This window comes from Mirounga leonina, unplaced genomic scaffold, assembly GCF_011800145.1.
Source record: "Mirounga leonina isolate KUSES-001 unplaced genomic scaffold, KU_Mleo_1.0 Mir_172, whole genome shotgun sequence".
Classification (NCBI taxonomy): Eukaryota; Metazoa; Chordata; class Mammalia; order Carnivora; family Phocidae; genus Mirounga; species Mirounga leonina.
The window spans coordinates 8851377-8923465 of NW_023270442.1; positions in this window are offsets into that span (position 1 = coordinate 8851377).

A 72089-nucleotide genomic window follows, 5' to 3' on the forward strand; every position below is an offset into this window, starting at 1 on the left:
GAAGGAAAACTTCCAAACTTGTTTTATGAGGCCAGCATTACCTTGATCCCAAAACCAGACAAAGACCCCATCAAAAAGGAGAATTACAGACCAATATCCCTAATGAAGATGGATGCAAAAATTCTCACCGAAATACTAGCCAATAGGATCCAACAGTACATTAAAAGGATTATTCACCACGACCAAGTGAGATTTATCCTTGGGCTGCAAGTTTGGCTTAACATCTACAAATCAATCAATGTGATACAATACATTAATAAAAGAAAGAACAAGAACCATATGATCCTCTCAATAGATGCAGAAAAAGCATTTGACAAACTACAGCATCCTTTCTTGATCAAAAGTCTTCAGAGTATAGGGATAGAGGGTACATACCTCTATATCATAAAAGCCATCTATGAAAAACCCACAGCGAATACCATTCTCAATGGGGAAAAACTGAGAGCTTTCCCCCTAAGGTCAGGCACGTGGCAGGGATGTCCACTATCACCACTGCTATTCAACATAGTATTAGATGTCCTAGCCACAGCAATCAGACAACAAAAAGAAATCAAAGGCATCCAAATCGGCAAGGAAGAAGTCAAACTCTCACTCTTTGCAGATGATATGATACTTTATGTGGAAAACCCAAAAGACTCCACCACAAAGCTGCTAGAACTCATACAAGAATTCAGTAAAGTGGCAGGATATAAAATCAATGCACAGAAATCAGTGGCATTCCTACACACCAACAACAGGACAGAAGAAAGAGAAATTAAGGAGTTGATCCCATTTACAATTGCACCCAAAACCATAAGATACCTAGAAATAAATCTAACTAAAGAGGCAAAGAATCTGAACTCAGAAAAGTATAAAATATTCATGAAAGAAATTGAGGAAGACACAAAGAAATGGAAAAACGTTCCATGCTCATGGATTAAAACAATAAATATTGTGAAGATGTCAATGCTACCTAGAGCAATCTACACATTCAATGCAATCCTTATCAAAATACCATCAACTTTTTTCAAAGAAATGGAACAAATAATCCTAAAATTTGTATGGAACCAGAAAAGACCCCGCATAGCCAGAGGAATGTTGAAAAAGAAAAGCAAAGCTGGTGGCATCACAATTCCGGACTTCAAGCTCTATTACAAAGCTGTCATCATCAAGACAGTATGGTAGTGGCACAAAAACAGACACATAGATCAATGGAACAGAATAGAGAGCCCAGAAATGGACCCTCAACTCTATGGCCAACTAATCTTTGACAAAGCAGGAAAGAATGTCCAATGGAAAAAAGACAGTCTCATCAACAAATGGTGTTGGGAAAATTGGACAGCCACATGCAGAAGAATGAAACTGGACCATATCCTTATACCACACACAAAAATAGACTCAAAGTGGTTGAAAGACCTAAATGTGAGACAGGAGTCTGTCAACATCCTAAAGGAGAACACAGGCAGCAACCTCTTCAACCTCAGCCGCAGCAACTTCTTCCTAGAAACATTGCCAAAGGCAAAGGAAGCAAGGGCAAAATGAACTCTTGGGACTTCATCAAGATAAGAAGCTTGTCAACAAAACCAAAAGACAACCGACAGAATGGGAGACAATATTTGCAAATGACAAAGCAGATAAAGGGCTAGTGTCCAAAATCTATAAAGAACTTATTAAACTCAACTCCCAGAGAACAAATGATCCAATCAAGAAATGGGCAGAAGACATGAACAGACATTTTTCCAAAGAAGACATCCAAGTGGCCAACAGACACATGAAAAAGTGCTCAACATCGCTCCACATCAGGGAAATCCAAATCAAAACCTCAATGAGATACCACCTCACACCAGTCAGAATGGCTAAAATTAACAAGTCAGGAAAGGACAGATGTTGGCGGGGATGCGGAGAAAGGGGAATCCTCCTACACTCTTGGTGGGAGTGCAAGTTGGTGCAGTCACTCTGGAAAACAGTGTGGAGGTTCCTCAAAAAGTTGAAAATAGAGCTAACATACGACCCAGCAATTGCACTACTGGGTATTTACCCCAAAGATACAAATGTAGGGATCAAAAGGGGTACATGCACCCCGATGTTTATAGCAATGTCCACAATAGCCAAACTATGGAAAGAGCCAAGATGTCCATCGACAGATGAATGGCTAAAGAAGATGTGGTATATATATACAATGGAATATTATGCAGCCATCAAAAGGAATGAAATCTTGCCATTTGCAATGATGTGGATGGAACTGGAGGGTATTATGCTGAGTGAAATAAGTCAATCAGAGAAAGACATGTATCATATGACCTCACTGATATGAGGAATTCTTAATCTCAGGAAACAAACTGAGGGTTGCTGGTGTGGTGGGGGTTGGGAGGGATGGGGTGGCTGGGTGATAGACACTGGGGAGGGTATGTGCTATGTTGACCACTGTGAATTGTGTAAGAATGTTGAATCACAACCCTTACCTCTGAAACAAATAATACATTATATGTTAAAAAAAAGAAGAAGGAGAAGATAGCAGGAAGGGAAAAATGAAGGGGGGGAATCGGAGGGGGAGACGAACCATGAGAGACTATGGACTCTGAGAAACAAACTGAGGGTTCCAGAGGGGAGGGTGGTGGGGGATGGATTAGCCTGGTGATGGGTATTAAAGAGGGCACATACTGCATGGAGCACTGGGTGTTATATGCAAACAATGAATATTAGAACACTACATCTAAAACTAATGATGTAATGTATGATGATGAACATAACATAATAATAATAAAAAAAAGATTACATGCAGCACAGGCTGGGGAATTGTTTCATTGTTGAGGATCTCTGAACAAAAGCCTGCCATTTTATGGCCTCTAAGGGACTAGGGTAGTGAGAAGGGAAGGGCTAGGAATAAAAAATTAACAAGTCAGAGTGGAGAAAAATGGCTTAATCAAGGTCCCTTAAAAATGAAGCCTCCAAGGGCGCCTGGGTGGCTCAGCCGGTTGGGCGTCTGTCTTCGGCTCAGGTCATGATCCCGGGGTTCTGGGATCGAGCCCTGCATCAGGCTCCCTGCTCTGCAGGAAGCCTGCTTCTCCCTCTCCCACTCCCCCTGCCCGTGTTCCCTCTCTCGCTGTGTCTCTCTCTGTCAAATAAATAAATAAAATCTTTAAAAAAAAAAAAATGAAGCCTCCAAAAGAAGATACCCATGGTAGGATACAGACATACTTGTAAGCAGGGCTGGCTTGGTAGTGAGGGAGACCAAGTCCTTTACTGGAACTCCTTTCAGAGATGGCAGTGCAAAAAGTGTTCATGAATCTGGTGTGGTAAAGGCAGTTTTCACCCCTGAGGGGTACTGGGCAAGGTCACTGTAACTGCCTATGCTTGGGTCTGAAAGATCACACATAGGATTTTAGCCTGGAGTGAGACTCCTTAGAGGATTTTGATATTTTCATAAATGAGAATAATAAACAGATGTGTTCTATCTTTGTGAAATTGGCAAAGCTATTTATGCAATATGGCTATAGTTTGTGTAAATTCTAGAAGATAAATCATGTTGCCAGTTTTGGGAAACATTGGTCTAAAATACAGCCTTATTTTGTTGAGTCTTTATAGAAAGGAGAATAGGGTATAATACAAACTCCCTTCATCTCTATTTTTTTCTAAAAAAAAAAAAAAAATATCGGGGCACCTGGGTGGCTCAGTCGTTAAGCGTCTGCCTTCAGCTCAGGTCATGATCCCAGGGTCCTGGGATAGAGCCCCACATCGGGCTCCCTGCTCCGCGGGAAGCCTGCTTCTGCCTCTCACACTCCCCTTGCTTGTGTTCCCTCTCCCGCTGTCTCTCTCTCTCTCTCTGTCAAATAAATAAATAAAATCTTTAAAAAAAAATTAAAAAATAAAAAAAATATATCATTGAAGTCAACTTTATTAGATAGGTGGAAATTTTAAATTTTTGCTTACGAAACATTTACAGTTATTTTGCATGATAACTCATGGTTTAACTGCAAAGGAATTGAATTGTAAAGGTTAAAAGCCCTGAATTTAATAACAAATGAAATCTGGTTGAAAAAAGTGCCACCAACAAATGAGAGGGCTGGGTATCCCTGTGTCCTATTGATGACAGTTGGCAAAGTAAAGAGTGATACTGAATATATGGTGATCCTCTAGCTAGTGTCCTTGGAGTTTGGGGCTTTCTAGATCCTTCTTTATTCTTCCTCTGAATTTTGAACCTCCAGCCATCTTTTGTTTTTCAAAATTCCAGGCTTTTAGACTGGATGTCAAAGATCAAAGATACCTCTCTCCCTCATTTTTGCATTTAACTTTTATTTTTCTCAAAATAGGAACATAGTTAAGAGTCAAATAGTTCTACAAGGTTTGTTTTTTTTTCTAAAAAACAAAACCAATACTAAACAAACAAAAAATAGCAATATCCCAAGCCAACTTCATCTTTTTTTCTACTTTCAACTATTTTCAAATACTTATATTCAATTATTTTGATATTTATCTCCATGAATCAAACAACATAAACTTGACATTATCTGTTTACTTCCACTTTCCAAAGAATTTATTTCTTTCTAAGCTCTCTGCTCAGCTCTCATATTGGATTTCCCATCACCATTATTCTAGTAATTACTTTAATGTAAGTTTCACTAGGATAGGAATTTTTTTCTGTTCTTTTTACTGATATATCTAAAGCATCCACCTAGTAACTGGTACAGAGAGGCTGTTTAGTAAATAATTTTGAATTGTTGAGTAAATCCTGTAAAATTTTATTCTTTTACATTGTTCTGGTATTGGGTCATCATTTACATTGAGCCTATGTCTTCCCCCTTTCTTATTCTATTCCCCTTTTTGGCAAGCAAAATCCTATGGAACTTTGCAACAAAGAGTATATGGAAGGTGTGGTGTGTGTGTGTGTGTGTGTGTGTGTGTGTGTTAGGAATTACATATAGATATGCTTTTATTCTAAATTTAAACTGGAACAATTATTTAGTCAGGTAGAGAATTCTAGGTTAGAAATAATTTTCCCTCAGAAAGTTGGAGTTATTGATCTACTGTCTTTTAAGGTTCATTTTATTTCCTCTTTCAGTGAGAATTTGGCAGGATATAGAACTCTAGTTTGAAAGTAAGTTCTTGTCAGTGGTGAGAAAACATTGCTTTATTGTATTCTGTTCTAACATTTCTATTAAAATGCCAGTGACATCAATTAACCTTATGTGTGTTTTTTTCTTTCTCTGGAAAAGCTATTAGGCTCTTCTATTTTCCTCAATGTTCTGAAGCCTCAGAATCTGGTTTTGTCTGCATCTATTTTCATCCATTTTTTGGATCTTTTAATCCAGATGCTTTTACTTATTTTTCAATCCTTGGAGTTTTTCATCAATTGTTTGATGGTTTTTTCTCATTGCTTTCTTTCATCTCTCTGAAAATCAAATTATCTAAATAGTAGATCTTCTGTTTTGATTGATCGTCTAACATTCTAATTCTTCCCCTTTGATATTCAAACCCTTCAAAGTTATACTTTACATTATGTGAGATTTCTTCAATGTTATCTTCCAATCTTTCTATTGAATGGTTCATTTCTACCATGCAATTTCTGAGAACTCTTTTGTTCTCTCATGTTTTTAGCATCCTCTTCTTGTTTTATGGATGCATTATGTCCCCCTATCTCACTGAAGTTATTAAAGATGGCTGAAGTGTGATATCCCTTGAGAAACCTTGCTCAACTCCCTCAGACAGATTACTTTGTCTGCTGTATTTACAAAGATATGTGATTACAGCTCTCTTTCATGTTTATGTTCTATAGTAATTTTTCCATTATTTAACATTATCACATACAGTTTCCCAAGCTGGAAATCTTAGTGACATTTACATAATATTTATATTAGTGTCCTTCACTAAAATCTGAGAAGTTGTAAGTCTCAAGTTATCTCAAAAAAATTTTCTTTGCAATAAGGCATGAAAAAAAATCAGTATATAATACATGTTTGCTTGTACCTTGCTTATAATTCTATCCTTAGAATTCAGCAAAGCACATGTCTTGCTGTACATGCTTACAAATAAACTGATGACATTTGAAAGGGTTATTTTTCTTATAAAATATTTTGGTGGTCCTAAATCTTCAAAGATGTGTTTTGTAAATTGGGAGTAATTTCCATGCCTCTTTGGTAACAAATATTTCTTTTATATCTACTCTGTGCTATGGAGATATAAGTAAAAAAATGTGTAAAAAATTCTTATGAATTTAATCATCAAACTACATAGTTCATCATACGTACATGCAAGTCTGAGTTAAAGGAATAAACAATTCCACGAAAACTGAGAGTCTGTTATTCACTTATAAATACTCTTATTAACTCTCATAAACTCTGTTTATTGTTGGAGATTGTTTTTCTCCATTGACCCAGAGTTTAGCATAGCTAATTAGTGAATACAGCCAAAAGTTAAAAAGTAATGCAATAGAAGAAACACAATGAAAAAAAAAAATTCCCTCATCACATCTTAAACCACATACTGTACAAATTACTTCCTTCCTAAATCCTGTTTGGTACCCATCATTCTTGATAAATAACTTCTACACAGATTATGTAACTCATTGCTAGAAAAATCAATGTTTGTACTTGTAGCACATGAATACATCAGTGATGTTCCATTATAATGATAGCCTCAAACCACAAGTATTTTCCCCAATAATCCTATGTCTTCACAAAACCTGTCTACATCCTCTCTTAGAAACTCAGCATCATTTAACAGCCTGTATTAAGGAGAATAATGGTCCCCAAAGATATCCACACCTAGACACTAGAACCTCTGGATATATTACCTGACATGGAAAACAGGACTTCGTTAATATAATTAAGTCCTTGAGATGGGAAGATTATCCTGAATTATCAGTGGACTCAATATAATTACATTGTAGGGAAGAAAAAAAGTAATTCCCCACTACCCTTATAAGTTCTCAGCTGAAAGCCTGGTAAGGAGAAGACAGATTAAGAGAAAAACAAACAGAAGTTTATTAACATGTATACCTCTAGAGCCTTCAGAAAGAATACAGCCTACCAACACCTTGACTTTAGTACCAAGATAACTATATTGTATTGTGATAATTTGTATCATTCAAGTCATTAAGTTAATTATAATTTATTATGGCAGCAACAGAAAACCAATACAACACCATAATAACTTGTCTTTCTCTGAGCTCATTTCAAACTTGCTAAGCTTCCTAATATTTTTATCAATGAGAAATTTTATGTTATATTGTAAGAAGAATGTGTGAAAGTTAAAAAAAAATCACAAATCTTTGGTGTTCCATTTAATTTGGGTCACTTTGTCCAAGTACTACATTGCGTGGTGATAAAAGGCCACACCAAAATTATATATCCATTCTTTAACTCAGATATTTGGGGAAAAGAAGGTAAGACAATGGAACCTTATATACATTTGAGATAATTTTTATGTTTTCTTTAAAAAACAGGAAAAAAAAACAAAAGAAGTATCAACCTTAAATAAATCAAAGGTGATACAAATTTAATGTTATATTCCATTTCTTGAATAATATATGAAAAATAAAAAATAAGTCAATTTAAGCAAAGACAATTTTCTTTAAAACCACTGTTTTACTGCCGTTCTGCCTACTTGGGCTCCTTCTCTCTCTCTCTCTCTTTTGTGTCAAATAAATAAATAAAATCTTAAAAAAAAAAACTGTTTTAAATATTGGAACTTACGCATATTTCACTGTCTAAGCAAAGCTGTAACAAATGTAATTTTATATATATTTGGCATACTTTTCAACCATGAATAAATTTCTAAGAATGAAAGTACTGGGTCAGAAAAAATAAAATGAATAAATAAATAAATATTCGATTTAAATAAAACTTTATCTTCATCTTCTCTTTCTCTTTTATTTTCCCTCCTCTTTTATCCTGAATACAGAAGCTACAAGATAGATAGCTTGAAACATTTACTGAGGAACCAAAAATTGGGACAGAAACTGTTCCAAACACTAAAAAACAAAAAAGACTCAAGAGACCATCAAACAACTTGAGCATCTTATAAAATCACCTAATTCTAAAAATATCTGTTTGTATCTGTTGGTCCCATTACTTTTCAAAAGTCTGATAAACTGAGGGTTGGATGGGAGGTGGGTGGGGATGGGTTAAATGGGCGATGGGTTTAAGGAGGGCATTTGTCTTGCTGAGCACCAGGTGTTGTATGTAAGTGATGTATCGCTAAATTCTACACCCTAAACTAATATTACACTGTATGTTAAGTAACTGGAACTTAAATAAAAACTTGAGAAAAAAAAGAAAAGCCTGATATTTAAAATCATGTTAGTATTTACAAAGGTGCAGATTTTCCCTTCTCCATTATAGTGGGAAATAGAAGACAAAATTCCGTTCACCCATGTCTTTTCAACACCCGGTGAGAATGTGTGGACTTCATACTCACCTTTAAATTTAACATTACTGTATAAGTATCAACAGCATTTTTAAAAATCGTATGTTTTATCTACTGAATATTCAGTTTGGAAATCATGGTGCACATAAAGAGAAGTATGATTTATGATGTGATATACGGAGCTTATAAAATCAAGGAGATATGTACTTATATTACAGAGTATGTATTTGCTTTTAGCCATTTTCTTTTAGTCCAAAGTTTCACAATATATCCTAACCCAAAATACTTACTTTATGCTCTGTCCAGTGCTCTGTCTCCTACTTTGTAACAAGTATCTGGGATTAAAGGAAGAACAACTGACAGTTTAAGGACTTTGAATGAGTAGATTTTTATCACCACTCTAAAAAAAGAGTAACAACAAAAAAAAGAAACATCACAAAAATAATTGATTCTAGAAAAAAAATACCTGATGTTTCCAATACACTAGGGAAGCAGACATATTATAAACCTGAAAGGAGGTTGTTTTCCTAGCACATCCTACTAAGTGACTGAACTGTTACTGGCAAAGGGAGGTACTGATGAAATGCACACAATCAAAATCCCAGAGCAAGCAATGTGTTGCACGTGAGCAAAGTGTGCGTGTGTGCATGCATTTACGTGCTTGCATGTAGGTTTCAAGGAGTCCACTTGTGTTTGGACTTTTGAGACTATCTTGACCAGACTTGGTGTTATTAAAACCTCATTTTCAAAATGGACTTTCATAAATGGGGAACCCTAATACCCTCCCTGGCTGGAACATCCCTTGGTAGTGTCGTGGTTGCTGAGCCAGGCTTCCAAAGGGCCACAGCACTTCTATTTCCAGGAAATAACAGCAGGTCAGCAAATTGCTTGTTTGTGGTCTGTGTGTTTTCTCAGGTCTGGCTTTCCTTTGATCTGGGGTGAACTCAAACTAATTTGGAATAAAATGAAACCAGTTCTCTGCTTCCCTACCTTTAATCAGTAATGTCCCTGGCTGTTTTAATTAGAAGCAAAGGAACAGTTTTGTGTCAACTCCAGGCAAAGGACGTGCAGTCCTGCCGTGGCAGAGGGACTTGGAGCCTAGGATGGAAAGCAAGGCAATATGAAATAGCGTTTGGCCCTATTTTCTTAGGAAAAAGGAGTAAGGTTTGCTTCACTCCAGTTTAAGTTACAGCACACCCTTTCCTCTTTATTTTTTTGTAACTGCTCCTCCATCCTCCAGTAATTTTTCCAACTCTGCCTCTGTTCCCAGTGGTACTGTAAGTCCCTGGCATTTTCCCCAGGAGAATCTTGATTATAATCCTACCCTTGACTTGCTGAGCTAAGCAAGTGACTTTGTCAAAAACTCTAGAAAATTTGTATAGGAAAGATTGATAACTGTTGTTCTTTAATTGGAGTCAGGATCTGTACAACTTGTGAGCCATCTTTGATGAAGCCAGCACTTTTAATTTCCCTTGTCATTCCTATGCGCTGGGACTACTGTGAATTAGGGGTAGCAACTATTGTTTTTATTAATATGGTGTGTTCCTGAGACAACTTACTCAAAATATAAGGTTTTTTTTATAAGCCTTGGTTGATGGTTTAGAAATGGTGAATGAGGGCACCTGGGTGGCTCAGTCGGTTGGGCGACTGCCTTCGGCTCAGGTCATGATCCTGGAGTCCCGGGATGGAGTCCCGCATCGGGCTCCCTGCTCGGCGGGGAGTCTGCTTCTCCCTCTGACCCTCCTCCCTCTCATGCTCTCTGTCTCTCATTCTCTCTCTCTCAAATAAATAAATAAAATCTTTAAAAAAAATGGTGAATGAATTATTTCTGAAGCCAGTATGCTTATGCAACAAATAATGTCGTTTTATCATAAACATGTAGAGGTGCATTTTTGTTCATGTCATTTCCTAATTTTGTTTAGGGTCTCTTCCTCACTTTCTTATGAATTATACATAAATGAGAATCTAAGCCTCTTTTTCATGTACAATGATCCTATTTTCCTGAACAGAAACCCTGGTGGAAAAGTATTAAAATTCAGATTCCAAAATTAGCCAGGGGTAGAGGAGAGAGAGGATGGAAAGTTAACACACCCATTTATTATACGCTGTGCAAAATGAAACAGGGACAGATGCTTCATGATGTCTGCACTTAGTTTTGGTGATTCTCTCTACTGTGCTTAAAGAAATAGTCTCAACTAGTATCTTTTGTTCTGGGGAATAACACTTACCACATCTTATCACATCTTAGAGTCAGTGTGAGACTGCCAGGCAAGGAAACTGACCACCTGGGTTCTAGTCACCACTCTGTCTCTAGCCTCCTGTAGAAACAACTCTGGAACTTAATTTTTTTTTTTCTCATCTATATTGTAAAAATGTGGAGATGTTTTCTAAAATTTAAAAGAGTTATACATTCAGATTCTCAATGTAACCAACAGACGGTGAAATCTCTCCCCCTTTGTTGCAAGATTTTTTTAAAATTTGTAATACGGGCGCCTGGGTGGCTCAGTTGGTAAAGTGGCCAGCTCTTGATTTCGGCTCAGGTCATGATCTCAGGGTCCTGAGATCGAGCCCCACGTTGGGAGCCTGCTTGAGAGTCTCTCTCCCTTTGCCCCTCCCCCCTCCTTCTCTCTCTCCCTAAAAATAAATAAATCTTTTTTTTTTAATTCCCTGTTTTTCTCTCTTCTCTCAAGAATTTTAGCCTTGTCCACTCGCTTACCTGAACTAATTCCTCTTCTTGAAAGAGAAAGGGAGAGAGCGTTCCACTTTTTTGTTACTGAAAGGTTATACAGAAGTATGCAGGAGTATTTTGTACTAATTATACCACTTTTGGTAGTGTGCCGGCTGGCTGAGTTTGGTTGCTGGTGGCAATTTTATAGCAACTTTATAGAAAATATTTCAATCTAAAACTAGTTCAGCCAAAAAATGAGAGAAGAGAGAAAATGCTGAGACTAGTAAAAGAACAAAAGCTTAGACAGCTAAACATTTAATAAAGCTAACTGCTCTAGAGGAAAAGACCTCTGTGGCCAGAGAAAAAATAAATCCAACCCCTATAACTATTCACTAGTGCAAAAATACCTCTTAATTATTTATGAATTATTAAGTATGCTTTTTAAAAAATTGGGCTCCTTGTCCTCTACTAAGTTCTAACTTTGACTCATTAATATAATATCTTACTGAATTTCATGGCATGTGTATGGTCTCTGAATAGCTGAAACATGTTGATACCAGGGGTAATGATTGAGATGACAAAAATCTTTTATAATTTTTTTAAAGATTTATTTATTTATTTATTTTAGGGAGAGAGAGCACACAAGCAGGGGGATGGGCAAAGGAGAGGAAGAGAAAATCTCAAGCAGACTCTCCACTGAGCACAGACCCCCCCCGAGCCCACCACGGGGCTCAGTCTCACCACCCTGAGATCATAACCTGAACCAAAATCAAGGGTCAGTCACATAACCAACTGAGCCACCCAGGCACCCCAAAACAGGGAAATTTTTATTTTTCTTTTGTAAAATAAAGTTTGTAAGAATATGTCTCGGTACCACAGTTAAAATATTGTTGTTGTTATTTCTCAAAGACCACCATAAAGGTATCTTTATAGCTCATCCATAGATGCCCAAAGAAGGTAACAGCACGCTTGAGCTTTTGCTGCCCCTCCTGGGTGAATGTTATAACCACACCATTCATTGGTTTGAATCCATGTACTAGTTAGATTTCTCCAATCCTATCCTTGCAACATTTCCTAGAAAGATGAGGCTCTTTTTTGCCACTTATCTGTCTTCTGGAAGACCTTCTGCTGGCAGGATGAGGAGTAGATTAGTGGGGATACCTGTCTAGAAGTGAGGCACATGCACTCTCTAGATCATATAGAATAGGAAGTTACCCTCTGTTGCAAAAGGAAAAGAACAGATTGTAAGCGGGAACAACTTGATCTCCACCTGTTATCCTGGACATATTTGGACTCTAATGAAGTAGAGAAAACTGTATCACTTTTTTTTTTTCCAAGGAAGGAAGTCCTTAGGGTTGGCAAAGGAAACTAAGTAGGCCAAAACAGAAGCTAAATAAAGGACCTTCTTAGATAAATAGATCTGGATTTCTTTGTTTTGTTTAGTGGAGTATACAAGTTCATAGCAGGAACGCAGTAGAGGAGTATAAGAGTAGCCCACAGAGCACTTCATTTTCTTCATACTTCATCAATACAGCACTCAGACTCTCTTCCAGATAAATATGGAGCCAATGGTTTGAAAAAATTGGTTAGATAAGCACGAAACTATCCATCAGCTCTGGTCACAGTAGACCTTCATGCGATGTTGCCCCTAGAACTTCAGCTATTATGCTTTAAATTTACTGACAACCCTTGGCAAAGTCAGGTAATCAAACTTTGGACTTTTCCCAAACTTATTTGCATCTCACACTGCTCACTATTTATGATGAAATGAAAAGTGATTGGTACTTCAAATAGAGAGTAAGTATTAAAACCACTGCAGTGAGCTACCTCACTCTTTGTACCCTAGTGTTTGATATATGGAAATATCACCAAATATGATTAGCTTTTTAAAAAAGATTTTATTTATTTAATTATTTAAGAGGGGTAGTGAGAATGAGTAGGAGGGAGAGAGAATCTGAGGCGGAATACACAATGAGCGCAGGCCTGGAGCTCAATCCCACAACCAGGAGATCATGACCTGAGCTGAAATCAAGAATCGGATGCTTAACTGACAGAGCCACCCAGGTGCCCCTGATTAATCAGCTTTCAAAAAGGAGTGAAGGTAATGGGATTGTGAGTGTGTGCACTGGTGGGGGAGGGTCACGTGTGTGAATATCATTGATTTCGTTGTCTAATTCAGCAAAAGAATAACTAATAACTATTTTGCTAATTCCACACAACAATAGTATGGAAACATAAGGTAATCAATATTTCAGTTCCCATATTTGCTCTGCAGCATGGTGATTAGATTCAGTGTTTACATTTTTTTATTTTTATTTTTTTTACTTCTTTTTATTATTATGTTCTGTTAATCACCATACATCATTAGTTTTTGATGTAGTGTTTCATGATTCATTGTTTGCATGTAACACCCAGTGCTCCATGCAGAACATGCCCTCTTTAATACCCATCACCAGGCTAACCCATCCCCCCCACCCCCTCCCCTCTAGAACCCTCAGTTTGTTAGATTCAGTGTTTTTAAATCATTCTCCAGCAAAGCTATCTCTTACTGGTCTTCTTTTCATATGTTCCAGTGATTAGTGAGAGGAGTGTTAATGTCTCCCACTGTAGTAGTGCATCTGTGTATTTGTCCTTTCAAATGTATTAGTTTGAGCTTTATCTATTTTGAAGTTCTATTGCTAGATACATACAGAATTAAAATTTTTATGTCCTCTTAGTGAATTGACCTTTCCATCGTTATGTAATATCTTTCTTTGTTCCTGGTAAATTTCTCTGCTTTGAAGTTTACTTCAATATTCATTCAGTCACTTCAGCTTTCTTTTGATTAGTATTTCCATTATGTGTCTTTTTCCATCCTCATATCTTTGACTTATTTATCTCATTACATGAAGTGACTTTTTATAAGCAGAGTATAGTTGGATCATTTTTTGACCCCCTTCTGAAAATCTATGCATTTTCATTGATTTTTTTAGACAATTTATACTTAATATGATTACTGATATTTGAAATTATGCCTACCACTTTATTTTTATTTAGTTTCTCTTCCCTTTGCTTTTTATTCTTCTGTTTCCTTTTTTTTTTTTTTCCCTGTCTTCTTTTCAATTCATTGAACAATTTCAGTTTAACAGAGTTTGGGTTTTATTACTGCTATTTCCTCTACAGTTTATTACAGTCTTCACAAACTTTTAGCAGAACTGCTGCCTTGTGCTCAGGGTGACAGGGCACTCTGCCAGACAGGTTTTTTTTTTTCCTGTGTTTTGTCTTTTTCTAAGTGTTGATCATCCATCCTCAACTTTCATTCTCTCTATATATATCTTCATTACAGAAAGGGGCTTATTCTGCGCTCTTGTCCTCTAGTGGTAGACTGCTTTGCCAGTGGCTGGATTCTGGGCTAGTGGTGGTAGGGGGCAAGTGTTCTCTGTTGTCCCGGTTTGCCTTCATTTTAGGCATATGTTGTGTGCCAACCCTCATGGAGAAGAAGGTTGGAGGACTTTCTTATCATTCTTTTCCTCCATGTCAGCCAAACTAAGCCTTTGATTTGTGTTGTTCTTTACTGGGTCTTCCCTAATCCTACCTCACTGGAAGCAAACCTCTAAGTGGGTATAGATTTGGAACTCTGAGCCCAGGATGGTTTTTGTCCCTCTACTCCATTTTTTTTTCTCTTTCCCTAGTGACAAAGGGTATTTGTTGTGCTCTTAAGGTGATGGATGAGCTATTGCCCCTCCTCTAGGAGTTTTAGGTTTTAGTTTCAAAGAAGAAAAGATTCTGGGGCTTTGTATATCTCCACTAACCCATCCCACCCCACAGCAGCTAAATATTATTTTGTGGGAGGTTGCACCAATGAGAAGAGCTCTTTATGATCACTAGCCTGCTTCCAGATGTTCTCTTGAGTTTCTGAGGGAGATTCATGAGGGGGGAAAAAAAAAAGGAAAGAAACAAAAGCTTATGAGAGTTATGAACCCCAGTTCTTCCAGCCTTAATGGATAATAGTTCACACTTGACTTTTAATAATTTGTGAAAATTGTAGCTAATTTTATTTTCTTATTTGCTTTTATAGCAGCTGCTAAACAACCTCTTCTCCCAATGCTTTGACCCAAGGGAGCTAGTTCTTATGCCCGATCTCATGTTGTAGGGACATGTTTCTCTTTGGAATTTGAATAATTTAGTTGGATTGCAACTTCAACTTTTTGATGGATTCAAGAAAAGTTATGATTTTGGAGTTTATTTGACTTTATCTCATTGTTAGAATAGAACCAATGTTCCTTCCAGATTTCTACATCCTAACCAGAAGCAGAAATCTTCCTTTGGTCTGGCTCCAGCTACATGAGCTGAAGTAACTAGAATGAACTAGGAGAATGAACTAGCACTTACTAGCTTTATGCTGATAATGTCTTAATTTAAAGTAGTAAAATAATGTAGGAAAGGTCAGACATCAGGGAGAATCCAATTTCCAATATGTACATTTAGTAAAATCAGATAATTCGCTGCCCACTCAAAGTATAGGAAAATAGTAGTTTAATGTCAACCACTACAAAAGAAATGGCAGAGAAGAGACGCAATCCTAAATACATTTTTTTATCAGTTGAAAGCTTTGCTAAAATAGAGATTTCATCATAAGGAGACAAAGCGCTTTCCGTCACCATCCCCCCACACACTTTCTTATCTTTTTTCATTATGAGACTGATTTTACTTCCTATTTTTCTCAATATTTAATGGAATTCCTTCAAGCTTATAGCACTTTCTCCCTGAAATTTATCAATGAACTTGCACTGAAGTGTAATAGACAACAAACTAGAATCTAAATGACTATAATTTTAGAATATAAAGAGAGGGGACACTGACCAACACAATTTTCTTTTAGGGATTGTCATTAATCAACCCATCTCAACTGGTGTTAATACAAGCTTAGCTCAATTTTCCATATATTATAGGTACTATATAAATAATATCATCAAATTGTAAATTGTCATATAGGAGGTTGTATATGTTCACTGGACTGTGTTTAGACAAGAAAAAAATAATGCCCCGAGAGGTTTCATAAATAATTTTAACAATGTAGACAGAAATAAAATGGTATTAGTCATTAATGTTTAGTTCAACAGAAAAATAAATTAACTAGAACATCCTATTCCCAGAGAAATCCAGTCAATAGTGGTTTAATAATAACAAGCATACCTTAGAAATATTTATAAGAATTTCTCCTGAGAAGGTCATTGTATTTTCATCAATGCAACCTAAGTTAGTCTTCCAAGAAACCTATGAGTTTTTATCATTAATTCTTGACAAATAAAGGATATAAATAGTTAAGTTTCATCACAGGGTACTTTGGTAGAAAACTAGAGATATTTCCTGTTTATTCATAGACTTTTACATTTGGATTAATTTATAAATGCATGTAATAAACAATCTAAGTCATTTCTACAACTTTTTAAGAAGTCCTAAGAATGCACAATGCATTCATACTGTCATTTCTAGGGATTAACGTTTAAAGATAAGAAACAGTCATTAAAAGAACCATTGTACAAGAAACTCTAGTGAATAATGATGCACACTTTTCAAGGATTAGCTCTTCTTTTAATATTTAATAAACTTTATCTTAGAAAAGTACATCACATATCCAGTCCTCATCTCCTCATCTTTCTTCTTTCAAGTGAATCCTTAATTTTAGTCTCAGATATCATACGCTTTTATGAACAAACACTTGATTCTTTGTCCAGGAGACCATCCTGCTCTTTTTTAATCCATTCTAAATTCTTTGCAAAATACTAAACTGATATCTTTGCCTGTTTTTTTGTTTTGTTTTTAAACAGAACAGAACACAAGATCTTTTGGACAGCTAGGGTGCTTATTCAGAAGTAGTACTGAAATGAGAAGTAATCCCTTTTAATGTTTTACAAAAACCTTTTTTTTATTGGAAACTGCATAATGTTATACCATACTGATTACTGCTTTAATTCAGTACCACAAAGGATAGAGTGATGAGTTTTCATTGACAAAAACAAAAAACAAAAACACATTTCTTTCTGTACATTCTATCCCTACAGCCTACTCATTGTTACTTTGTATATATTTTGTGCTTTCTAATGTATCACTCACTAGTTCATTGCCATACTATTTTGCCTGAGGCAAGAGTCTCCCCTCCCACATATTGAACTGGGAGATAATGATGGAGAAAAGGAATTTAAATGCTCAATGAAAAAAAAAATGGTGTTTCCAACACTCTCTTCTGTAATAGATCACACAGAGAACCTTAGAACTAGAAAGATTTCTAGTTCAGAGAAAGAGTAAGACAAATTTTTTACTCTGCTGAAACATTTCTAGTGTCAGGTGCCTCATTACCAATTTTATTTATAGACAAATTTAAATATTTTAGTCAATATCTGACTCCCTATAATTGCTCAGCATAAGTTTATGGACCTACATTGACAAATTCTGATTCTTTTTTCTCATCAGAATCTTTTAAGAACAATGCTTTTGACTTATACTAAATATGTTGCTCTTCTCTGCCCATATCCCTTCCTTTTTTTTTTTAATCTTTTTTTTTTTTTTAAGATTGTTTATTTGACAGAGAGAGACACAGTGAGAGAGGAGCACAGGCAGGGGGAGTGGAGTGGGGAGAGGCAGGCTTCCCGCCAAGCGGGAAGCCCAATGCAGGGCTCGATCCCAGGACTCTGGGATCATGACCTGAGCCGAAGGCAGGCACCCAATGACTGAGCCACCCAGGCGCCCCAGCCCATATCCCTTCCTTAAGCTTTCCTTGCTTCCTTCAGTCCTCGTGGCTTTGGTGAGAGTACCTTGGTGGCATACGATTGAGGTGACCAGGGCTACACTGTATCCCTAGCATACTCACTATTCCAGGGGTTGACATACGAACAAAGCAGCACTCTTCTTGGTCTTCTTAGTTAAGTGAGTCATGATCTCCCTTTTTTGCTTAAAATGATCCAAGTGGTATTTCTGTTCATTAACTAACCATGAATGATTTGTGACTATACTTTGTCTATGTCACATTTTTGCTTGTTTTGCTTTTCCCTCTGAAATGATTCTTTCTCTGTATTCAGTGTTAAGCCTATTCTGGACTCTTTACCATAGGAATTTTCTTTGTTCAAAATAATGCATTTTTACAATGTTGTGATTAGAATGAACTTCCCAGAAATGAGCAGAAATGTGCTACATGACCAGCGCAGAATAGTGTGTACCGACCCTCTCTCTCCATGTTCTGAATGCTGTCTTTCTATTAACAAAGCCTGACTTGGCATTGCTTTGCTGGCGCTCATCACCTCATTTGCTTGCATTGAATTTGGGATCAAGTGAATGCCTGGAGAGTCTTAGCCAACTATCAGAGGAAGAATGAGAGTGACATTATGGTATTAAACCCCTTCAGTGCCTTCCTGTGAGGTTGCTCCCAGCACAGGTCATTACTCCTCTCAAAGCAACTGGTTTGTTTGAATTTTTTTTTTTAAGATTTTATTTAGCAGAGAAAAGAATTGAAGAAATAAATAAATAAATAGATAAATAAATAAATAAGTATTTCATTTATTGACAGAGAGAGAGCAAGAGAGAGAGATAACACAAGCAGGGGGAGCAGCAGGCTCCCAGCTGAGCAGGGAGTCTGATGTGGGGCTCGATCTCAGGACCCTGAGATCATGACCTGAGCTGAAGGCAGACACTTAATTGACTGAGCCACCCAGGCGCCCCTCAAAGCCACTTGTTTTCTACAGCTCTTCTCCTTCCAGGTTCTGGTAACTTGTGCCTGCCTTTGAGTCTGGGTATGGTAACAACTTTGCTGATGCTAGCCTCACTTCTTCTGAGGTCTCCTATATTTGGTCTACCACACACCTTTGTTCAATATTCTTGTCAGTAAGCTTTCTTAAAATGCCCCTCTTTTGAGTCTGTCCTTTGTTTCCCATCTCAAGCATGTTGAATAAACTAAGAACAAATATGAGTCCTTTAGCTAACCAGACATGTCTTCAGGGGGGCATTGATCCTTCCCTTCAAAGATAAAAACAAAATAATGTATTGAATCTTAAGCCAAATACTTTACTAAAGAGTCTTATAGATACCTTCTGATTCAGTAGAGAGAATCTGGACTTGGATTCCATTTTAGTACATTAAGTTTGTACCTTGGATCCATGAATCTTAATATCTTCCATGAATCTTAATATCTTCGTCTGTAATGTATCACTCTAAAAGTGGTTGTAATAAGCAAATAGATTACATATTTAAAGAGTCTTACAGGGGTGCCTGGGTGGCTCAGTGGGTTAAGAGTCTGCCTTCGGCTCAGGACATGATCCCAGGGTCCTAGGATCCAGCCCTGCATCAGGCTGCCTGCTCAGTGGGAAGTCTGCTTCTCTCTCTCCCTCTGCCCTTCCCCCCCACTAGTGCTTTCTCTCATTCTCTCAAATAAATAAACAAAATCTTTAAAAAAAGAGAGAGAGAGAGCCTTACAGAGAATTTGGAGCTTGAAAGATAACCCATCATTTATTCCTCTTTGACTTCCATATATTCTAAAACAGATCATGGAATCAGGTACGTCACGTGCTGGGTGTAAAACAAGAAGATGATCTGCATTTATTTGCTAGTTTGGAGATTACATGGTAATGCTCTGGTTTAAGTACCCCCTCGAGTTTAGTACATTAAATCTTGCACAGTTAGAAGATTTCCCGGACTGGAGTTGTGGAGTCCTGGATTCTACTCTCTTATTTAGCATTTAGTAGTGTGACTGTCTTTCCTTATTTGTAAAAATAAATATCTAGAATAGACCATTTTGATGGCACTTTCTAGAGCTACCATTCTGACACAGAATATGGGATTCATGCATGTGGTTTATACACATCTGGGGTTAGAGTTAACTCATCTTTCAGTTTAAATATCAGGAGTTTAAATAGTTAGAAGATATTTATACTCTAATAATTATCAAAGATGAAATGGTTATACAAATTACTTCTTCTGTGACTTCTTTTTCCTGAATTCTTGCTATTTTAACCAATTTACCTCAATTTTTGTCACCATCATATTGATTTAGTTACTTACTATAAGAAAGTCCCAGGAACAGGTCTTTATCCTATAGCAGAATCAATGAGCATAGACTAAATATTCACATCTTAATCAAATTGGAAACTAGAGTAAGTGCTATAAAGGGATTGGCAGACTTTAATAAAATACCATTAGTAAAATTCTATTTAGTAAATATTTATTTTCTGTTAATACTATTTAATATTTATTAATAGTATCTTATTAATATCAATATGATAAAATAATATATAATAAGATGGCATTATTTCATAATAATGTATTAACATACTCTTTAAAAAAATAATATTTTACTACTGTAATAATAAAATAGTATTTAACATATATTAAATATAGTAGTTAATAACATACTACAGAGCTAGATTATAATATAAATAAAAGGTGACTTTGATATAGATGAAATATTTCCTTAGTTGTGTTTCCTCAACAGGGTATAATTGCATTAATAAGTATATGCTCTACCTCAATACCTAATAATACCAAGACAAATGTAGTTGAAGATGAAAAGGAGGAAATAACTTATCATGCATATAAATAGTAATGACTCTGAGTGTTTGTTCATAATAAATGCAATCCCACCACCCCATCATTCAGTGATTCATATGAGGCACTGAATGTTTATATTTTAATGGGAAGGAAGAAATATCTAAGACATTTAGACAAGGCTGAGAGGTATGACCCAGACTTAGGTGCAATCACACATCTTAAAAATCACAGACTTGTACCCCTGAAACAAATAATACATTATATGTTAATAAAAAAAAAACACTTCTGCATTTGAAAAGGAAATGCTCTAAACTGTTTTGTTTACAAGGTTCTTGTCTTCTTTCAGCGGGGATATGTTTGTGTGTGTGTGTCTGTGTGTGCACGTGCTCATGCATGCACATTATCTGAAACTTCTTAAAACATGCTACAGAACGGTAAAAATAATAATGGTACAGGATAGTCCCATTTGCTAGATTCCTTGATTAACAAGCATAAAGGATGAGTTTGATATGTTGAAAAATCACTCCTAATTCCACCATTCAGAGGTAAGTATTTTATTTACTTATATATTTGCCTTCTGAAGGTATTTTTATTCATGTGGATAGCATTTTTACAGAGTTGGGAACTACAGAGTCAAGTGGTGTAAATGTTAAGTCTCTAAACATGTATTGCTAAGTTCTATATTGTTTAACGTCTCTGATAAGATTACATCCATTTATATTTCAAAGAGTAGTATCGGTAATGCTGTTCATACATACTCACTCACATTATTGAATCACTCTCTAGCTGCAAACCCCTTTACTAACACAAAATCAAAATCCTTGGGGGATAGGCAGACAACTAGAAGGCAGGTACCTGTTTTGTTTAGAAACCCATTTATTTATACAGAATGCTTGCCCAGTTAACATTCATGCAAACCTCACCATCTAAAAACTTAGTTCCTCATACAACCTGAAACCAACATTGAGAGGTGACATTGATTAGCCTTAAAAGGGCAGGAAGAGGAGATAATGCCTAGTACAGATTTTTTTTTTTAACATCCTGGAGTTGTGTAATGCATGTTTAGAGACAGAGGAGAGAGAGGTGATTGGAGATGTTTGTACATTTTGAGTGAGTCAATCCTAGCTGGGAGCCCATTTGTCTCAGAATTACTTTTAACAGAGAAAGAAGAGAATCTTGCCTCCAGGACATATTTTTTTTCAAGTTTTTTGAAAATTTCATGCAAAAGTAGTCACCCACAGATGGTTTCTCTGTAGCTTGTCTGAATTGAACAGATCGTCCCAGAACTGTTCTTAGCAGTGGATAAATGCCCACTTCCCAAATCCCTGATTGTCAGTCTTGAGGGAGTAGAGAGGGGTGGAATGCAGATGAGAGAATCTAAACTCTTCCTCAACCCTTGGAGGAAGCTTCTTTCCAGGGCAACATTCAAGTACATCTGCCTTGCTGCTAAGCAAGTTCTCTACTTTATGGGAGATCAGTCCAAAAGGATTCAAAAAATCCTGCCCGGGTACATTTAAGACCACATTTTAAAAGTTTTATGCTTTGACCTTTAACCATGCTTTAAAAAATCCTCTATTTTAAATCCTTATAGTACTTGGAGACCAATGTGAGATCATTAGGTCCCTGACTATCTCAGCTTACACTGAACTCCCTTCTGGTGGTTTTTTGTTGTGTATTTTGTTGTTGTTGTTGTTGTTGTTTGGGTTTTGTTTTGTTTTGTTTTTATCGCTACCATTATTTATTGCCTCCTGTTGCATTGTTGTTGCTGTTGTTGTTGTAAGCATGCCTTAAACTCTAAGAAAATTATAATTACATTGAGGTCAGGGCTGGATATTTCATTTTAGTCTATTTCCTTTAGTGCCTGCATATAGTAGGCTCCATTCTTATGTACTGAGTCCTTGCTAACAATTCTCAAAATGTAAAACATAGCAATTGTTTAGCTTCTTGGAACAATAATTTAACCTGAACATGTTGAATGTTTGTGGGCTAGTCAGGGAGTGATATTTCATCCCATTAATTCCCATATGTAGACTACCTAAACTGGAAATAGTTTTCATTGGAGAAAAAAGAAAGCAAAACCACACTGAATCTTATTACTAGTCACCATGGGCTTTAATTTTAGTAATTTCATGCAGGGCAAACTAAGTTTAACAAATAAACCCAAAATAAACATTATATCTCTAAAAAGACATATTTTGAAACTTCTAAAATAAATATACTTACTGGAGAGAGCAAATTAAGTGAATCGTTGGGGAGAAAATAGCTCAATTTTTTAAGAATAGGAGAAAATTTGCAGTCTTTAGAGTACTTATCAATACCTCTGTAAAATGCCTTTATAAATAGGATAGTCCTAGCTGGTGTCTGATGTACTAAGAAACTGCAATAAACTTTACCGCCCTTTCCACACTCATCATATCGTCAATGGGATAATAAATTTTATGGCCAACACATGAATTGATGTCTTCATCGAGGTCCTAGTTTTCAAAGTAAGGAAAGCTACACTAACCAACTCAATAAAAAGGAGCATTCCAAGATTATGCAGTTATATAATTTGCTAGTTTGAACGACATATCATATAGTGGACTATTTAAAATATATTGCCAGAATTATCAAACAGTAAAAATAAAAATATATACATTTCTAGTCAGATTCTGAATGAGTTTATCATGTGCAGACTTTCAAAATAGAATTTGAATATTTCTGTTATTTGTACTTTGTTCATGCAGAGTTAAATTACAATGTGGTATATTGTAAAGACATTTTAAAAGAATGTTTGAATTCTTTCCTTGAATTGAAAACAATTCTTTAGAAGGAACATTTTGATCTGATTAAAGCTATTCAAATTGAGAAGAAATAAATGACTTCATCAAGAATGATGGAACATGTGCAGGGTGACCTGAAGTTCCAAGGGGTGATGAACTTTTGTGTATTTTTAACAGTGTTATTAACAAACAAGTGGCTTTTGGAGACAAGAGCATGGCTCCCAAAAGGTATGTCAAAATCCATCACATATTCTCAGAAGCATGGCCATTGAAGAAATTCATTCTCAGGTCAGTCAATTTCTACCTTCCAGTTTCCAAAGATGTTAGAAAAATAATCAGTTTTCAACCTGCAAAGTCCAGCTGAAGTAAGTATCAGCCATTGGAATAAACAAAACCATCACAAATAGCAGGATGTTCTGGCACAATCAATTCCTTTAGAATACAATTTGTTCCTTCTGCCTCATTGAAGAAAAAGGATTTGATGGGTAATTCTTAAATTGGTTTTAAATGATTATCATAAGCTTTGAAAATAATATAGAAACATCTGAAAAAGGGAGCATGTATTTTGAGTCCTGGGATGTGGTTGGGGCACATCCCAGGAAGTGAGCAATAGTAAATTACAGTTGCTTTGTTGTTATTTGCCATATATTTGTTGTTTGTTGTCCATATATTTATGGTCCAGCCAGGTTGGAGACAGAAAGAAGTCCCTTAGTTAGGTAGGAGATGAAGGTGAGGGATGAGAGTTGAGGGAATGAGAGGGTAGAGACGTGTGTATATCGTGAATCATGAGAAAGCAAACAAACACAATATTCATGTGACAAAATCTTAATCACTTCTATGGTCCAGAAAGATGAGCCCTGGAATTTACCACTATTCTTAGCAATGCCTTGACTCATTTCTCATGTTCTTGTCATCAGCTGTTCCCGTTGCCTGAAACCTCACTATCACTCTCTATTTACTTATGCATTCTAGGTACCCAATACTTCTGGCTAATTGAAAATCAAAATCAAAAATTGGTCTCAAAAATTATTTTTTTAATGGAGGAAGACACTGCTATAAAGAGAGAGAGAAAGGGGTGCCTGGGTGGCTCAGTCAGTTACTTGTCTGCCTTCGATTTGACTCAGGTCATGATCTCAGGGTCCTGGGATGGACCGCCGTGTCAGGGGGTCAATTTTCTTCTCCCTCCCCTTCTGCCCATCCCCCTAACTCCTGCTTGCTCTCTCTCATTCTCTCTCTCAAATAAACAAATAAAATCTTTAATTTAAAAAAACCTTTAAAAATTAAAAATAAATGAATAAAAAGAGAGAGAGAGAGACAAAGACTAACAGACAGACATAAGAAATCAAATAGCCCAAAGCAATGGGTAGTCCTTATTTGGGACTTCTTTAAAACAACTGGGAAAATTTGAAAATGGAGTACTATATTAAGGAATTATTGAAATTATGTAAAGTCTGATTTCTTAAAGATGAATACCAAAATATTCTAGAGAAAATGTGGGGCATATGAAATATAATTTCATAATATTGGTAATTGTTGAAAATTAATTATGGGGTTTCCATAATTAGGACTGAAAATCCAACGTTATATTTCAAGTCACTTAAGCTGAATCTAAAATGTGTATGACTCATTGCTCAGAGACCCAGAATTCAGAAAGGCATTCCTGAAGAAAGAGTGAGAGGACTTACCTTACCATATATCAGAACTTATTTTAAAGCAGCATTAATTCACTCATTTAGCAAGTATTTGTTGAATAGTTATTATTTGCTAGGTTCTCTTACAGGCATTGAAGACATAACAGTGGCAGTATAGTATTGGTAGAGAGATGAACAAGAAGATGAACTGAAGAGGATATGGAGGCCAAGAATAGATCCTGAATATACCGATACTTGATATATGACTGATTGGAAAAGGAAGGACCCATCAGCAAATAGTGCTGAGACAATCGATCATCAACAACAAAAACAACAACAACAACAAATAACAAATAAAAAGAGATCCCTATCACTTGCATACACATATACACACTCAAAACACATGGATTGTGTTGCTGGCAGACTATAGAGAGATGTAAAAGACAAATATTAGAGGAAAATATAGGCACATCTATTTGATCCAAAAGTAGAGATAAATTTCTTAAACAAGGTACAGAAAGTGCTAAGCATGAAAAAGATATTTATAAATTTGGAGTTGATGAAAATTAAGAACTTCTGTTCACTAAAGCATACTGAAAAAAAAAAAGTAAACATATACACAGAGATATAAGCAAGGAAGGGTAACTTTTCAAAATCTTTAACTCCTACAAATTGGTAAGAAATAAACAAGCCCTAAAATGGGCAAAAAGGCAGAAATGAGCATTGTGCTAAAAGAGGAAGAATAAAATATGAATAATTGTAGTTTCCTACAATTGATCAACATCATATGCTACTGGGGCAGGGAAGTATAATTTGGCATAATCACTTTGTAAAAACAATTTTGCATTATCTTGTAAATTTCAGAATTCACATATCCTGTGATCCAGCAATTCCACCATTAAGTGTATTTCCTAGCAAAACTCACACTTACTGTGTACCAGGAGTGTTTGGATAATCTACTGTTATTTAACAATATATAGACTTAGTGGTTTAAAAAAACTTAAACTTTATTATGCACTGAATACTCTGGGTCAGGAATCAGGGAGAGCTCAAATTAGTGATTCTTCTGCTCTGAGTGCCATCATGGGTCAATTCGTGTCCCACTGGTGACCGGTCTGGTCTAGCATTTTGATGAAGGCATTGCTGACATGGCTGGTATCTCATTGGAAACGGTCGAAGGCTGGCCTCTGATGGATGGACTCTTCTGCCTCTCTTCACATAGTCTCAGAGACTCTCCTCAAAGTCTTTTCAGCAGGATAGACTACCCTCTGACATATATAGACTACATTGCATCTCAGATCCGTAAGATACTGAGGTGGAAACTGCAAATCCTCTTTAGAGCTAGATCTGAAGCCAGCTAGATATGATTTTCCCCATGATCTATTGGTTAAAACATCACAGGCTTATCCATCGTCAGGAAGAGAGAAAATAGTCCAAACCTTTCCATGGGAAAAGTGTCAAAGAATTTACAGCCATTTTGGGGTGCCTGGGTGACTCACTCAGCTAAGCTAAGCATTGGACTCTTGATTTCAGCTCACATCATGATCTCAGAGTGGTGGGATGGAGCCCCAATCTGGGTTCTGCTTGAGATTCTCTCTCTCCCTCCACATCTGCCCCTCCCCCAGCTCGCACATGTGCTCTTTCTCTCACTCTCTCAGATAAATTAATTAAACCTTTAAAAAAAAAAAGAATTTACAGCCATTTTAAGCCAAGAAATGTTTATAGTAGCAATGTTCATGACAATAACATGACAACAAATGAAATGTCCAACTATGAAAGAAAAATGTACTATATTTCACATATATTTCACTGAAAATTCAGTGAACAATTCTTTGCTGTCAAATAGATGAATCTTAAGAATTTTGAATAGAAAAAAATCAAGTCAAGAAATATTACTGTATGTTACATTGACTATGCAACTATTTACAAATGTCATAAGCAAATAAATCTAATAAATATATGGGTAATTTTTTAAATATATAGAAGGGAATTGCAGACAAGAATCAGGGAATAGTTATGTTTCTGAAAGAGACATTAGCATTCGATAAAGGAGAAAACTCAGAGCCAATAGTTTTGTGTAATATTCTTGCCTTTAAGATTATTATTATATTTGTATGTATTAAATATTATTTAGCATATAAATGCTACATTTAAAATGATGTATCATTTTCCGGGGATTAGAAAATATCCTTAAGCCAATCTTGCTTTGGAGTTGATTTCTTATTCTGTTGTCTTTAAGAATTTCCTTTAACTTCTTACAAGCAGTTACGTATTTATATAGCTATTTAAATATTTTATTTAGACTTTCCAACTATTTTGTAGAAGGAGATTGTTTCATCATAACTACTTGACTATATTCTTAAAAGCAGACATTGGTTCTAGTTTCTTCTGTGTGCACATGTAAGTGTGTGAGTGTGTGTGTGTGTGTGTGTCCTTTTCTAGAGCTTATATTAGTTGTGTATGGACTTCCTAGATCAGTAGTTGTCAATTGACAGAGGTGTTTCTCCATTAGAAGGATTTAAAAATGAGTGAAATTTTACATGGTTACAATGAGAGCCATTCTAAGCCTTTGAACATCAGTGATCAACAAATACCAATTAACAAAGAATTGCTCATGCAAAAAGGCAACACTGAAAAAACTTTCCTAGATTAATAAGTCTCTTAACTTGTATTTATTTCTCCACCCTATCCCCTTTTTCCTGGGAAATATTTTCTACTTTTTTTTTTCTAATTTATCTATTGATTCTACTTTTTAACTTAAGCAATTATATTTTTAACTTCTAAGAGCTTTAACCCTGTCCTTTTTGTGACATTCTGTTCTTGTTATATGGCAGTAATAATTTGACCCATGTCTTCCACTGTGGTACCTTACATTACTTTAAGTTTATTCTGTCTACTGAATAATTTCTGGGTAATCTAGGATCATTGTTCTGTGTCTATACCCTGGTCTTTCCCTTTTGTGCTCTTTGTGTACCTGGTGGTCTCTTGTTGAAGTTTCATTTTTACTTACTGACATCTGGACAGCTGTAATTATATAAATACATTTTCTACCCAAGTCTTTCCTTAAGTGAGAACTCTGGCTGGCTGCTCAAGTACACTTACTAGACAGGACATCACCTGCTAATTAGTGAATTTTGCTTCTGAATGACAAATCCAAAGAGCAAATCTGAGGCTGTGCACCATCCTAAAACTTAAAGAGGAAGATGTATGTTGGTAGTACCTATACCCACCATATAATTTTCCCCCAATTTGTTGGTTTACTTTCTTTGGAGAAGGTTATTTCTTTCCCTTGAATTTTTAGCTACCTTTATGAGGGTGGATAGTCAAATCTGATGGTCAAATACTTCATCATACAAATTCACCTGCCTGGGATGACAACTTGGACAGAAATAAAGCCCATTGGGGTGCTTGGGTGGCTCAGTTAGTTAAGCATCTGCCTTCGGTTCAGGTCATGATTCCAGGGTCCTGGGATCGAGCCCCACATTGGGCTCCCTGCTTAGCGAGAAAACCTGCTTCTCCCTCTCCCTCTGCGTGCCGCTCCTCCTGCTTGTGCTTCCTCCCTCTCTCTCTCTGGCAAATAAATAAATAAAATCTTAAAAAAAAAAAAAAGAAATACAGCCCATTAAAACTTGAAAATAATATTCCCCCAATCCTCAAATCTTGGGTCGACAGAAACCATGGAAAGGAGTGGCCTGGGAATGGTGAAATTGGTTCTTAAACAGTCTTTCAATTAATCTTCATGATTTTAGATCTTTTTTTTTTTATTTAATCTTCTTGAGACTTTGAGATGCTATGTCAAGAAGAGGGTCTCCCATCTTCTCTGAAGTTTTTTCTTATATGACTTGAGGCTTTGGCTGTCTCTGCTCAGCTTCTTTCATCTATGAGCCCTCATTATCCACCACTACAATGTTTTTTAAATCTTTAAAAATAGATGACATTATCTCCTTTCTTTCTGGTCCTCTCTATTTGTGTAACACAGGACTCTGTGATGAATGTGTGTGCATAATCATCCTGTTCAAGAGGTTTTATGTATACATTTACAGAATTACAATGGGAATAATGGAGCCAGAATAATAGGATCAAAAATTGATGAGTCATAACTCACATTGTTTTGAATTCCTTAGAAGGAAATAATTGAATATATGTTAGTGCTCTGTGTATATTATTTATTTAAAATTTATGTTAATTTTGAATTATTAGATATTCCAATCAAAACGAGAAGGGAGACCATGATCTATTTATTATTTTGGTTTCTTAGAAAAAAAAAATGAACATCCAGAAGACAAAATATTTTAATTTAAACAAAGTGTTTCCTTGGGACTTTGGGAGCCCTGTAATGTCTCTTGGAATTCAAAAAGCTCTGAACAATAACATTTTGGTGAGTTTAAATGTAAAACATAAATAAATAAAAAGCATACGGATTAAATTTTCCTTGACACACGTGAAAATATTGAGAGAAAACATGTTTGGCACATATGGTCTGGACTCAGCAAAACAGAAACTGGGCAAAATGTCCCAACGAAGTTCATAAAACTCACAAAATTCACAGGAAAAAGGCTTCCCAATAAAAATGATCAAAAATTAATATTATCATAGTATTAAACTTATACAATTTAGTTGTTCGTTTGGGAATACAGTATCTTACAGGTTGAGCCTCATTAAATCAGACTTATAGAACAGTTTAATTAAATAATGATACATGTTTTGCTTCTGAAAGTTTTTGGACTTCCATCTAAAGTCCAATAATAGACTGGTAGCAATGTTAGTAAATATTTCTACACACATACACACATACACATACAAAGGGAAGGTTAGACTTTTGATTAAAAATCTTCTTGATGCAATCAGAACTTTTTCTTGGCAAGAACTACCCATGTGTGTATATGTTTATAGGACAGTCACACATACCGTCACATGTATTTTATGGACTCAGATGCTGTAGGGACAATACCAATACTACAACTGTTAAGAATTTGAAAAGCATGAAAGACTTAATATCAGGCATGAACTTGATTGTAATTAAATAGATGGGCTGAATTTAAAGTCCAAAGTGTATTTAATTCCCTTATTTCCTAATATAAAATAGAAGAGGCAGATGGATACTATCACATAATATCAATTTCAAAGAGAATGGTCTTAACTGGATGGTTAATGATCACAAATAAAATTCAATTTAAACAACCAAATAGAACTGAATGTCCTGCCAAAATATATCTCAAGGTAATAAACTATAATATTGTCAGGAAAGTTTCCAGGGAAATAATCACTTTAATTCTCTCAGCAGATGATATCTATATTATAGTAAAGACTGTTTTCAACATGAAGGTCAAAATCTGTAACTGCTTATGAATGAGAAATTTTTGTACAGGTACATCCAGTAAATGTGTTGAGTTTTTATTTATTTTTTTTATCATTGTTGCTTTATGAAGGTAGCATTGGAGAGAAAGAGTAGAAAATGGATACTTATCGCCAAACACATCATAAATCCAATTTACTTCAAGACAGCAGAATGGATTCAGGATCCTCTTCAAAATGAAGAATCTGTTTTTGTAATTATTGCTGACCTTCCAAAACAAGAGCTTTCAATCTTCTATGCAAAGACTCATCATAGACTCTAGATCAAACTTATGTCAAAGAGCAGTCATAACTACCTGCTGCTCATATTAGAATCATTTGAGAAATTCTAAAAAATACAGATTCCTGAGTACCAGTCCAGACATACTGAATCAGAATCTCCTGTGTTGGAGCTTTGGGAAACGTTAATTTATGGAACTATGTTTGGAAACTACTGTCCTTAAGATATAGAAATGAAGAACATCTCCCATTACTTCTCATCAGGATCTTCTCTGATAACTGGAGATGGTTGGTATAGCAGTGACACCAAGAAGCGTCACATTATAATCACCAGGGGTGTACACCTGTCCAGCATTGTCCTGTCCTACCTTAATTTTACTTGATGCCTTTCCACAGTTCGTATGCTTGGAAAAGACAGTGATGAGTAAGAACCATTCACAGAGAAGGAAGGGAAAGAACTAATCTATACAGAGAATGAAATACATGCTAGATACTTACTACTTTACATACATCATGAAATCAAAACCTCTCACCACTCCCACTAGGAGTGCATTACCATTATTATTCACATCGCACTGACGAAGAGATCAACTGGGAGAAGAATAAGACATTCAAACTAGGTCACATGGCATGCAGGTGGCAGAGCTGGGGTCAAAATTCAGCACTGGCTTTTCTGCAAATAACATAAACAGAATCCTCTTGGTGTCTATTATTTTTTAATCCCCATAGTACGAATAAACTGGTAAGGTATAATGGAACCATATTTCTCCAATCTAATGGGAGAGAGAGTTATGTCTCTTCTGATCAGTCTGAAATTTGTGGTCACCAGTTTGAGGGATCATCATGAAACCACAGAAAGAAAAGAAAGAAAAGAAAAGAAAAAAGAAGAAAAGAAAAAGAAAAGAAAAAAAAGAAAAGAAAAGAAAAGAAGTCCTGGGCCTTCAGATGATCATGAGGAGCAGACATTGCATAATACCTGAGCATCCTGCCTTCCCAAGGGGGAGGTGAGCACAACAGAAGATAAAGTTGTGTTTTCAGTTGTTTCGTTTTTTGACATGTACACAGAAGACACATGCAGCAAATAAAATAAACACAAATGTGCCCTTTACATGGGAAGACACCTGGCTTTTGGGAATTTAGAAGGCCACACAATGCCTCAGAAAATGCCTAGAAGGAACTGTAACCCAGCATGAAATTCACTACTTAAATCCCTTCATCTTAAACTCTAAACTAAGTTACCATTTCAGTTAGCACGCAAGCAATAATTATATGCCTAAGCTTTCCCAAAACCCAGAATCCTGGAAAGAAGCAGTCCCATGACCTGCAAATATCGGAATTAGTAGTTCTGGTTCACGGAAGAGAAAGCACCAAGGGAAAAGGAGTGAACACCTACTGAGCACTTAGTAGGTCCCAGGCCCTATGCAAGCTGCTTTATTTAGGCGATCTGCTTCTCTCTCAATGGTAAAGGGGAGAACACATTAATAGTTAGGGGCTTTCAACAACAAAAAATATGTATTTTATTCATAGTTATTTCCTGCTGTAGACATTCCCCATCTACAAGTCCAGGATGAGACGTAGTAGAAATAAAAGAAAACAGTAATAAAACATGGTTTTCTTTTACGTCCTACTGCAAGATCTACCGTTGGAACCCTAAACCCACTGCCATCTTCCCTACTTCTGTGAAATGAAGCACAACAAACACTTTTATTCTAACTGTGTTGCCCTTTGGATTGGATCAAAAAGCGTCATGTTTTGTGTTCTCTCAATGCCATGTTGAAAATCAGAGGACACGTGTGTGATGATGCACATGCCTACTAGCTCAGCTGCACTGCACACTCACATCACACCAAGCCTACACACTTTATATAATCTTATTCTGCAGAATGTGATTGTTGAACCTGCTGAACTTAACAGCTCCACGTTGAGTCTTCTCATTGCAATACAAGACTTTCTGGAACGTACATTATACAGGCTTGTTGAAAAATCTTAAATTACATAAACACATTAACCACTGAGCACATCATAAATACTAATGAAAATATGCTATTTTTCCCAGCTGGGGCAATACGTACCCAAATGATGGGATCTAAGAAAGAGGCTTAATGATGGTCACAGCTTCCCAAAGTTGTTTGTTTGTTTGTTTGTTTGTTTGCCTGTCCCATCAAGTTCCCATTCTATACTTGCTGAGAAGTGTCTGAATTGCTGAAGCGTACAATTTAGGTCTGAGGTACATCTCTCATGCACATAGTCACTCCTGTAGGTGAACATACAACACTTCTGAAAATGTTTCAGTAATACATCTGAAGCTTAGATTATATTTTTCCCACTAAGCTATCATATTAAATATTTGTTTAATATAATATTTAATCATATAATAAAACTATGAATAATGAAATAAACTTTAAAAATGTAATTCTCTGTGATTACCCAGCCACCCCATCCCTCCCACCCCCCACCACTCCAGCAATCACAGACCTGTATCTCTGAAACAAATAACACATTATATGTTAAAAAAAAGAAGAAGAAGAAGAAGATAGCAGGAAGGGAAGAATGAAGGGGGGAATCAGAGGGGGAGACGAACCGTGAGAGACTATGGACTCTCAGAAACAAACTGAGGGTTCTAGAGGGGAGGGGGGTGGGAGGATGGGTTAGTCTGGTGATGGTTATTAAAGAGAGCACGTATTGAATGGAGCACTGGGTGTTATTTACAAACAATGAATCACAGAACACTACATCAAAAACTAATGATGTAATGTATGGTGATTAACGTAACATAATAATAAAAAATAAATAAATAAGATAAATAAAGCACATGAAGAAAGATGAATGTAAAAAATAAAAGAAATTAAATAATAATAATGTAATTCTCTAGGCCACTAATTATACCTCCATCAGTTTCTGGGAATAAACATAAAGAAAAAAATACCATGCTCTGGGACATGCCTGCTTCTTGAAATAAGTCCTTTTTTTCCCCAGGAAATTAAATGTTTTGTTTTAATCAAATATTGCTACAAATGGCCAGATTACTATATGTCAGGGAAGGCAAATCTCAAGTCTCATCTTGCATGCCAACAGTGATCAATTAGCAATGGACGTCTGCCCCTCAGAGTGCTGGGTAATAATATGTGGTGTGTCTGCAACAAATCCAGAGAGTAAGAGGCCTACAAACTATATATTTGCTCTCCTGCCTTTTTTCAAAATATATTCTCTGTACACAGAAGTTATAGGTGAAGGGATCCTGGGTGGCTCACGTGGTGAAGCGCCTGCCTTCAGCTCAGGTCATGATCTCAGGGTCCTGGGATCGAGCCCCGCATCGGACTCCCTGCTCAGCAGGAAGCCTGCTTCTCCCTCTCCCTTTGTCGCTCCCCTCTGCAGTTTCTCTCTCATTCACGCTCTCTCTTTCTCTCATAAATAAAAAATCTTAAAAAAAAAAAAAGAGGTGAAATAAAACCAAAGTTTCCCATTTTAAATAGATATTTAAGAAACTTTTAAAAGTGGAACGGAAGGGAAATGTTTTACACTCCCTTTCTTTTTTTGAGGACCTGATGTCAAGTGGTCAGTAATTGGAGTGGATTTTGCATTGGTGACTTCAACATTCGAGATGATAAAGGAGCAAGTTGAACTAGAGTAAGAGAATTGGTGAAATGGACAAAGCAAGGGTCAGCAGAATCCCCATGTGTTACTCTGTTGCCTTTCATAATGTGAGCAAACCATTTGACATTTCAAATGCCCGGTTTTCTCATTTAATAAATGAATTTGGGTGCCTGGGTGGCTTAGATGGTTAAGCGTCTGCCTTCGGCTCAGGTCATGATCCCAGGGTCCTGGGATCGAGTCCCGCATCGGGCTCCCTGCTCCTTGGGAGCCTGCTTCTCTCTCTCTCTCTCTCTCTCTCTGTCTCTCATGAATAAGTAAATAAAAATCTAAATAAATAAATAAATAAATAAATAAATAAATAAATGAATGAATTTAACCCGGCTTATATGACTTAAGGCTTGAAGGGAAACTTATACAGGTCTTGTCACCCAGCAATTTGTTTTTTCCTCACAGATGACTACCAGAAAAAAGAGAGAGGATAACAGTAAAATATTATGTTATTACATACATTTTTCTTGATAATAAATTTATTGTTATCACTACATAGAAAGATTGCAGAGCCATGTCACATGAGCATTCTTTCTGCTGAAAATAGAAATAGCATGCACTCTATTCCTTTTAATGGGACTAATCTACATGTAAAGAGCAGCAGAAAGCAGATATTTTACAGACTTCTCTGCAATAATATTAATAAGTCTCTTGCTAGTACAAATAGTTTTATTATACCAAATCCTCCTGTGTAAAATTATTTCTAATTTAAATGTGATTTTGCCTTAATTTTGGATCTAGGTATTCTAAGATTTAATGCTTGTCCTTTTCAGTGGGTATTGAAATATCTGTAGTTTTAAAGATCTGAACTTTCTCCCCTCTTTTCATTCCTCATTCATAAATTTCTAATACATGGATTGATCTGTCATCAAGTCCATTTCCAGAGGCTTACACCCGAGATGATGCTCTAGGGAGTCTTGGTATGAAGATATCCACATAGCCCATTGTGACGGTTAATTTTATGTGTTAACTCTGCCTTTCTTAACCCCATCAATCTTTTATTTTACTCAAACATTATTCAGGGTGTTCCTGTGAGGGTGTATTTGGATGAGATTAACATTTAATTCAATGGACTTTGAATAAAAAGGATTGTTTTCCATGATGCGGGTGGGCATCATGCAATCAGTCAAACGCCTGGGTAGAACAAACAGACCATGCACGTCTGAGCAGGAGAAGATTCTACAGCAGCCTGTGGACTTGAACGGGAACATTGGCTCTTCTGGTTGTGCAGGCTTTCTGCTGCCCACCATGCAGATTTTGTACCTCTCAGCCTCCATAATCACAGGAGCCAATTCCTTATAATAAATATGTATATGAGTATTATATTATATGTATATGTATATATATATATTCATATATATCCTCTTCATTCTGTTTCTGTGGAGAACCCTAATACACCTATCATACTCAGCTTATACAGAAGAGATTTAATGGCCACATTTTATGATAATTTGACCAGTGTCATCATCTGTGAATTTTAATGGGTTAAAATTCTCATACCAAGTCTAGCCCCTTTGGAGGCACGCCTGGGTGGCTCAGTCAGTCAAGCGTCTGACTCGGTTTTGGCTCAGTTGGTGGAATTGAGCCGGTCTTGGCTTCGGGCTCCACGCTCAGCAGGGAGTCTGCTTGAGATTCTCTCTCTCTCTCCCTCCGCCTCTGCCCCTCCCCCAACTTGTGCAGGCGCTCTCTCTGTCTCTCCCAAATTAAATAAATAAAATCTTTTTAAAAAAAAAAGAAAGAAAGAAAAAGAAAAATACCTGACACATAGTATGTAAGACACTCTCCCTGTGCGTTTGTTGTGATTGTTAGTACCATTGCCATTTTCCTTCATCTCGCCATGCTGTCTAGGAAGCTAGTAGCATTCATACTTCCTTCCTGTGGCTTGTCCACTGACTCCAGAAATTTTTCACTGCCAGTGTCTGTCCGACACTGTCCATTGTGTTACCAATCCCACCGTCCTGATTTGGCCTCTCCTGGCCTCTGGTAGTTGTCACCTGATCTTCTACCACGCCTCAAGTTTCTCCTTCTCCACGCGAACACACATACCTTCTTCATCATCGGCCTTAGTCTATGTGCTTCATTCAACATGTGTCTTCTCTTTTTTTGTATTGAAGATGTCTGCATATCTTCTTTATATCAATGTTATAAGCATTTTGATATGAATATTGTCTTCAAAAATGTATGTTGATATAACTAAGGAAAGAATGAAAAATATGTTTTAAGGCTCACAAAATAATTCTACAATGAAATATTCCTTGCGTTTTAAAAAATACTGCCAAAATAGCTAGATAAGTAAGGTAGAAACAGTTAATTACATGGATATTTTATGTGCATAATATCAAGGAGAATGATGTTTTAAAATAAAGGCGTATTTGAAGACATATTTGGTATAAATTAAGTCATAATAAATTTAAGAAAATCAGATACTGATTATTGTCACTCTTTATCAAATTTATGTGAAGAAAATGCATATGAGGCATGGGAATCTCTCCTCCCTATTACAGGGGAAGCAAGAAAGAAACAAGTTCTGTTCTTGTGAAGGACTTAATGAGGGAAAAAACAGAGGATGGAAAGCCCTAATCTGACCTTCAAACAAAAAAGTCCTTTGAAAATGATGAAGTGAGTGATTTCCTTCCCTCTCTTGGCAATGTCATTTCAAGCTCTAAGAATTTCCTATCCACTTCTTGACCTTTCATAGGAGGTCACCACCAAAGGAAATGTCTTATTTCAAGAGTAACTGCCAACTTTAGAGATTTGAGAGAGTCTCAAAAGTATAGACCCTGTTAGATCCTGTTCTGAAGGGGAAGAGTAAGCAAGCACTATTTGTCAATGAAATCACTTGCCGGTGAATTTCAAAGCCCTTGGCTGTTTCATGAATATATAGCTGTGCTGTTTTGAACTGGACTCTACTTGGCTTCATGGAATTCAAATAAGATACTAATTGCCCATAAATCTATTTATGTGTGTAAAATATTCAAATCTTTTAAAATTATGTGTGTATCTTAAGGTAATTTACATTGGTCATATAGAAGTAGCTATAGTGTTCAAATTTCCTTTTTAGTTACTCTACCTTTCAAATGTTTGCATCTGATTTATTTATCCAGGGCATAATTAAGACACAAGAAGTTAATGAAATATATTTGCCTCATAAAGCATAGCAAATTAAGTAAATATACAAATAAATGTTGAGACATAAGAAACTCTTGTCATGAAAATAGTAGTTGCAAGGTTTTATATCAAGAAACTGAATTGGGGGAATAATTATTTTTTAACTTCATCAGCTTTGTTCCTCCTGATAAATCAGGTCTATTATAAACATTATCATTACATGATTGGTTAATACTTTAAAATAACAGATACAGTACAATTACTATGTTTGTGAAAGCAAAACAAAAAACTCAAGTTTCCTGCTTTATATATATGTGTGTGTGTATCTATACATAGGTATAAATATATAAAAAGATATATATATAAAGAAATATATATATATCTTATAATTTGATAAGTGCTTCTTCTCTCAGTGTGTTCCCCCAACATACCATTTATTCAGTCATATGCTATAATATTGAAGAATAACATCCTCTTCAAAATAGGCTTGGGGATAGTTAAGTTTGGTTTTGTTCAACTGAGTCATTAAATGGAAATCTTTAAAGTGTCATTATTGCTAGATTCCAATGAACAAACATAATATAATGTCTTTGCCTGCTATTATGTGTCCATATTTCTCTTTATTAACATCTCAGAGTTGTTAAGAATAGATTACGGTTTAAATATGAGCTGCTTTGGGAAAAAACTTCATGCATAGCCACCTAACCACCTCTCCGTGCCTCTTTTAGGCCACCTAACTCTGGTAATCAAGAAGAGCTACCAGAGAAGTTGTAGTTTCTTCAGAAACAAACAATAGAAGAAAAAGGTGAACTCAATGAAATTTAAGAAATGTATCTCCTTGACTTAATAAAGAGCTTAAAGGCTGGATATGAATGAATATAATTGCCTCCCACTGTAACTCCCATGTGGTATGTACACTCAGTAAATGTTTGTTCCCTCTTGAGTTTGTTTTTTTGTTTCGTTTTTTTGCCTTTGTGATTCAGAAACCATATGAGGTGAAAATGTCAAGTTCCCTAATGGAGACTATTTTTCCATAAATGTATGAACTTAAGCCTCATACAGGAGCTACAATTGTAATCTATGTTGAGTTGTAAAAAGTTGTGCTGCTGTGTTTGAACCCACAAGTGCATTTGAAGTTTTAAAGAGAAATTGTTAATACAAATGTTAAACCAAAATACTCAAGGACTGATTAGGAATATTCCAAGCAGGGGGCACCTGGGTGGCTCAGTTGTTAAGCAACTGACTTTGGTTCAGGTCATGATCCCACCGTCCTGGGATCAAGCCCCATGTCAGGCTCCCTGCTCCGCTGGGAGTCTGCTTCTCCCTCTCCCACTCCGCCTGCTTGTGTTCCCTCTCTCCCTGTCTCTCTCTCTCTGTCAGATAAATAAATAAAATCTTTTAAAAATAAAAGGAATATTCCAAGCAAAGGAATTTTCCCAAAATAATGAGGGGATAGCCTTCTATGCAGAGCACTGCATGGACAACAGCATAAAAGGGGGTCAAAAGTGGTAAAAGTGGAGAGAATTCTGGGATAACTGGACATAAACGTGAAGAGTCAAGACAAATAAAAATTAGGCTTTGGAAGTGATAGCCAAATCTTCAAAAATTTTGTACAAAATAAAATAATAATAATGGTTGGCATACATGAATTTTTATGCTTTTTAAATAACATAAACAAGGTGTTTTTTCCTAATGTATCAACTTTAGTTCAGGATTTGGGAGTGGGAGTGTAGTGTGAAAAGCATGATATTCATCTGAAAATAAGATGAATGGAGAAGAGAAATGAGTAGAATGAGAAATTCAAAAGCTAGGATGAGGCTTCAGGTATTTATAGCAGGCAGTCTGCTAAGCTTTTCAGTCCCTATTCTCTGGGAATAACCAACTATTCTTTGTTTTTATATTGTGATGAAAAACTTGAAGAAACATTCATCCATGCCAAATTTCCTGCATATATTGATATTTGATATAATGGCTACAACAATTATTGAAAATAAATGAATCATCATCCCTATTTGACAAATAAAAATTAAGGCTTACAAGGTCAAAATAATTTTCCCAGGATTATGCAACCGGCAAGTAACAGAGAAGGGCCTCTACTAAACTTAAACTTTGCTTTTCCCAAAATGCTTTACTATATTAAGTAAATAAATTTTTAGACAAAACTGACAGGTCATTTGAACCTTTAAAATAGTGGAAGGCAGCAATCACACATATACACCCACCCCATGGCAGAGGGAGGAGGAACATTAAGGCATTTGAAATGGTCTTGATCAGGGTCTAGACTAGTGTAAAATTAGATCCCCTTACTAAAAAAGGCTATGCTAATCTTAGAAATTTTACTTTCTTTAATAATGAAGTGACTACCTCCATCATTATTAATTAATTGTTTTTAAAGTATACATAATTAAGTCACATGGTTATTCTCAAAGATAAATCATGACAGTGAAAAGATGTGAGGAGACAAATAAGCCAACATTTTTAAGCTTTAATATATTTTTAAATACACAGAGCTTCCAATTTATTTTGATATGATCAGTGGTGAAAGTAATGCCATCAAGCATTAGTGGAGGATTTTAACTAGAATCATGTGCTATGTAAAGCTGTTGGACACAGTTTAAAGGATCAGAATGTTGGAAGATATAAAAAAAAAGGCAAATGCTTAGTTGCTTTTGTAAGAGATTTTAAATTAAAGCAGCAAACTCTTTAAAGCATCACACAATGGGTAGAATGAAAATGAAAGCTAATTAACCTCATTTCTTTTTTAGTTGCACAGCTTTGTAATAATCTTCCATGGGTTCATGACCAGAGGATTACTAGACCTTGAGAAGTATTTGGAGAAGGGGTCAAGGTGGGAACCAAGGCAGCTATGTGAAACTCAACTGGCCTGCCTGGGCATGCCTGAGCCAGACGCCACTTCTGATCCAGATTTAGAAGTAGGTATAAAATAAGGTGCAGGCCTACATATCTACATTACAGAGATGTATTTGTAGGAATGCATGCATATATGTGTGTGTGTGTGTGTGTTTATAAGAATGTGAAATAATATGTATTAATCACAATAGAGGGTAGTTTAAAAGCACACTTCAGAAGACTTAAAGTATTCACACCTTTTACAGAGTATTTCCAATCCTACCAATTTATATTAAAGACATTGTCAGAAAGAAATGTATTTATTTATTAATACTGTTGATTACAGTATTATTTATGATAGCAAAATATTCCAATAATCTTATTTTCAATAGTAGAAAAAGGGTGAAACAAATAATGGAATATTCATAAAATAGAATATGTGCAGACATAAAAATTCATGTGGTAGAAGAATAATGACGCGTGTGGAATAATAACAGTATTTACAAATAATCGCATGTGCCAATTTATAATATATAAGTATAGTTATATAATTTATATGCATAATATATACGTATTTATGGAAAGACTAGTAAGAAATAAACTAAATCATTTAGGTCATATTATCTAAATGGAGTTATATGTACTTTTCTTGTTTATGCTATTAGAATTTTGCCATTTCTTATTAAATAACATCCTTTTCCTTTTATACTAAAAATATTGTTTCTAAATATGAACATTTGGGGAAAACAGAATCATGTTAGAAATGAGCTCAAAGAAGTATTATAAACATAATAAATACATTTTTAATACAGCCAAAACTAAGCTCTTAAAGTTTATTAACTGAAGGAAATTAGCAAGCTCATTACGTTACCTTAGACTGCGAAGTAAATAAGTCTGAGTCTTTTCCTACTGTGCTTTTGTTAAAATTTCTTCTTTGATGTTCTTATTTAATATATTAATTTCTCTTTAATAAAGTCACATATCCACCAACACATTTTCATTCATGGGCACAGGAGATTTCTATCTCTGAAGCTGAAATGAGCATAAACACTCACACCTGTGCAAGCAGGTAATTTGAGTTCCACATGGTGACTCCAACTTCCCATTCCTAAGACCCTTTTGGAATCATTGCCCTCCACAGCGTACGATTGTGCACATTGCCCAGATCCCCTCGAACACCAGAAACTATCTTTGGCAATATTTTCTACATGATAAAATTATTGAAGTAATTTTGAAAAACACAAATGCTTTTTTAAAAGATAAATATCTTACCATCAAGAGATGAATCCTGCTGTTATTTGATGGAAGAAAAACTCAATAGAGAAAGAAACCCAAAGTGTTGACAACTTTGGATTAATGCAACAGGGTGGGAGGGAGAAAGGGAAAGAGAGAAATAGAGACAGAGACTGAGATAAAGAGACAAGCTGAGAGAGATGGAAAGAAGGGAGGAAGGAAGAGAGAGAGAGAAGAAGCAGAGAGGAGAGGAGACAGAGGCTTCTTTGACTGGTTGTCAATTCACTGCCCAACCTATCCTGGGAGTCCAATATATACTCAATGGGAGAGGTAACATAACAGACATTACAAAAATTCCAGTGGAACAAAATATCCAACACAAACACACTCTGACCCCATGTCTCTGTCTTGGTCTTATGAGTCCTTGGAGAGAGAAGACCGAGGGAAAGGGATGCCCTCTTCACAACTGCTTTCCAGTGATTTACTAGTGAAGTCAGGGGGCAGGTGCTGAAGACAAACCAGGCCTTTGTTTTCTGTGCTCTGAGCATTCCTGTGAGAGTCAAATACACTGTAAGGATCAGGGACGTCTTTTAGTTTCAGCTTATTAATGTGAATACATATCAAAATATAAGGTGTTTACTCATGTAGTTTATGGTGTAGTGATGCCAAAATGACCATCAATATTTTATTGTACTAAATCAAGTTTAGGTCAGGACAAAAAATTGAGATGGCCAACAAGATCTTACGCTATTAGGAAAAATAATTATAGGTATAGAATATACAAGTAAAGCAATATGTTTATCAGTTATCTCAACAATATTGTTTATATAGCATTATAAATACATTTCTGCATTTATCAGTACCTACTAATGATATTTGCATCATGGCTATGTATATGAAGGAAAAGTCAATGTGTTGTTTTAATTAGAATATATGAATTGAAAATTTGACTAAAGGCTAATAGACTTTGAAGTTTGAACCCACTGAACTAAACCTTCACTGAGGCTTGGTTCAAGATCATATACTGGTCAAAAAACAAAGTTCACATGGTGTTCTGGTCATTTGAACTTGACTCTTAAAGGTAATGTTTTAAGAGATTAAACCAAAAGCACAAGTTGAAATGTAAATGACTTTACCATTTTGAGAAAAGAAAATGAACGTGCCAAACTTTTCTTGTACTTTATGGAAACCCAAAGTTTAAACTCCTTATTCATCTGTTTAATTGGAAACATGTTGTCTCAGTAATAAAACAAAAAATTGCAATACTCGAATACTGATATAGTTTATATAAGATTTCTATTTTATTATTTACTTAAAATGAATGCAAAAATAATCTTTGATAAAGCATTGTATCTATTTAACAATTGAAGAAAATACATTTATATTATTCATAGCATTGTTAAATAAAATGTAAAGTTTTACAGTGGTTGATATAAAATCAGAGGAAGATTATTATAGTTTTTCTGTATCTTTACCTTTTGCTGACTTAATCCACACCATCATCGTAAATATTATAGGTCACCTCAATATCTGCTACCTGTTATGCCTCACACAGCAAGCAGATACCATAATGTGAAGTAGGCAAACATATAGTTCAATCAGACAATTTCCAAATGTTGCACTGGCAGTATGAATCTTCAGGAATTAAATGAAGATAGTAAAACTAATACTAAAATTTGATCTTAAAGAAATCTGTGATTATATTAATTCATCTTTAGTGGTGTTTTTATTTTTTTTTATTTTTTTTAAAGATTTTATTTATTTATTTGACAGAGAGAGACACAGTGAGAGAGGGAACACAAGCAGGGGGAGTGGGAGAGAGAGAGAAGCAGGCTTCCTGCGGAGCAGGGAGCCCGATGCGGGGCTCGATCCCAGGACCCTGGGATCATGACCTGAGCCGAAGGCAGACGCTTAATGGCTGAGCCACCCAGGTGCCCCTTTAGTGGTGTTTTTAAAAGACTGCTAGAGTGCCTTGTACAGATTTGCACTACTTAAAAAGAATATTCAGATACTTTGTATAGCCTCATTGTATTCCAAATTACTGCTTCAGTAGGGCTTCTAAATATACCATGTTCTGAGGATAGTCTTCAAACAGAGATATGGTGTGTCTATCCCACTGTCTAAGGGCCACATTGGGTGGATGATGTGAAAAAGACCAATATCCAGATCTCTGACTTTCACAGGACTTCTTTCCAAAGGGACGTGTTCTGTAGATGCATGTCCTCCTTTCCCAACTCCCTTTCACAATGATCAATCTCCTGTTTATGACAGAAAGGCATTCCTCTCACCTATTCTGCTTCTAACTACAGTCCTAGAGTGTACAAACTCTGGGTTGGCCAACTGAAGGGACATTACGCAAGACTGGCAGAAATGTCAAGAAAGCAAATAGCTGAGATAATCAGATAACTTCTTTTTTCTTTCTTTCTTTCTTTCTTTTTTTTTTTTTTTTTTTTGGCCAAGCTCAAGTAGCTCTCAAATCTTTGTGAAAAAGATATCAAAAATTTTAAAAATATTTATTTTATAGATAACTGTGGATTTTGGTAGGCAACTCTTTATAAAATCAAATAATTATATGGCATTACTATAATATATCCCTTCTATTGCCATTAATTTATTTATATGAATAATATTGTTTACAACTCTAAAAATTAAAAAAAGGAATAGAATTGATGCTGATCCTATTTCTCAATCTAGCAATAAGTAATATTTATCCATGAATGAATAAACTTGAAAAGCACAGCACCAATAACCTTATTAAAAGATATTTTTTCACAATTCTTACCCTTGTATTAAGTTTGTTTATAATGGATTTTTATTTCCTAAGAGTAATAGATTTAGGCTTTTTGGATTTACTACACCCCACTAAATATTCTAATGATAATGAAATCCAGAAGAAATTTGTTTTAGAGAATAAATAATTAACATTTACTTATATTCCTATATTTGTTGCAGAAGGTAATAAGGTATTTAATAAAATAATTCCAAGCATTAGGTTATGTTCCTTATGGAAGTGAAATGGAATTAGGTGCTCGAAGAGGAAAAAAGGAAAAATAAAGGCTTTCTAGCTGCTAGGGAAAGAAGTATTCATGAACATTTTTATATGAATGATGGTGAGGATCAAAGTGCCATGATATTTTTTATCCCTTACAATACCTACAATATCATTTTAAAACCAATATGATAATTGTATTTTAAAATGTCTATATTTACAATATGCCCAATGTTACGCATCATTTATAGCTATTATGATAAAAAAAATTAGGTATCAAGCTAAAAATTTATAAGTGAGTTCCTAGTTTTTCAAAATTCCTTTAAAGGCAATTGAGGAAAATATGTACAGTACTGTCTTGGAACACTTGTGTATCACTGTAACCATCAGCCAACAGGTTGGTGAGTCCATACAAAGGGCTTTTGCACAATCAGATCTGTAGCCCCATGTGTTAGCTGAGTGGTAAGAATGGTGTTATCACTTAATTCCTGAGTGTTGGATGAACATAATGTCAGACTTAAGTGTTGAGGATGAGGATGGATTTATCCTCAGATGCTTTAGACATCACGGCATCTACAACAAGGTTTAGGTAGTCCTCTTTAGTTCTTTGTGTCTTTGGTCTTCATTTGTAAAATGGGATGCACCAAGAATGCCTACCTCAGAGTAGCTGGACGTTCAGCAGCAGCCCAAGGGTGTGGAGCCTAATGGGCCATGTTAAGGATTTCGGGTTTTAGTCTAAAGAATGTTTTAACCTAAATAGAATACAATCATATTTACAGTCTTTAAAGCATCAGCCTACATGATTGAAGTCTGAAGGGCTTGGCAGAAGAAGAAATATTGGTGGGGAGGCCAATTAAGAGTCTGTCACATCAATACAGGAGAGGGAATTACTATTGCTCACACTAGGATGAGGGCAAAAGACAGAGAGAGATAAATAAATAGATTTAAGAGGAATTGACAGGTAAAAATGTGACATATGAACACCCAGATTTCTGACCCCACAGTTGGATGGATGGTTGTGCTATATAACAAGAGAGGGAATGCTCAGAGAGAATCAAGTTTAACAGTGAAGATAATGATTATTACTTTGGATATGTTGATTCATACCAGGCTTTGGAACATGGAAATGTATATGGGATAGCAACTGGCTAAGTCCAGAGTTCAGACAAGATGTCCTGATGCTATATATGCAAAGGGAAAAGTCATTTTTTTTGTAGGATATTCTGATGGTTTCCACTTTCTCTGAGGTAAGAATCAAAGCCATCTGCATGGTGGAGGGTGAAGGGAGAGAAGCCTGAAGTGGGGAGTCTGAGGAGAGTAGATAAGTTAAGAAATGGTTATTGTGTCATGCAGGCATTATTTAAGGTAACTGTGCTAAGAGTAATTGGCAACCTTCAACTTCCATTCAGAGGAAGGCTATAAACCAAAATATTTTAATGGGGGTTGGCATCCATTCCTAGGGAACATAGAGAGCTCACATTAATAACTAGTGTGGCAGTTTTGAGACTTTAGAAAGCCTCCTTGTTTGAGCAGTTAAAGCAAAGAAAAATCTCCTCATTATTTAGCTGAAGCTTTCTCATACAAGATAGAGCTTTATACCTGAATATTCTTAATCTGGGTTTATACCTGAATTGTGTTTCCCTCAAAAAATATATATATAAGAAATTTTGTGTTTGTAAGTGAAAGTGAAGCTTGAATTCCTGGAATTAAAATGAACAAACAAAGAATATAATACCATCTGGGAAACTGAGACTATCATAAGCTGACATATATGTGTGGGATGTGATAGGAGTCTGAAGTGGGAGAGTGGGTGTCAGCACTCTGGGTAAAGGAACTTGCTTGCAATCATAGCTGTTGGAGGAAAGCTGGGACAGGAGCTATTCCTGTCTCCTGATGTTGTCTTGAGAGGATGATCATCCTCCCACATTATGGAAATCTCAGCAAGAGACCAGACTGCCAAATGTTGCTGAGGAAAATCAGGACAGCATAAGGACATTAATGGAAGGAGTTGATGATATTAAACCATACTAGACTGATTGTCTTCCCTTTTGTGACCTTTCTTCTCTAGCTCCCCACTCTGTGCATCTTGAGGATAATGGAAAAAAAAGCAAAGGAGACTTCCTTCTCTCTCAAGGCAGTCCCAAGAAACTGACTGAAGACTGAATTCTGGAAGTGGGGAGTACTCTTTGGAGCATCACCTAGAAAAGAGCAAGGGAATCAGAATTAGGTAGAGAAATAAAATGGACTGCACTGCAGCTGCTACAGCAATGTCAGCCAGTCCCACGGGGAATTCTCCAGCTGGGGTGGCCCTTCAGAGACACCTCTACTTGAGACCAGGGAGCCAGGCCTTTGAGCACCACAATGACCAGTCATCAGATGCTAATCACTGGGGACAGGGGAAGAGGGAGGCAGCTCCCTTGGCATGAGAGCAGCTTCTGGAGAGGGATACAGGCAGCACTCTTAGTAGCGGGGATAATCAGTGCAGTGAAACTGAGGGGAGCATGAGCAGCATCCCATAATAGCCACTACACTTCCTTCCAAGTCACTCTTTTCAAAGAAATTTGAAGTAAATATATTTGGTCAGAATAGCTGCCTGGTGATGAGGCAACAAAAGAGTTGTTCTCAGTGTAGGAATCTCCACTCTAGAACTACTTTAGTTCTCTCTCTCTCTTTCTCTCTCTCTCTCTTTCTCACTCTTTCTTTCTCTCTTTCCCTCCCCTTCTCTCTCTCTCAATTCATCCTTAGGGATATCAATTAAGGTTAGGCTTCCTATCTTCTCCAATACACATTAACAGACCAAGTAGCTAATATCCCCAAGAGACATGAGCTAAAATGAACTAGACTGATGGTCAACAAATTCTTTCTGTAAAAGAGCAGATAGTGAATATTTTAGACCTTGCAGACCTAATAGTCTGTGTCCCAACACTCAACTCTGCTTTGTTTATGAAATCAGCCACAGACAACACATAAAAAAATAGGAGTTGTTGTGTTCCAATAAAACCTTATCTATAAATATAGGTGGTAGCCTAGTTTTGGTCTAGAACTATATTTTGCCAAAATCTTAATGAAACACCTGAAACAGATAATTACTATAAAAGAAAGAAAAGAAAACCATACACAGTATGCCATCTAAATCAGAACTACTAGAGCAGATGATCCAGAATTTTTCTATAAAATATAAATTATTCTCAAGAGATAATGAAAAAATATTGGCAAAATGAATCAAGAACAAGGATGTACAAAACATAAAAGTTGACATACTAGATATGAGTTAAATATGAGTTTAAATAAAGATTCAATAGATGGAATAAGTAGGAGGATGAATACAACCTAAGAATAAATGACTACATTGGAATATCAGTGAAAATCTCCCCAAAGGATAGAGTATAAAGAGAAAGGAATTATGCAAAGAAAACATAACAGAAGTTGCACACAGTAGGTGTGCCAATAACTTGGTAACACAGTAATAGAAGGCTGGAGGTGGGGCTCAGGGATCACTGGAAAGAAGACAATGTTTTTGGAAATAATACTATATTTCCTGGAATTAAAGGAAGAAGACTTCTGGTTGAAAGTCATCATAGATTGACAAGGAGGCAGGTAGGAAAAGCCCATACTTAAACACATAAAAAAAATTAAGAGCATAAATTAAAAGGGGAAAAATGTACAGCTTTCAAAAATAACAAAACACCAATAAAATACAAGAATCAGGTAGACAATGTAATTCTTAAAAGAAACTAAGATGTATAAAGTCAATAATGTAATATTTTTCACATGTTGAAGGAAAAGAATGTCGAATATAAATTTTATGTGCAGCCAAATTGTCATTTAAATGTCAACGTAATTAAAATAATCTAAACACTTAAACTAAAAAGAAAAAGAAAAGACTTAAAATCCAGCCAAGAAAGGCGAGAATTTTTAAAAGCAGGAAGGAAAATCGTAAGAAAGGATAGAAATTGTGAATGCAAAAACAATTGACAAAAGTGAGAAACCAAAATTTTTTTTAATTAATAAGATAGATTCTAGGAACCTGACTAAGGGAAAATAGAAGCAAAGATGCAAATAAAAATATAGAATGAGGGGCCCCTAGGGGGCTCAGTCAGTTAAGCGTCCAACTCTTGATTTCGACTCAGGTCATGATCTCAGGATCATGAGATGGAGCCCAGCGTTGGGCTTGAAGCCTGCTTAGGATTCTCTCTCAGAGAAGGACAGACACCATATGATTTCACCCATATGTGGAATTTAAGAAACAAAACAGATGAACATAGGGGAAGGGAAAGAAAAAGAAAATATGGTAAAAACAGAGAGGGAGAGAAACCATAAGAGACTCTTAACTATAGGGAACAAACTGAGGGTTGTTGGAGGGGAGATGGGTGGGGGGATGGGGTATTTGGGTGAAGGGCATTAAGAAGGTCATTTGATTTAATGAGCACTGGGTGTTATATGAAACTGATGAATCACTAACTTCTATCCCCAAACTAATAATATACTATAGGTTAACTAACTTGAATTTAAATAAAATCTTGAAAACCAAACAAAAGATTCTCTCTCTCCCTCTCCCTATGCCCCTCCTCTCTCTCTCTCTGCCCCTCCTCTCTCTCTCTCTTTCTCTCTCTCTCTCTCTCTCTCTATATATATATATATATTAACACAGTTTTACTCTTGAGTTCCACGAAAGTTTAAACAATAATGCACACTTATACAAATCATAAATTGTGTCTAGCTTTTTACTTTCACTGATGGTAGTGTAACTGTTTCCATAACTGAAAAATGAAATATAAGATAAAATTCATTTAGAATGTTAAAAAAAAGTAAATGCAAAAATTCCATATGGAACATTAATTAGATAATTGAATCTGATGGCCTATGTTTAAAAAAATCAAGCAAAAGTAGAATGTATCCCAATAATACAAAAATTTATCAATACTATAAAATTCTACAAATGCAACATACCAATCTACAGCCAGCATTCTATATAATAGAAAAAAAATTAGGAATATGAAAAACAATCATTCCCCAATCACTGGTTACTCTTTAACATAAAATATAATAAGGTCAACGCAATAAAGAAAGCAAACGGGGCAATAAAAGGAGTGTAAAGCTCATAAAAATTGTTGCTTTGGCAGAAGATATTTTCATCTACATACAGAGCCAACAGAATCTATAGACAGACCATTTAAAACAAGAGATTTCAACAAAGTGGTTTAATTCAGGATAAATTCACAAAAATGAAAGTACCATTTTTACACTAGGAACATCTGCAAAATATCAAACATGAGTGAATTTTATTATTATTGTTCATGTCAAGCATCTTGGAGAAGGTAATGTTTCCTGGGTTCCATGGTTTTCAAATTAACAAATTTTTCTGATTAAAAGGTCAATGTGTTTTTGCCATTTACAAAGAATCCTATTACAGCTTATGGAAATGCATATTGTTTTAACATTTACCCAAATTGGCATTTTCAAACTTTTGAAATTACCAAGAAACATGCACAAGCTAAAAGTCAGAGGGATTACTGTTAGATTTATCTTCATTATTTTTACCTAAGTGTACATGATGAAGTTGTTGCAAAACGAAGAAAAAGATAATGTCAACCAGGGCAAAGACAGAGTAAGCAGATATAGAACATGTTAAAACTCTCTTCAGTCTACTCTGTGCTTCTTTATTTATAATAAAACTGCTCTGTGCTTCCATATTTATAATAAAAGTAGTTGCTTTTTCCTGATAGAGTCTCTCTCCAATTTAATCCTAACTGTACTAAGTACCTCTTTTGTGTTTTTAGCCTTATCACTCAGGGTGAACTAATAAGCCCAGAGCCTTATTTATAACTATTTTACTACCATCCTTCACCAGGAAATGTGAACGATCTTCTGGAGAATCTTGAATCCAGTAAGCACAAATCTGCATAATGGGGGCAGTTGGTGAATTTAAAATTATAAGTTGGCTCATTGATTTCCTTTGACAGAAAACTAAGAGAAAGGAAAATATGAGATTTTTTAAAAATTGAATTATATCAAAATTCATGATATTTGAAAGTTATGCTCCATTGCTGTTGTAGGGAAATACCAACACAAGGACTTGTCAGTAGTTGATTGACAACAGACAGGAAGAATAGAAGGGACTCATTCAGCTTCAAGTTTTTATATTTTTTCTCTTTGGACAATCATATTGTACTCACCCCTCCCAAAGGATTTCCCATTTTAAGACCCAATATTCCATACAAGAAGTACACAGATGTAAGAGCATGTAAAGTTAAAAATAAGAAGTACAGAATCTGGTACAGCTGGGGATAATTAGTAAAAAAAAACAAGTTTTTGCCAAAAAGAAAAGGAAGATGGGTAGACAAATTTTTCTTTAGCCAGGCTTTGGGAGATCCATGGAAAGAGAACATATTTACCACCCCCACCCCTTCTCCTCCATCCTGTGGAATCTAGCAAAAGAAACTCCATCTTAAAATCACCAAAGATACTTATAATTCAACTGAGATTCTCCTCTTGAAACAGGTTGGATTCTAATAACATTAGAGAAATCAGTAATTTCCGAGGCTCTATTTATCTTTTCAAGCCAATTCTGAAGCTTAAACATGACATTTGAAATTCCAGAGCAGTCATTCCAAATGACTGTATCTTTTTAAATCTTTTATTTTCTGTAACTGAGTGCTAGTGTTGATAGTGTAAGATTACCATTCTATAAGTACTAACTGCTTCGGTTAGTTTCCTATAGAAGCAAATATTCTCCTGAGTTAAGAATTCAATAAGAGAGTAATGTTTTCACAAGACTGAACTTACTAAGATTTTATCTAATTCAATAGATAGTGATCAGCATCTGTTCTGAATCAAGCAGATGGTTATCAAGGGATATAGATCTTGCTTACAATGAATTCCTAGTCTCAAGGCCCTTGCAGTTTAGCTAACAAGACATAGACGGTACTTTTTCCTAATGATTAAAATGTTCCATGGGTCGGGAATGTTGTACATCAGATGTCTGGGCTTTATATCTATCTTCCAATGGGATATTTTGCCATTTGGTGGATGGAAAATATTCCTAATTGTATATTTCCCTTCTGTTGCCATTGAAGCAGGGTGCAAATTTTGAGGAAATTAATATTAATGAGGAAAACTGATTGAACATAATTATTTACATATAAATCAGAATATTTTTAAAGAATTGGGTAAATAAAAAGAAGTCACACCCAATCTTTTCAAGAGCTAGAAGAAACTGAATTTGTTCTTATGAAGCCAACATAGATTTATACAGGCTTGAATGTATTTTTTATTTAAATCATTGGCTACTCTTTAACTACCAATGTATATTCACCCCAAAGTTTGAAATTACATTAATTTATGATATTTGAGTAAAAAGCTTGGTCCTTGCATTTTATTTAAAGCTGGAACTGTACACTAGATATTTAAACTTTAAAATTCACCAAAAGATATTCTCTCAGGTTCACCAAAGGTTAATGAATAACTATAAGTCTGCACCTAAGTGTAAAGTAAGGAAGTGCAAGTTTTTTGTAATGTTTCCATTTTGAATTTTACCCTTTCTTTCTTGACATCTTTCCCTTTATGTCTACTTTATCTCTCTTACTTCTAAACACTTCCTCTTTCTTTTGGAAGCATTATTCCTGCTAAGTTTAATGTTGACATTAAGCCTAGACATAAGGCTTAGTTTTTGCTTATCTTCAAGAATCTTCAAGAAAGATTTACATAATTTTGACTTAGTGAACTACTTAGATATGGCTTCAGGGCTGTTCAGTTTTGTACCCATTTCAATAATTTAACAGAAAAGCTGAAACAATTCTCTAATTCTGTATCGACAATAGTCTTGAATATTTGAAGAAAGCGTTTTAATATCCAACATCATTTTTACAAATTTCTAAAGCACTTTTTGTTTAGAACATCTTTGGTTATAATTTCAAGAAAAAATTATTGTCAGAGGAAATATAATTATTTCTTACCCCAAGAGTAATATTGAACAGACTCCACTAATTCCACTTTCTTGAAAATATTAAAAAAGAATATATACATCTCAATACTCTCTTTGAGTAAAATTACAGAGGTCTTCAAAGTTATACAAAGATTAGAGCAATCGCAATTCTCTTCACCAAATATTTAGAAACTGTCTACTTTGTGCAAGTAAACTTGGAAGTTTCCAAACCAGGATGTAAAATTTACATATGCTTTTTTAAATTAAAATTATGATTTAAGACTATTTAATCCTTGATATTTTCCAAATATATTCTATAATTAAAACTCTAGAACAAAAATCAAGTGTCTCTCATTCAAATTTCCAACAGGATCACAACTGACAATTGACATTTATTCTATTTAAAGGTTGCTCATAGAACATTCCAACATTGAATACTGCTTGCTATTGGAAAAATTCCTTCCCTTCTAATGCAGCAAGTGTTCAGCCCTGACACATGCATGGCAAAGACATCCAGGTTGCACAATGATCCAAACCTTTGCCAATTCCTTGGCACAGGACTCCTGAAACTTTACGTGCTCCCATGGAACTTGGCCTCTGCCATGCTGTTTAAAACCACATAGCCCTGACTAACTGCATTCCATCACTAAAGAACAACTCTGACTCCAGGTAATCACTCATCACTCAGGTCTTCCCTTATCATCAACATTTTTCCAAAATAGAGACCCTCTGGCTTTTTGGTTCCTCATTCTGTCAGGGGCAAGTTCCAGATTGACACCACTCTTTAGAGTCTTGGATCTTTAGTCTTTTTGCATGTTTCTCTTCCCATTCTGGATGCCTATCTTTATTAGCCAGGTTAAAGCAACTAAGAAGATGTTTAAATTTCTTTCAGTGTAAATGACAGTTTGCCTATAGCAATTAATAGTTAAGCATATTTCCTCATGTGCTCTGATTTTTAAAGGGAAGGAGTTGGCTATTGCTTAAAAAGAAATCTGGGCTGTTCCCTTAGTAAAATCAGCCCAGGTCAATTTCTGGTCCATCACTTATAACATATAAATGACATTATAGTTGTGTTATGATGGACCTTATTATCTTCTGAAGTTGGCAATAATAAGCAATTCCCCTTTAAGGGAAAGGGTAAAAAATATAAACTTATCTTTTAATATTGTTTATAAAAATATAAACATAATGCCCTACCCTAGTGAAATGTTGACCAGAAATGTTTCTCTACCCTTTATCTTGAGAGGTGGAATCTAATTCCTTTTCCCTTGAATCTGGGGTGCCTTAATGAGTTGTTCGATCAACAGAATGCACCAGAAGCGACATTCTTAGATCTCTGAGGCTAGCTCAGAAGAAGCCTCAAAATGGGGTGTCTGGGTGGCTCAGTCAGTTAAGCAGCTGACTCCTCATTTCAGCTCAGATCCTGATCTCAGGATCCAGGATTGAGCCCTGGATTGGGCTCTGCACTCAGCATGGAGTCTTCTCAAAGATTCTCTCTCCCTTTGCCCCACCCCACCACTCATGCTCTCTCTCTCTCTTTCTCAAATAAACAAAAAGTCTTAAAAAAAAAAGTCTCAAAGCATCCCCTAGATTTCTTAGAATAACAGTTCTTAGATTTTCGAGGTGCCATGTAAGAAGTTGGACTATTCTGACATTTGCTGCTAGAGAAAACACATGGAGAATGCTAAAAATCACCTGAAGAGAGAGAAAGATCCAAACAGCTTCAGCTGTTCCAGCTCTTAGGGATTTGAGTCACCTGAGCTGAGGCTCCAAGTATCGGGGATCCGATATGAGTCGTCTTTACTTAGTCCTGCACAAACTGCAGATTTATAAGCAAAATCTGTAATTGTTGTTGCTTTGAGCCATTAAAGTTTTATTTGTGGGGGACGGAATGTTATGCAGTAATGGATAACTGAAACATCTTCTGTTATCAACTATTGGTTATAGGAGTTTGAAATCGTGACAGTTGTTGGAAAGTTTCTGTTTCTTCCTCATGTAATGATATAATTGGAGCCATTATGAAGCCAAATTGCAAAACAGGTAAAACTTGACGCTGTCAAGTCTTCTTTCTCAAATATATATGTCCTCCACCTATGACCTTTCCTACCTGCTCTTCAGTTTCATAGGCACCTAATGTTCTCCCATGGACCACTTCTTCCTGACTTTTCCAGATGGATCCTGCACTCAGAGAATGAAATCTTAAATTTATCTTTTTTTGTTCATTTGTAGTCATGACTGGTAACTCCTACTTGTTTATTTCTTGTAGCTCTTTGTCATTTTCTTTTCTTACCACATTTGTATCAGTCCTAAACTACATTAGTCATCCTCTACACTGCATCCAGGAGTCTTTCTGAAATGTAGATCCCATCACCAACTTCCTTCCCACTCCTCCATCTTTTACGTATCATACACTTGCCACTACAAAGCACACACACACACACTCTTCTTCAAAAAATGGTTTAAACTCTTTAAAATATTCTATGTAGTACTTAAAGAATGTGTCCCTAATTTCCTTTCCAAGTCTTACTCTCACCATTACCCTTAACTCAGCTGGTGTCCTAACACTGTGAAATACTCATAGCTCCTCAAACTTAATGTGTACGTTCTCTTCTCTAGGTCTCTGCAAAAATTTCTTTCTCGAGTTCCCATAATCTATAGAATTTACCGCATCTCTTTGCCTTTCCTCACACTTTTTTATTTCTAATTTCCCCCTGTCCCTCAGTAAAAACAACTATTGAAATAAAGGCTTCCTGGATTCCTCTCTCTTGATACTGATTATGTGATATTTCTATTTAGTTTCATAGAAACTATAATCATCTCTACAATAATGGCCAATATTACTATTTAATTGTTGGTATATCCTAAATATCAAAGTCCTGGTACAGAGATTTCTTCATCGTCCTTTGTAACCCCAGTGCCCCCTGGACAGAGTAGGCAACAAAAAGTCCGTTGGATAGATAAATTTGTGAGTGATTATTTTTGTGCACCCATGTTGAACCATGTATCAACACAAAAATACAGTTTAATACCAAAATAATATTTATCTTATTATATCAATAATATTATTACTATAGCTAGTTTTTACCTTAAATTTTACCTTAAAGATTTCACAATGGATTTTTGTAGGATTGTACGAACTTGCAAATTCTGTCCTGCTACATAAAGCATGCAAAAATTTTCCAGTTTTATCGCCATTCACATTTTTTTTAATTCCATAATTTATCCCCTCTAGCTAGACTATGGTTATTCAGTGGTATAGTAGCATTCTTTTAAAGAAAATATAAGAATCATATATAGCTGATAAGAAATTGGTAGGATTTTTGGTGTTCCTAGCATTGACAGAGCCCTCAATGATATATGCTGAGTTCCTTCCAATAGTAATACAAAAATATACCTCAGTAAAGTGACCGTTGTCAATGGCAATAAAAAAATATGGTTGTTACCAAATTCTTTTCATTTCATTTAATTACTTTACCATCAGAAACAACTTGTTAAAACAAAGAAATACCTGCTGACACACACTTATTTATGTAGATTCATAAGCTGTATATGCTGGTGCATCTGTTTTACAGTTTTAGATTAATACAAATAAAATAATTAGTTCATGTCTAAAAACAATATTGTTTTTAAAAACAATAGTATTTATTACTTCTGAAAAGTAATGTTTATTATCTCTAAAATAATCTATTCAGCATATTTTATGTTTAAAATATTAGATTTCTGAAAAGATATTAAACTAAGTGGAAGCACTGATTAGCAGGAGATGGAGAATAAGCATGGAAAGGCAGGTAGATGTACTAAGGTAGATCAAAAAAGGCTGCAAATGACCAGAGTTTTGAAGGTGCTCCTCAAAAATCTTATAGGGCATTCAAAGGCCTGTGGGTGTAAAGGGAAAGCATTTAAAACCAAAAGTTTCTGTCATGCCTGTCGAAAAAGATTTGAGCAAGTTAAGTCTATCCCAGCACAAGATGGCATTGACCTTCACGGCTGACCAAAACGAAGAACATGGGTATAGACATTAGCTTAGAAAATATGTCACAACAAAGCTAAAGTTCACCAAAGTTGATGCCTCCCTTTACATTTGGCTCTTGACAAATGGAAGAGAATATTCAGTATATAAACAAATAAAATGGGTCTGAACTGATGCAACTTTTCTCTAAGAGCTGGTCCATACCTACAGAGAAGACCAACCATCAGATCCATCAGAAACTGACATCTCTCTAAAGCCCGAAGAAGTGAAGCTAAAATCACTCTTGAACTATAAGCAGGAATGACACAATCAGGCATCCAGCAGCCAAAATTAGAATGAGAGACATGAAAAGAGAGAGAGTGCTTGTAACTCCTCATCTCTCAATATAATTAAATTTTGATTAAACTATAATAAGGAAATTGTACTGCATTAATTTGGATTCCTTTTCCTTTCTTTTATATCCTTAGTAGGAATTTATTTTGAAATGTTATTCATAACTTTCTCGTAACTGTTACGCTGTGGCCAAAATTACAGGGGTCAAAGCAATTCTCATTTTTGATGCCAGAAAACTTGTAAGCTGAGCAAGCTAAGTACAAATGCAGTACATAAGAAACAAGTCTAGGAGTGGATGGTGGTCCTTTACTACTTGTTCTTCACCTGTTATAATATACATCAATTAAGGATAGGCTAGTACAAATCATCCAAACCTATTATCCCTCAAGCTACAATGAATGGCACTCTGATTATATATTTGATTGCTCTTCTAATTTTGTCTTTATATCATTTTCTACAAATGGAACTACAGAATCAGAGCATATAAACATCTGTATTGTCCTTGAGACACACCCTGCACCAACCATGGTGTTGGTCACATAGTAATATTCAACAAATATTTGTGGAATGAGTAACTGTGTAGTACAAATTAGTTGCAATTTTGTGTTGATTACACACCAACAGCTTACTCACTTTTACTAGTATAGGTAGCCTAATCATAGGCATTTCAAATTCCACATGTCCAAAACTGAGTCGAGCTTTTTTTAATTATAAAATTATCCTGCGGCCCATTCCATCTCAATCACTGACAACTTTATCCTTCCAATTCCTCTACCTTAAAAATACATATTTCTGGATCCAATCTTTTTTCACCACCTCTACACTTACAGCTGTGATTCCAGGCTCCATCATCTCTCACTTAGATTATTGCCATGGCTTCTTGGTTAGCTTTTGTTTCCACCCTATGCCACCTACTCCTGGCATAGCCATCCAGAGAGATTGTCAAGAAATGCAAGTCAGATCATGGCTTTCCTCCCTTCTAAGCATTCATTGGCTGCCTTACAGTGGCCTTCAATGCCTAAACGATTTACCTTTGAGCTAGCTAACTGAATGACATTATCAAATATCTATCCAACGAAGTTAAAGGAGAGAAGTGAAATGGGGCCGGATGCTATGTAACTCAACTGCTCTCAAAATAATTAGATTTTGGTTAAAATACAAGAAAATTGCACTCCTTAACTTGGATTTCCTTTCTCTTTCTGCCCTCTCTCCTGCTATTCCCACCTCTGCTCACTCCTCTAAAAACATGCTGACTGGTGCACCATGCCTTAACCATGCTATTTTATTACCAACCCAGGCCCTTGATCTTTCTGTTCCCCTTCACCCAGAAAGGGCCTCCTCATAATTGTCCACATGGCTCATTCCCTCATTTCTTTCAGGAATTGACTCAAGTGTTACTTTTTTTGAGAGAGCTTCTCCGACTTAACTATTTAAGTTTGTCCCCTTTTCAATATTTCTTAGTCTCTTTTATTAATGCTTTATTTTTTCTATCATATTTATCACCATCTATTGTATTATATATTTTAATGTGTATTTTTTTTGCTTTAGGCAAATTTTATTTTATTTTTTTTAATGTGTATTTTAAAATGTGTCTCATCCCAATAGAAAATAAACTACATAAGGTTAAGGATGTTTGTTGATTTTATTAACTACTATAGCCCCAGAACCTAGTATTAACTACTAATCCCAGAACCTAATGCTAACTACTAGTCTCAGAACCTAGTGTTAACTGCTAGTCCCAGAACTCAGTGTTAATTACTAGTCCCAGAACCCAGTGCTAACTACTAGCCCCAGAACCTGACAAGAGGTGCTCAGTGAATATTTGTTAGATGAATGAATGAACATCAGGGCAGTCTAACTCAGATCATTGCTACATATAAGGCAATAATAATTCCTTTGATTGACTCGAAAACCTTCAGCAAGGCTGACCCCTCTTCCCAAGGAAGCACTCTCAAGGGCTCCAGACTAACTAACAAAATCCTTTCCTTAGCATTCCTTTCTGCCTCATCACTCTTTCTCTCTTTCCACCCTCCTCCCTATCTTTCCTCCTAATGAAATAACTTGCTTAAATTCTATCCAGTACAAGGCCCACAAAAATAAGTCAAAGATTTTCCACGTAGTTAGAGTCTTCTTCTATTTTGGAACTTTACTTGTACGGCCACACATTTCTTTCATACCAAATTTTAATGAAATATTTACCTGCACATCCAAAGCCACCTTCTGTATGAACATTTTCTGCTTTGAAGTGCATATGAATGGCTAGCCTCCATGGCCATTAAAAAAGAAAAATAAAAGAAGGTAAAAGAAGAAACAAACACTGGACAATCAGAAAAGCTTATTTGTTCACTGAGTAATTTCTACTGCACAGTCTTCATACTTTGTTTTATTATGTTTTTTTTTTTTTAAGAGTAACATAGTAAAAGCCTATTTTGGTGTTTCATTATATCATGGATTTAGTTATACTACCCACCATCATATTCCTGGCATACTATATATCTGAGTATAACAGATATATAGTAAAATTATATTCCCAATCTAGACTTATTATAATGGTAAATTCTTAATGGTAAAATTATATTCCCAATCTAGACTTATTATATGTTGGGTATGCCACTGAGAAGTTCCCCATTGGTTCTTTTCAGCACTAGGGAGACAGTGACATTGAGGATTTATTAGTATTACTATTATTTCCTCTCATCATATACTCCTAGAAAAGAGAGATGGTAAGGGACACTCTTAGCTCATATGTACCATAAGAGGAGGGTGGTATATGGGGGTGCATATACTCAAGAACTGTGAATTATCTAGAGAGAGTTCATTATATAGAAGGCAAATTTTAAGTTTTTTACAATTTCAACCATCATTAAAAAATGACCCCAAATAATAATAATGATAAATAATAACAATAATAATGATCGCAAATAGTGATAGATGCCATTAAATGAGCACTGTTATGTGCCACTCATCTAAGTATTTTATTTGCAAAAACTGAATAGGGGAAATTCTCTGGAGAAATTAAATTCTGAAGGGAAAATATCAAATTAGAAAATTTCTAAAGATCCCTTATGGTCATTATAAGTAAGAAGACATCCATGGTTTTTTTCCTTCACATTTACCTATGAAATTTAGGGAAGGTAATAAATCAGTATGAGAAAGGATTTATTGAATTATTTTGCTGAGACATAAATTGAGGACTGAAAATATAAGTCAGGAGGAAAATGAGGAAGAGAAAGAATACATATCTCATGGATATAGATATCCAATGGAATAGCTAATGAGTATTAAATCACTTACTCCTATATATCAGGCACTGTATTAAGAACTTTATAGACAGAGTGCCTGGCTGGCTTGTTGGTTGGGTGTCTGACTCTGGATCTCAGGGTCCAGGGTTGTGAGATTGAGTGCTGCATGAGATGGAACCCCATATTGGGCTCCACGCTCAGTGCAGAGTCTGCTTGTCCCTCTCCCTCTGCTCCTTCCGAAGTTCTCTCTCTCACACACACACAAATAAAATCTTAAAAACAAAAGGAGTTTTATAGTCATGATTTCATTTAATCTATACAAAGCCATGTGAGGTGGTCACATGATTACCTTCTTTATAATAAAGAGAATGGGGAACCCTTAAATATCTTGATCACCATCACAAAGCTAGTTAATAAGAAGTAGAACTGTTAGCCTAACCTTGTCAATCTGGCTCTAAGATTCTGCTCTTAGAATACACACACTGAGGGTGCCTGGGTGGCTCAGATGGCTGAGCGTCTGCCTTCGGCTCAGGTCATGATCCCAGGGTCCTGGGATCGAGTCCCGCATCAGGCTCTCTGCTCCTTGGGAGCCGCTTCTCCCTCTGCCTCTCTCTCTCTGTCTCTCATGAATAAATAAATAAAAATCTTTAAAAAAAAAAAAAAAGAATACGCACACTGAGTATTTTTAACTTTTTTCTTTGAAAGAAATGCAAAAAAAAACCCCAAAACTTTTTATTTGAAATATTTTTTCTTTATGTTTCTCCCCATGGTGCTAAGCAGTACAATTTTACAATGCAAAGAGTCTACATGGTTTTCCCTAAGGGCCACCAAGAAGTAGGGAGTAGGGAGTAACTGCTTCCTTAGTCTGATTGTGGAGAGGGGCCACAGAGAAAAGACCAGGGAGCTGATGACTGTACAAAAGAGGAAAAGGTGAGTGACACTCTTAATTCTAAGGGAAAACAGAGAAAAAAAGCAAGGAAAAAAAGAGAAAGTTTGCCTAGACCTAAAGATTTTTCCCCACTACATAGTAATAATGATAATAGTCCCTTTTTCTCCCTTTTTTTGGAATACCAAGATGTATTATATTTCTTGTATCAGTTCTTACTTGCAGTTGAAAATATCACTGAGATTAACTGGGGGGGGGGGGGGGGAATTAAGGCCATAGCATGAATTCAATCTCTTACTTGTAGCCATGTAGGAACTTGAATGTTCCAATTTTTTTATTGTCACCAATTTAAAATACAGATATACAAATTCACATACTTCCTGAAATTTAATGAAAAGGAAAGAAAGATAAGAATGGACTGCAGTTCAAACATTTACAATTTTCTCATGACCTTAAATAATTTGTGAGCCCAAATTCTACCAGTTTGTGGTTACACTCCAGTAAATATTATTTGGAAAAAAAATGTATGTGAACATTTATTTATGAATATTTTGGAATAATCAAATTAGACTGAAGATTATTGGGTATGTTGTAGACTCAATTATTTTCTATTAAACTACAGGTAAGATGTTTTGCCCTGGAGACCAGCTATTATATTGTGTTTGAATTCAAATGTTGGGACCTGTTCAATGTAAATTATCTTATAAGTGGGTCACTTAGCACCTGAGTAAATGACAACCTGTCTTATATTTTCCTTAGTTACAAACTGCTAAATTGGGGCTACCACATATAAATAAAAGCATTTGAGTCCATTTTTTTCCCAATGAAAACCAATGACAATCTATGTGGACATAATTGTGGTTTTCTATTTATGAATCACAACATGAAGGAATGAATTTTCAGACTTCCTATTACACCTTTGCCTTTTTTCCAATCCAGAATTATAGAGGAGTTGTAAGACAATTAAGAGTGCTATATGGAACATTCAGGTATGGTGCTGGAATTTTAAAACAGTTTAAAGGCCTTTTTTTGAATAGTAATGTACTGTAATACACGTTTTAAACTCCATATGGACTTTAAAATCTTTCAGGGAAAATTCCCAAGTTACCACAATAAGGTAAAGCTCTGCTTTCTTTGGGGAATATTTTTGGGAAAAACAACTTAGTTTGATTTTCATGGAAATAAATATCTAATGGTAGTATTACTGTTTAAACTTTGTCACATTTCTTTTTTGTGGAGGGTTTGAAGTAAATGAATGGGTTATATAAACATTATGATTTGACTTCTCCTAAATGTTAGAAAGAAGCAGTGTGTGAGCAGTGATGTACATGGGCTTTACGTAAAGAGATTTTTACAATTTTTCAAGCCAGATATAGCTTTTTATCAACAAATGGAACACAAATCTTCTGTCTTAGCCTTGGAGAGAAAAATCCTGTTAATACTTAAATTAATTATTTGTATTTTACATTTGTTGAACAGAGGATTGTATGTATTTGATGCTGCCAAAGTTTTAATTTTATTATGTATTAGAGTTAATTAAATAAGTACCAGTTATCTATAGTAATCGTGGAAGACAAAATTGGGTACCATTAGGGAGCTGGTGAAGCAGATGTTTGTGACTGGGAGAGTGGAGGTATATATCTGAGCATGCCATTCTGCTTTCCTGTGAAATAGTGGTTATGTTGCATGTGTACACTAAGTAAGCCAAGATCTAAGAATGATTTACATTTAGAACCATGAATACTATTATATCTAGATAGCAGCTAAATCACAAAAAATTTTTAATGGAGCTTCTTATGTTGAAGTTCGAAATCGCTTTCATCAAAGATGGGATTTTAATTTTCCAGTAGGCTCCCACTAGAAGATATTAATCTCTTCTCAACTTTTGGTGTAATTCTTTATTCTTTCAGTACCATATCTTGATCTTGTTAGTGTTCCATTTCTATCTGTTCACTAAGATACTTCCAGTTACCTTCCAGGCATACCAGGAAATATATTCTTGATATACACACTCTTGAAACATTCTCCTAATGCTTTCACAGCTGTTTTTCTGGAGTTGGTCATGTAAAAAGGGATCACTCTCAGTAGTAGAGCTTATTCCAAGGGTGAGCTGCTAATATGAGTCTGTTTGAGAGTCTCTTTTTGTGCGTCCATGCTCAATGAACAATGATGTCAGCATTACCCTAGAAACAAAAGGAGAAAAGAGCATTCAGGAGACCCAGGTAGGGTTTATTCCATGAGATACGGAGACATTCCTAAAGCAAGGTCGTTTTGTTTGGAGAAGCCAACAGAGTAGAACTCCAAATTCCAACTCAAAGCACTCCAACTAGGGAGTCTTCAGTCCAGGCATTACTTGTAATGAGATGAAATTCCCCAAATCATGTAAAACAACCATGAAAAGAAAATCTACATCACCAGAAAAGAAGAAAAGTTTTAATGGCTCTTTACAAGATAGACTTGATGTCTGGTTCTGCACGTCCTTTTCCTTTTTTTATCTCTAGGGTAATGCTGAAGTCATTGCTCAAATGTTTTGAGTGTGAATGAGAATGATCATTTCACACCAAAGATTCCCAACCAGTCTGTCATCTGGCAAACAGCTGGGAATGCTTTCCTGACATCTTGCTTTGCAGGACAGCAATGATCTCTCATCACCTGTCAGTCCCAAAATGTCTCGTCACCTGCCACTGGTAATTCTGGCAATCAACAACCAGTACCTCTGTGGTATCTATCACTTCTGCCTGCTTAGAGCGTAACACTTCAAGCTTTCCTGTTACTCAGATAGGGGACAGATTGACTGAAATGAAATTTTAGAGGTACTGTCCACACATTGTCAGGAGAGATAAGAATCCAAACTACACAGACCAAAAATAAAGGGGCGAGGTGGAATCATAGGGATCATCTTCATGTCAGGACTTACATACACACTCGACTGGCACATGTCCTTCTGTAAGAGAAGAAAACACTTACCTTGTAAAAAATATTAATGACATCACTGGGGTAGATAAAGAGCAACAAAGAAAACTGAAAAATGCTCGAATAATGCATTTTCAGCAAATGCATTTAGCAAAGTCTGTTTTATTCCTAGAGAATAGTTAACCAAATACAGGTGACAAGTTATTATTCAACGGTGTTTTTCCTAGGAAGGAATGAGAATAAATAATTGAGTTTTGAACACAATGACACGTTGTTTAAAGAGAAAAAATGTTAAGTTTTGACTGCAGGCAGTGGTCTGGCCGTATATTTTTCCCCTCATTCCTGGAATTATTCTTGGCTCATAATTTACTGATGGGACACCTACGAGTAAATAGTTGCTTATACTGGTGAGTGGATTCCATGTGTATATTTTGAAGCCTGTCACTTCTTTTATTTTCCTCGAGTAATAATGTCCATTATTCACATCCCAATTTTTCATTCAGTTTAGTGAAAGATCATTAAACAACTGTCCTCCTACCTTTCTTTTAAAAATTTGAAAATCATATGGTCACAAGATAAATCTACTAAAAATAATATTTGCATAGTATGAAAATCATGTTTATTACAGTGAGAAAGATTACAAATAAAATTAGACGTAGCATAGATAAAAGATTTGTTTAAATCTAACATTTATCATGAAAGTGTAAATGCCAAGCAGCAAAAGCTATTTACAAGTTAGCTTTCTCTATTATTTGGAAAAAGTCTTTGATGATTACCCAGCAAATCTCACAGAATGGGTTCCTCTCAATTCAAAAAAAGTGAGGCAATTTAAGAATTTTCATTGTATTTTGAATTTAGTCATTTACAGATAAAGATTATAAACATCAACAAATTACTTAAATAACAAAATTTTGTTGTGTGCAAATGTGTTGTATGTGTATGTTATAATGCAAACATGTTTCTTCTGAGGTATATTCAGAACAAACAAACTTAGGTATCTAGATTGTTTATGTATGAGCAATTGGTATGTACATGTCACAATATAAATTATATGGCCAGACATGTTTTGTGAATTTTCTCAAGCTGAGGTTAGCCAAGGTCAAACTTCAAATCTAAACCTTAATCTCACATCTGTTTAGAAAATTCTATGCACACGCAGAGACATACACACAAATCCAGCCCTGGCCTCCTGACCTGAGCTTGAAATCCGGCAGTGACCAAGAAGGCTGGAATGTGTATGTAAATTTGTGCATGCACAGATGTGTATTTGTGTATGCCCATGCATGCATGCATGTTTATTATTCTTTTTCTTCCCTTGCCCACTCATTATGCTACAAGAGAGGAGCCTTGAGAGAGAAAGGGGCACATCCTACCTCTGCGGGGTATCAATTGCAAATTCTGGCTATTTATTCCCTGGTGGTGCCTTTGAAGGTTCATTGGTACCCCCTACTTCCCCCACCCATGCTGCCATCCTTCATCTCTGAGACAAGCACCACCCTCAGAAGCCACTTCCTCCCATTCACCTTCTACTCTTTGGGTATGCTGCTGTGCACACCTCACCTGAATTGCTTGGTCCTGCCCAGCAACCTCAAGTTGGGGTTATTAGTAAAAACTCTCTCCTTACCACTTCTACACACTCCATAGCCTGTAATTTGTCCGAACTGAAAGTCTTGTACAGATGGCACCTGAATAAGGCAGGTACTCATCTCTATTGCCTAGATCACAGGGACCCATGGTTCGATCTCCAAGGCATCCTCTCACAATGGTTTTCAAAGCACTCTCATATCATCATCTTTTTTTTTTTTTAGATTTTTATTTATTTATTCGAGAGAGAGAGAGAGAGCAGGGGGAGGGACAGAGAGAGAGAGAGAATCTGAAGCAGACTTCGCGTTAAGCACAGAGCCTGACATGGGGCTCAATTTCACCACCCTGAGATCAGGACCTGAGTGGGAATCAAGAGTCCAACATTTAACCGACTGAGCCACCCAGGTGCCCCCCTTACATCATCTTCTTACCAGACTTGGATTAGAGAGTAAGAAGCTCCACATCTTTTTGCCACTTTCTTTTAGGCAATTATCCTCAGAGAAAGCTGTACTTACTCTTGGTGAATCCAACATAGATTATTCTAGTATGTTTTTATAGAACATATGCACACTTAGCAGCAATATCAGTTTGCCTGGAAGTGGAGATAATGGGTGAAGTCCATTTTACTTACCCATTAGACAGAAAGATAGATGGAATAGCAATTCATACACACACTCACACATGTACCACATACACATTATGTTCAAACACTACATCAAATGAAAGACTTTTTTGTACTAATGATTTGATGCATATTGTACATTCTTTATGTCATGTAACAAATTTTTATTTCAAAACCCGGGTATATTTAATTTTCTTTCCATTTTTACATGCCTCTTCATAAGAAAAAGAATAAATGGAAAATGGGCTGGAATGTTAAAACTGCAGTCTTATTTTTTCCTTCTTGCCCTTACCAGCCCCAACTATACATATCAATAAAGAAAAGAGAAAGAGAGAAATGAATTAGAAATGATCAGTAAGTGGAAAAGACACAGGTTCTTCCTGGCCAAACCTGAAATCATTTTGAGTTAATTAAACACAGCTCTTATTGAAGCAAAGACGACATGTATAAAGTATTAATTCTGACTTTTTCTACCCACCCCTTTCTGTTACTTATTTCCCCATTAGTGGCTAAAATAGTTAGGCCCTATCAAAATATAGAGACACTTGGAAAAAGGACCCCAGGACAATTGCTCTTGAGAATCTTCCATCTTCCCTGGAAGTTTCCAGTGATCTGAGCATGAAGGACACACAGACCCACTGTATCATTTCTTCTGTTTGTCTTTCCATCCTCATTTTCCAGCCTATTTCATACAGCAACTATTTAAACATTTTTTGGATGCTTTCATTACCCATGGCTTCCAAAAGTTTGGTTAAAATAGTAAGAGAGGTGATGAAGCAAGATGAGGGCCTTTTCATTTTATTGGGCACACCAGCCATTTATGCCCCATCCCCCACTTGATTCTCTTAGCACCAGGACAGATCTTTCCCTGGATGGGGATGCAGTTGCCTGGCCAGAGGCCATTTCATGCATGCCACATATCTGTGGTCTTGGAATTTGAAGACTTGCTGACATTTCAGGGCATCAGAGGTATTTCTGCCCAAACTCCAGGAACTGTTTCTCTCCTTTCTGCTCTTTTTTTTTTCCCCCTTTTTTCTGTTTTCAATTCCTGAGAGCAATCTGAGCTACACATTTACCTGCCACTACTAGAAAATACCTCAACAAGAGTAGATTTGGAGGGTTTTAATTCATCTCCTAGCTCCACTACTGATTGTCTATGATTTTGGAGAAGTCATTTAAATTCTCTCAACTTCTATAACCTTATATACAAAATGGGCCGTATTATTGACTATGTGAGGAACACATAACTGGTGTGTGTATTAGAATTACAGTAGGGAAATGTAGGGATCCGAAGGGGTACGTGCACCTCAATGTTTATTGCAGCAATGTCCACAATAGCCAAACTATAAAAAGAGCCAAGATGTCCATCAACAGATGAATGGATAAAGAAGATGTGGTATATATATACAATGGAATATTATGCAGCCATCAAAAAAACGTATTGAATGGAGCACTGGGTGTTATACGCAAACAATGAATCATGGAACACTACATCAAAAACTAATGATGTAATGTATGGTGATTAACATAACATAATAAATTAAATTAAAAAAACAAAAATGAAATCTTGCCATTTACAACGACGTGGATGGAATAGAAGGTATTATGCTAAGCAAAATAAGTCAAAGAAAGACATGTATCATATGATCTCACTGATATGAGGAATTCTTAATCTCAGGAAACAAACTGAGGGTTGCTGGAGTGGTGGGGGGTGGGAGAAATGGGGTGGCTGGGTGATAGACATTGGGGAGGGTATGTGCTATGGTGAGCGCTGTGAATTGTGTAAGACTGATGAATCACAGACCTGTACCTCTGAAACAAATAATACATTATATGTTAATTAAAAAAAAGAAGACAGTAGGAAGGAAAAAATGAAGGGGGGGGAATCATAGGGGGAGACAAACCATGAGCGACTGTGGACTCTGAGAAACAAGCTGAGGGTTCTAGAGGGGAGGGAGGTAGGGAGACCGGCTAGCCTGATGATTGGTATTAAGAAGGGCACATACTGAATGGAGCACTGGGTGTTATGCACAATGAATCATGGAACACTACATCAAAACATAAATAAATTTAAAAAAAAAAAGAATTACGGTTGGGTCAGGGGGCCCCTCATCTATGGCTGCCCAACATGCAGGGGTCATGAGCTGAAGGGATGCTTTTAAGCTACACTGTTCTCTCCTCTTCTTAAAGCATCAGTTGGTGTCATTATATGGGCTTTTTAAAGGATTTGAACAACAGTGATACCTTTTTAAGACTCCATGTCCGTTAAAGCAATCACAACAAAATGATGATATCCATAATAGTGCTGAGTTAATATATAAATCTATAAATCAACATTTTAGAACTCCAGAACTCTTTACTCTCCAATAGCTAGAGATTATAGATGCTTATCCTTACAAGCTTAGAGTTTTAGCTTCCAATCTCAGCTCACAACCTGGAAAATGTTATCATATTTAAGACCCACAAGGAAAGGTACTTTAGGACATACCTGTGACAGTTCGTACACACAAGGCAGTCCCTTTTCAAATGTCATTCCCATTAGTATCTTATGTCAGAATTACAAGTGAAATGAACACACTGTAACCTAGTATTTTAAAAGGTTATGTTGAAGGAGTAGAGAAGCTTAAATTAATTTTCCCTGTTCTTATCCAGTAGGTCTTTACCTCAATAGGATTTCCTATAATTCTATCTTAATCCTTGTCTCTGCAGAAGAACCAAACAGACCACAACATGGAAGAGCCTGCCAGCAGCACTTTCTACCCTTTAAGAGAGACTTCAGCTTAATGATTGTACAGCGATCCAAATCAATCAAGAAAGCAAAGAGCAGATGTATATTTTATTATGCTCTGCAAAGTTCTATTTGTTTAACCATGTGCAAACATTGCCCTAAAGTGGTTGGAAGGTTAGAACATTAATCATTTACTAGATCTATTCAATTCATAAAATTAATGTTAAGAATAAATCATTTGAAGGAATTTTTCTATATAGGCAATATTAATTTGGGATATTTGGAAGAAATTGCACTGCTGATTTTGTGGCTTGAGACGTGGTATAAGCAGAGAGGTAGAAAATTATTTAGAAGGTCTACTGGAATCTGTCATTATATTTTTGAGACTATGAATTAGCCAAAGACTGTAAAAGTATTTTCTAGCAACACCAGTTAAATGAAGTATAAAAGTTAAATGAAGGTTAAAAACCCACACATGCTGCCTTGCCCTAAGCATTGCTCTCAATTATTGGAAGCATAATATACAGGTTCAATAAGTATTTCCTAATGAACTGTTTCATTTGAATTATTCTTGTCATAATCCTCCCTTTCTCTACCTTTTGGTTACTGTTGAGGGGCTGGAAAGGAATGTATTATTTATTTGGGGGCCAATATATGATCATACTGGGTGAAAAGTATTAGATGTTCATTAGTTGGACATTTATCACAGTAAATATTATTCATAATCAAAATCACTTCAGGAAGTTTGAACCTAACTCTCAACTTGATGGAATTCAGCATTACTGAACTTAATTTTTTTTCACCAGAAAATGATTTTGACTATAAATATCATGGCTAAAAACACCCAACTGAGACTAGGTTTCTATCAAGAAATGAATGAAAGTATTTATTTAAAAAAAAAAAGTTGTCTTTTTAACAGTTTACACAGGACTTAGAAAATGCAAAAATCTTATTTAAATTTGAAGATTGGTATCCATTCTAAGTCTCTATATGGACCTTTGTCAGGGTTTGAATGTATAAAACTAATGAAAAAGTTTACTTCTACTTGTCTTTTTAACAGTTCACACAGGACTTCGAAAATGCAAAAAAATTGGCTTAATAATGGAGATGTGAAAATTGAAAGAAAGTTGTGAATTTACAATATTTCCAAAAATTGAAATGAAGGGATAACATGACAGAATGGATCTACAAAATGAAAGAGAGTAAAAGATCAATGGTAGCTTTAACTTATCCAGCCTGGGAAACTGGTTAAAGAATACCACAGTGGTAAATCTGAGAGACAAGAGAGCTAATGGGTTGGGGTATGTAAACCATATGCCATCACAGTAACTGGATTCAATGATGGATGGAGTGTGGACTGAAAAGAGGCAGAATGGAAAAGTCATATGAGGAGAAACAAAGGACCCACAGGAGAAGCTGGTAGAGCCAAAAGTGGAGGTCAACTACTTTTTAAGGAAAGCTCAGAAAGTAATGTTTTCAGAAGGAGCATGGAATCAATAATAAAGAAACCAGATTGAAAGAGTGATCAAAAATAGTGAACAGCTTAATATTAGCAAGATGGTGATCACTGCCAAGCTCATGAAGGGCTACTTCAGTTGAATGGTAGCATTGTTGTCTCCTGTTAATAAAAAATAATGACATATCTTCCATTGTCCTCTTGTTACATATGACTTTTCACATAAAATAGTCTTCTCTAGAGGACCAATCAATAAAACAAAGTAGTCTTCTATATAAAACTGGGTTATATATGACAATATGGCAAAATTCAGGATATTTTAGTCCTCCATTCATGCTCTGAAAAAATTAATATATCAAGCAATCTGGGTCCTGCTTTTAATCTCATCTCTGAATTCTTTTTGACTTAGAGTATCATTACATGTAATAATCAGGTGTTCTATATAGCCAGTAAGATTTAAAGAAACTCACTGGGAGGGAAAAAAGTATGTAGTAAACCAGAAAAATTAGCTATCACTTTTGATAATTGACTTTTTTAAGAAAAATCTGACTGTGACTAGTCATATTCTCCCGCTGAATTCTACAACTGTGGAGCTGGACAGATTTTCACACATGGCAGAAACCACTGTCCTTTCAGTGCTGATCTGTATCAGTCAGTGCTGACTCTGCTGTGGGAACAATAACCCCATTTGAATTCCAGCCAATAGGAATGGGAATAAGAACATAAGGAAGGCATAAAACCCAATTATTCATACTACTCATTCAGGTTCATCTTTCTTTGGGCATTTTCTCTAGGCCATGTAGTGGACAAGACACTTTAGAGCTCAGTGAATCACAAAGATCCCTTCATCAACTATATCAGCATCACCTAAAGACATTTTTTCAGGGATAGGTTTGGAGTTTCACACCTCAGGGATTTTAATTTAGTATATCTGGAGCAAAGTCCAGGAGACTACACTTTTAAAGATCTCTACAGTCTTTTAAAGTCTATTGCACAGCCAAGTTCAGTAACTAATGAGTATTTTACACACCAAATTTCCTTAAAATTTCAGGACCTTAATATTAGCATGAAACAAATAAGAAAACTGAAATTCTGAAAAAGTAACTAACTTGCCTAAGTTTATTGAATCAGAACCGATGTCTAGACCTTGGGATTGATACTACTTTTCATTATACTGCAATTACCTTCCATGGAAGTAGTTTTCTGATTTTATGTTTATCACTTTCTCAATAGACATTGCCCTGGACTATGGATTACTACACAAAACTTATCCAACTTTCCCATGTTCTTCCAAAATTTTAGTCAAGATCTTACTTGATTGTTGTTATTTTGTTTTGGTTTTGGTTTTGGTTTTGTTTGAGAGTTGCTGTTGCTATTGTTGTTTTGGTTAATTCCCCAGTGAGGCTCACTTGAGCGCAACAGGACATCTCTCTGGTGTCCTTTTCATCCTCAGTCTATTACCTGGGTACCACACTCACAAGAGGTACTTTTCCTCCTACTTTGTATATCCAAATTTTTCTAGCCACTCAGTGGTAATTGAACCAACCCTTCTGCTCAACTTTTCTTGAGCCAAGTGAGATGACAAACTGATTCACACCAAGTTGATACTGAGTGCAAAGGAAATAAAACTCTCCAATAAAACAAAAAATTGAGTGTACCTCTAAGAGACTGGGAGAAATTATACCCACTGAGTGGTGATAATTTTGGCTAGAAGAGCCATTTAGAACCATTTACATTTATAAAACAGCTAAAATGTTTGCCAGGGTTCTCCAGAGAAGCAGAACCTCTATATATGAGAGAGAAAGAGAGTAATTTAAGGAATTGGCTCACACAGTTGCAGAGGCTTGCACGTCCAAAATCAGCAGGGCAGGCTGGCAGGTGTGAGATCCAGGGAAGAGTTGATGCTTCAAAGTGAGTTTGAAAGCAGTCTTCAGCAGAATTTTCTCTCCTTTGGAGGAGGACAGTCTTTTTTTATTAAGGCCTTCAGCTGATTGGATGGGGTCTACTCACATTACAAACTGTAATCTGCTTTACTCAAAGTCTCCTGATTTAAATGTTAATCATATCTAAACATACCATCAAGAAACATCTAGAATAAAGTTTGACCAAATATCT